General features: G+C 49.3%; 1 long non-coding RNA gene across 2 annotated transcripts; it reads left to right on the forward strand.

Annotated features, from left to right (window-relative positions):
- Nucleotides 1–1249: 1249 nt before the first annotated feature.
- On the forward strand, nucleotides 1250–34265 carry LOC102154124. Of its 2 annotated transcripts, none has more exons than XR_005368747.1 (5): nucleotides 1250–1393; nucleotides 12595–12937; nucleotides 17224–17335; nucleotides 17838–18004; nucleotides 31926–34265. It is a non-coding gene; the product is annotated as an uncharacterized LOC102154124 (long non-coding RNA). The 2 variants fall into 2 exon arrangements; XR_005368748.1 differs by lacking the exon at nucleotides 31926–34265 and adding an exon at nucleotides 21053–21754.
- The last annotated feature ends 37106 nt before the right edge of the window (nucleotides 34266–71371 follow it).

A 71371-nucleotide genomic window follows, 5' to 3' on the forward strand; every position in this document is an offset into this window, starting at 1 on the left:
CAGATTTGCCAGGGAGAGGAAAGACTTTTGAGCATGTGGCAGGAAGGGGGCAACCTCGCTGAGACTCGTTGGCCTGGTTATGGACTGTTGAGTCCTCGGACACCCTGGTTCCTGTCTTCCCATCGCCATCAGATCCCGCTGGGTCCTTCGGGTCACCTCTCTCCTCCCCGCGGGGCAGGGGCCACAGGCCCTGTTCATCATCGATTCTAGGAGGAATGCCTTGGTGTCTGGCGCGGAGCAGGACTACGAGGCGTCTGCGGAGTTGGTAGGTGGGTCTGGCTAGCTGTGGGCCTGTCTCTGGAATTCATTATTTTATTTTATTTTATTTTATTTTATTTTATTTTATTTTATTTTTATTGGAGTTCGATTTGCCAACATATAGCATGCATAACACCCAGTGCTCATCTCATCCAGTGCCCCCTCTCAGCGCCCGTCACCCCGTCACCCCAACCCTCTGCCCACCTCCCTTTCCACCACCCCTTGTTCGTTTCCCAGAGTTAGGAGCCTCTCATGTTCTGTCTCCCTCACTGATATTTCCCACTCATTTTCTACTCCTGGAGTTCCCTTCCGTGGGTTCACCCGGGTGCATCTCCCCGCTGGTCCAGGCGCCCGAGCTCCGGGAGAGGAAGCTGTCGCCTCTCGCTTGGCCACAAGGCAGCGCTATTGGCCTGCAGTCGGGTCCCTCGGATGCCGCCACCTGCTCTGCGACAATGCATTATTCAAAAGGATGATCGCTACCGACGACAGTCAGACTCACGATGTCTAATGTCACACACAAAAATGGCCAATAATGACTGGGGTGGGGTAGACGATCAGCTGCATCCCGGCCCCCTTGTACCTGTGCAGACACCACCTGGCCTGCGCCCTGCACGAGTCACAGGTGCCCACACGGAAGCCCACAGGTGGCTGCCAACCGCCTCCCAGGGATGTGCCTTCCTCGCTCCCCGAGCTCCTCCGGAGGCCACTGGGACAGGATCCTCTAGGGCAGGTGCACCTGTTTGCAGCCTCAGCTTTAGCCTGGCCGCATTGGGCGGCGTAGCTCACGGAGTGGCCCGCGGGATGTGCAGGGCGTTTAGGGGAGTGCTTAGGGGAGGGGAGGGGAGGAGAGGGGAGGGTCGCCTCCCCGCCGGGCCCTCCTGGTTGGAGGGGGCCGGCCTGCCCGCCCCGGGGGCACCCCCCCCCCCCGCCCTGCCCTGCTCCCAGCTCGTGCCTCTAGGCGGCAGCACCGCACCGCAGAAAGCGCAGCCCGCAGCCTGGCGCAGGCCCGGCTCCCAGCCAGGGATGCTCTTAGCTGCAACTTCCACCAGCGACTTCGGGCCAGCGGCTTCCTGTCCTGTGTTCGGCCTCTGTGTTCTCCTCTGTAAAATGGGGCCGTGAGCACCTGCTCTCCCAGGTACGTGAAGGCTCCTCATATACTCTGAGAAGCCCCTTCAAGGGGAGGGAATGCGAGGATTAGGGCAACCCCAGATCTAAGTCTTCACGCCCTGCGTGGGCAAATCTCTGGGCCTCTGTAGAGGGGCTTGGAGCAGAGGATGCTCAGGGTGCTCCCATTCTGCACCTTTTATGCAACACCCCTAACCTGTGTGCTTTTACCTTTGCAGCCTCGATCTGGCGAATGATCAGAAATTATGGAAGCAAACATAGGAGGGGGCAATTAGAATGATCTGAATTCTTCTTCTTCTTCTCTCTCTCTCTCTTTTTTTTTCACGTACTCCAAATGCTTTATTGTTCTGTTGAGATGCTTACAAATACTGAAAGTCACCCAGCCTGGGGCCCAGCAGCCACGACCCAGTGATGGGCAGGGAGGTGGGCTTAGTGTTAAGGCGTGAAGGGCCAAGGCCAGGCAGCTGGTGGCCTGGTCCTCTGCTCTCCATTTCTGTCACCCTTCTGATGCTGAAGGGAGGGCAGCCACACCTCAGGATCCTCTCCCTCTGCTGCCTCCTCTCCTGCTCAGGTTCTCCCTGGAGCGTCTGAGCAGCCCTCCAACCCTCTTAGAAACCCAGCCTGTACAGAACCCGTGTAGCCGCCGTTCCCATCAGCTCCCCTCCTCTTCCAGTCTCTGGATGTAGGAGCTTCGTCCCTTCTGGCTCTAAGCAAGACACGAGTGGAAGGGAGAGGGCTGGGCTGGGGGGCCACAGGCTGTGCATCGGGGCCTGGAGACATAGGTGGAGGGCGAAGAGGGGGTGTCTGGTCCCCCTCTGTTACTGGCGGTGAAGGTTCCATGATAGTTTCTTCTTCTGGTCTTTTTTTTTTATTTTAGATTTTATTTATTCATGAGAGAGAGAGAGAGAGAGAGAGGGAGAAGCAGGCTCCCTGCAAGGAGCCTGGTGTGGGACTCAATCCCAGCTCCCGGGGTCACGACCTGGGCCAAAGGCAGACCCTCCCCCGCTGAGGCACCCAGGTGCCCCATTCTTCAGGTCTATTACAGGCAGCTCAGAGACCAGCCCCCTCATCCCCTCCATCCCACCCCCAGCCTCCTGTAACCCAGGCAATGCAAGCGTTTCTGATTCCGTGTTTGCTCATAGAGCACAACAACACATCGCTTGTGGGTTTGTCTATGTTCCTTCCTCCATTCTTTTTTTTTTTTAAGATTTTATTTATTTATTCATGGGAGACACACACACACACACACACACACACACAGAGGCAGAGACACAAGCAGAGGGAGAAGCAGGCTCCATGCAGGAAGTCCCATGCTGGACTCGATCCCAGGTCTCCAGGATCAAGCCCTGGGCTGAAGGCAGGCGCTAATCCACTGAGCCACCCAGGAATCCCCTCCTTCCTCCATTCTCATGGCTCTCACTAGCATGTGACTCCCACTGTAGTTACTTTACAGCATGGAACTTCCTCTGTGTTGTTAGTGGGGTTTGCATGCCTGTCTGGCCCTCTGTCTGTAAAGCGGGTAATGGGGCTCCAGTAATTTCTGCCCTCGGGGCAGCTAACCCAGTGCCTGGCCCATGGTGATCAGTTGGAGAGAGACCCTCATGTGAATGAACAAATGGAGAAGAGTAGACAGGAGAGAAATGGTATGAATGGACGAGGCATCTCTGATAACGGGGTTTTGGGCTCCAGGGCAGGCGTCGTGGGTGAGGACGGATCTGGAGCGATCATATGATGCTCGGCGCTGCCTCCTCTACAACACAGGTGAAGGTAATCCTTTCTGCTGCCCGAACAATGGACGTCAAGGTCATACATCTGCAATCTCAAACCGGTCTTTTTTTTTTTTTTTTTTGTATTGTGTGTGTTCAAGTATAGACTTCATGTTCTCTTTTATTTTCCTTGAAGGTTAAACTTTGGCTTTTTTTCATCTATAAAGATGTTTTAAAATCCCATCTTGAAGCTTTAAAGATTTTTCTCTCAGCAGCTAGCTATAGATATATAAAATCCACCCACCTTACGAATGAAAATGATTGATACACATCAAAAAAAAGTTATCTGCATTGGATAATAAAACTGAGCTTAAGCCTCTCTTTAAATGCTCACTCCAGGAATTTAACTGAAAAGGCAGGTTCCTTATGGACTCCATGGTGGAGAATTTAGGAGTGGGGAGGGTTCTAGGTGGAAAGGGATACTCGCATTTGTGCAGGAGGTGTCCCAGGCACTTTATATAAGAGACTTCACTTAATCCTCCCACCCGAGGAAGTTAGCACCAGCTCTAGTTTTGCAGGGGAGGGAATTTGAGGCTCTGATATGTTAAGCAGCTTGTCCAAAGCCACACATGCCAGTTGGTGGTACTGGGTTCCACTTAGGTTTCTTAACACGCAGACCATCCCTCCTACCCCCCCCCCCACTCCGCCCCAATATGATCTCACCATCTCGGAACTTCTGGAAAAGAGACACGGCAGGAACATAACTTTCTTTTTTTTTTAATGGTATCTTTTTTTAAATAATAAATTTATTTTTTATGGGTGTGCAATTTACCAACATACAGAATAACACCCAGTGCTCATCCCGTCAAGTGCCCCCCTCAGTGCCCGTCACCCATTCTGTAAAACCGGAGTGCATCTTGTGGCTGCAGACCTCTTCTGATCCCTCCTTGCCCGAGGCGGAGTCCCGGTGTGCCTTTGTCATCCACAGGGGTTAAGAGCCGAGGGCTGGGAAGTCAGGCAGATATGGGTTCAAATCTCTGCTCCTCCACTTTTTAGTTGTACAGCTTTGAACAAGCTGCTTAACTAATTCTTGGTTTTCTCTTCTGTAAAATGGGGATTCGAGTGATGCCTGCCTCAATCCTATGAGGATTGTTTCAAAGATTAAGGGACATAATGAATATAAAGTGTTTAGAAATGTGCCTGGACATACTAGGTACTCAGTAAATGTCAACAGGATGTGTTACTGAAGCCTCAATAGTGCTTTGACTTTCCCCCTTCGCTCGGTGGGCCACTCTCAGCCCCACCTCTAGCCAGAGAGAAAGTCCCCCTCTTCCTCGAGACACTTTATTTAGATCTTTAAAAAAAGATCTTTAAAAATACTTTAATAAGTATTTAAATCTATGGCACCTCCTATAGTAGCACAGTGCACAACTCGTACAACAGTGCCCGACGGCCCTGGATCCCTTTGGAAAAGAAAGAGAAGTATTTTTTGTTTCCTGAGCAGAAACATGCCTTTCGAGGGATGGACCTCCCTTGCTCCCGTGTGCAACCGACCCGTGGATGAAGGCTCAGTCCTTTCCAGTCTATGGGTTCTGGGGGTGCAGGCTGATACTCCAGAGGGGGTGGGGAGAGACAGGAGTGCAATCCCAGAGAAAGAGAATTGAAATTCCTGAGCCAGAGAGAAGAAGAGGTTGTGGGGGTTGCTCAGATAGTGGAACCTGGAGCTGGGAAACAGAGGCAGGGGGGTGGGTGGATTGAGCCTCCGGTTGCATTGTGTTCCGGACGTGGGCCCCTGTCTCCGTGGGAAAGGTCTTCACGGGGTGGCAGGAGGGGCGGATGGCAGCGATGCCCTGCACCTCAGGGCTTGACGAGCAGGGCCGGGAGTAGCCACCGCGGCTGCTGGGAGTCCCCAGGCTCGTCCTGCGTTTCCACTGTGACAGCCTCACATATTCACTAGGGGTTGCTGAGAATGTGGGATTCAGGGGCTCGCACTCTCTCCGCCGCTGCCTGGTTGTAGCATCTTGGGCAAGTCCCTCGGTTTCCTCGTCAGTCACTGGACATGCCACCAGTATCTCCCCCCAAAGTGTTGCGAAGATTGAGCCGGCTAACACACGAAGGGCCTAGAACAGCATCCGGCAGGTAGCAGGTGGTCAATAAAATGCGCATCGTATCATTTTAGAGTTTCAAGAGAGGCGGGAGTCTCCGCTTCATTCCCCTCCCAAATAACTGAAAGTGGGTTTATTGCTGATCTTGGCTGACAAGGCTGGGGTGGATTTAATTTGATTTAGCAATATATAGAAATATGACATTTCTTGTAAAAAAAAAAAAAAAGGAACAATGGCATTTCTTGGACCAGAGACTTAGGGAGGCAATCCACCTGCATTGCAGGTTTTGTTATTGTTGTTGGCGTGTGAGGGGGGGGGGTTCTGCAGGCCCAGAACCCCGGCCTCGGGCCTCACTGGGCCCCCGTTGGGGGTGCCCTATGACTCCGTGTTCCCCGCTACCCTCCTACCCCATCGGTTCCAGGCTGCGGCCCCTCCTGTTTCTGTTTCCCTTCCCTGCGGCCCTGCCATGTGGATCTGTAGCTTGTTTGCACCGTGTACGTTTTATTGCTCATCTTTGTGGGAAAAAGTCAGCGAGAAATCACAGAGGTGGGTAAACAAACAAGTTCCCAGAGTCTGCACAGTGAGATCACGTAGCAATTTTCTTGGTTTGTGCATCTCCATTCCCTTTCGGAGCTGCTCAGTTTTTTACTTCTCTTTCGTACTCCTGAACACAGGGCTCAGCAAACCTCCCTTTCCTGTCGTCAGATCCCTCTTCCCCCGGAGCCCCCCTGGTGCCTGCAGATCCGAGAATGTGGAGCCTGAGACACCGCTTCCACACTCAGGCTTTGGGGGACATATGGTCCCAGGGCAGCAGGAGTGACGGTGCAGGGAACTAAGATGGACACGGGGGACGGGGACAGAAAGGCAAGGGGGTGCATTGCAGAGGCTGCAGCATCTCAAGAGGACACACCTGCTGGCTTGGCCGTGTGGGACATCTTGGGGAGCAATCTCCCATGGGGAAGAAGGGACAGGATGTGTCTGCAGGCTCCTTCTCCTCTCCCATCTCTCATTGGTCAAACTGTGCTCCAGGGGGCGAACTCCCCTGCACCTGCACCTTCTAGATGCGCTACACAGCCCCTGGCTGATGGAGAAGCCGGATCCCATGACTCCCAGCACAGTGCTCCACCCGAGCCGGTGCGGGGTCAGCTCTGGCTAGAGGTCGATTCCTGCTGCTGAGGGTGTGATGGAGCTGGCGTGGGACCCCAGCCCTCGCTGCAGAAAAGCTGGGACAGCTCAGGAGCCACGGGGACAGTGTGTCCGGCGCTCTCCTTTGAGTGAATGGCCAAGTTGTCTTGGGGGGGGTGGTGCAGGCCCGAGGTGCTGATGTGGGTCTGTGTGGTCTGTCCTCTCTCTGTGACTCGGGGACTTCCATGAACCCCATCCTGTGCTGTCACCATCTCAACCTGTGGCTTCCGAACCCACGGCAACAGAGGAAGTGAGCACAGGATGAAGCAAGGAGGCTTTCACTCCACTGGAAGGGGACGCTCCTCACTTCTGCTCATCGTCCATCGTCCAGTGGCCTCAGTCTGACTTCGGGTGGGGTGAGAAGCCTGGAGAAGCACCTGCAGGCGCCTTGTGATCGCCCCCATCTCTGCTACACCACCTGCTCCCCCTCCCCTCTCCTCCTCCTCCTTTAAACCTGCGGTCAGTGTTCACCATTCCTGCGATCCGTGGTCCCCAGCGGCTGCTTCTGGAACCATCTTGGAACCACCCCTGGATCTGGCGTCCTTCCAGCGCCCCCTGGTCAGGGACAGCCGAGCGGGGCCCAGATTCGAGCCCCTGTGTGCTAGATCTTGGACTCCTTCAGTGGGAGGCTTTGGCTGGAGGGTCCCCGTCGGCGTGGACAACATTTCCTGAAGTTGACTTGCTTTCCTTCCCAGTGTCAGAGCTGCGTGGCGGCTTCCATCTGTCGCTGGCTCCCTCCCCCTTACCCTTCCTTAGGTGTTTCCCCCAATAAATCTCATGCACATCTTCTAACATCTGCTCCTCAGGGAGCCTGAATGAACACATACATCATGATGACTCTACAGATAATTTCCAGCCCTGCCTTAAATAGCGCACTGTATTTTTTTCTGTGAGTAAACATCATTTTGTGTGTTTTATCTGTTTACTTTTCTAAGGATCTATTGCTCATGTTTTTCAAGGAACCTAACACCATAAATGCCCGCAATCTATTTTATTCTCCTGAAGACCTCCCTCCAGCGTGCTTTGATCCCTGCTGTCGTCCGGAGCGGGGGTCCTCTGGGCCCGATGCTGCTCTGTCCACATCATCCCTCTGCCTTGTTACATCTCCCACCCTCCTGTTGACCGACTTCCTTTCACACTGAGGCATAACCTCCTCCAGCTTCCCAAGGAAGGCTGCATAGAAGCTAACTTTTGACTCTGCAAATGTCTTTATTTTGCTCCTTGGAAATAGCCTGATGGGATTCTGATTCCAGTTCCTTTATATGTGACCTTTTTTTTTTTAATTTTTTCTTTTTCTTTTTTTCTTTTCCATCTGGAAGTTGGTTGGATCTTATAACAACATGTCTTAGTATGGGTTTTATTTCCTTTACTGTGGCTGGGCATTGATGGCCTTTTTCTATTGGAAGATTTGAAAGTTATGAGACAGTGAATGATGAGAAGCCAGTCTCCTTCCTCACCCTGGCTGCTGGCTGGGCACTTTCTCCTCCGAAGCATTGCTGTTACCACTTACTCGGGCACCTTCTGGAGATGGGCTGTGCTGCAGGGGCAGCTTGTAGGGTGACAGTACATTCCCATGGTTAACACTTCCTCAGTCCACTACCACGCCTTCGGAAACCTCCTTTTAACAGCACCACAGCGTTCTAATATGTGGATACACCGCAAAATGGATGGAATTGGTTCACTCTTGTGGAAGTTTGAGGCCAGGTCTACTTTTTATTTTGTGAGAAGGGAGGTAAGACGTGTGCTGTGAATCTTTGTGTACATCTCAGATTATCTCCTTATGTTCTGTTTTCCAAAGTGTGCTCACAGGCAGGATCTCAGTTCTGGATTACAGGGGACACGGTCTTGCGTGGTTTCATACTCTTCCCTTCCCGTGGATGGTTGCGGAGGGGACCCCGTTTCATCGGTAACGAAGCATGAATGCCAGGGAACATTTGGTTGTCTTTTGCCCACACGCGGAGTACAGAAATTCCCTTCCTGCAAATCACTTTTTGCTAAAGGGAGGCTTTCTCACTCATGCCAGATGACACCATCTCCAGGCCCAGATGTCCACACAAACTCAAAGCTGTGAGCTGTGGAAGTCACGATTTCCCAGCTCCTCTCTGAGCTTCTGAAGCCACAAGAACAACACAAATTACACACCTTCCTCTTCTTCTCCGCAAGTTCTGAATGCATGGAGAGTTCAGATGCTTCCAGCATTCCGCCCTCAACGAGGTCTGATGCACACAGAGGAAGTACCACCTTATGTCGGTTGGACGGTTTTCCTCTTTAACGTATTTTTCTATCTAGAAACACATCCAATCCTTTTCCACCTTTGTAGGGTTTCAGAGCATCTCACGGTTCCTCTGGATGGTGAAATGGCCTCACAGGAGTCAAGGTCACACAGTGATTTCAGGGCAGGTCTGGGTCCTGATCCTTGACTTTCCAAACCAAGCTAGAGCAGATTCCACTATCGACTTAACGGGGGTGTTTTCGGACAACAGAAAGAACCATCAGGAGTCAGAAAGAGATATTGGAGTCAGTGCGGCATGAGTGTGAATCCTAGAGACCTCTTCTCCTCTCTGAATCTCAGGTTCCTCTTCTACAATATGGGAAGAGCGTACTACCTCACAGCGTGGTCGTGAATTAAAACCTGGACACACACACACTGATCACAGGTCTGCTGAACAGCAAGTTTCTCTGTACGTGAAGAGAGCATTTGTGTGGGTGACTTGAAATGAGAGTCTCTAGAGCTGTGGACAGTCATGGTTAGATGGATGTCCACTATGACAGCCTGGACCTAGAAAAGGACAGGGGCTCCTGAGAGGCAGAGTCATGATTAGAACCAAGAGTATCTTCCCGTTGTTCTGTTTACCACTCCACTGAGGTGGTCCAACCCAGGTCCCCCATGACCTTGTCCTAGGGAGTACACAGCCTAGTGAAGAGCACCCAACTTGAGCTTGGGGAGACTGGCACAGGCAGCTTTCAGAGACTCTGGAGAGACAGATCGGGGGCAGCCAGAGTCTGGGAAGGCGGGATGAATCAGGGGTGGGCAGGAGGCTGAGTCAGTGTGGGGGCCAAGTGACAAACTCCAGCAACAGTGCGGGTTTGATTGGGAACATCTCCGATAGGGCTTGGAGGGAGCTCAAATCCTGGAACTCTCCAGCTGGCAGGGAGATTGGCTTTCATTCTGTGTGGTTACCTGTTTTACGGTGTCATAGCTCTTATGATACTACAGATTCTTTGACCACATTAGGCAGGATAGGTTAGGTTAACTGCTCTAACAAGCCAGCCCCTGAATCTTGGTGCTCAATATGCTAGATGTTTATTTCTTATTCATACCAAGTCTGATGCAGACCAGCCAGTGGCCTTCCATAGGGTTACTCAGGGGTCCCAGCCTCCTTCCATATTGTGGCTCTGCCCATCCCAGGGCCCAGGAGGCCTCTGATGGGCCTTCTGCATACAGCTGGCACAGGAGGAGGAGGAGTTTTTGGGGTCATTTTGTGGGCCAGGCCCCCTGGCACATATACCCATGGGCCAGAACTCAGTCCCATGGCCCACAGGACCAAGAAGCCAGGAAATGTAGATCAGCTACATGCCATGGGTGAAGTGAAATGGGTTCTGGGAACACAAAGTAGTCATGTATGTGAATATTTCTGTGCCTGGAAAAGGAGTTCTTTAGGAAGCTGGGACTGTGATGTGTTTGCCACACATTCCTGGGCATGGTCCAGTATCAGGCATAGGGAAGACACTGGCCACACAGAGATAGAAGACATCTAACTCTTTGGTTTTGTCCTGACTTGGGGATCTCTCCTCACTCACTGGACTTGGTGAGTAGACCCAACTTTCTCTGGGTGAGTGTTCAGCCTGGATTTTCATGTTTCTGGCTTCCATCCTGGCTCTGGCCTCTTGGCCCCAAATGTCAGCCTTGGGCCCATCCATCTCCTGAAGGGACAGGAGGACCAGACAACCAAGGAGTGCTTTCCCCTGTCCCTCCCCCCCTCAAATCACTATAGCTTCTCTAGCTGCACTAGCCTTCTAGCTACCAGCAGGCCTTTCCCCAAAATGCCACGTCTGGAAGCTTTTTCAGCAAGAGGACAAGCCTGGCCTGTGTCAGAGTTGTTTATGTGGGATCAGAGACACCCCGGGCTGGGAGCTGACCATCAGTCTGATCCACAAAGCTGACAGGGACCTGAGGGCCCCAAAGCTGCCGCTCAGGCCAGGCAGACAATGTCCAGCACAGTGCTGGGCCCTTGGGCAGCCTCTCTTCATGCTGGACCCTTGTCAGCCTCGGATCCCAATAGAGGGACTCCAAGGATAAGGACAAGAAAACAAACAGTTCCCAGCACATCGCCTGATGTTTTTCAGTGTGGAGAAAGAATGCAGGTTCAAAGGGCTGCCCTAGTTTCCAGCAACAAGGGTTCCCTCGGGGAGGCAGCAGCATATTGTACTGATAGAGCACAGGGGAAGCATCAAAAGGGATGTTTTGGAGACAGAGAGGAGGCAGGCTTTTGATAAAGAATGTTGGCTTCTTCTCTGAAAAAAAAAAAAGAAAAAGAAATTTGGGATAGGAAAAAATCAAGACAGGATAAATAATAGTTGCCATTTTTTTGTCTACTCTATGCACTTTACTTTTTGTGCTGTTAAAGGAATCCTCTGGAGAGCCTGTGGGGTGAGCAGATCACGGATACTTTATGGACGAGGAAACTGAGAGCCACAGTGGTCCAGTAATGCCACCAAGATCACATAGCTCTACGTGGCCAAGCCAGGAGACAAACTCAGGACTTTTCTGATTTCCAAACTGCTTTCTGTGCCCCCCACCCTGCCTGTTTTACATTTCCAGATTCCAGATTTTTCTTCCATGATAACATAGAGTCATTGCCGTCCCTGCTTAGACTTTGTCATTTGGGGTACTTGTGCCCCAAACCACTCTGCGTTGTTTCTCAGTTAGCATCCACGACCATCCTATGAAAAGGGCACTATTATTTTCCAAGTGTTTTGCGGAGGAACAAACCCAGAGATGTTAAGTAATTTGTCCGAGGTCCTGGGAAGAGGGAGGGGCCACACTGGAAGGCCACTGTGCGACCCCAAACCCGGGACTCACTCCTCTCCACCAGGGACTAGCAAACTACAGCCGTGGGCCAGATCAGGCTGGCTGCCTTTCTTTTTTTTTTTTTTTTTAATTTCCCATTTCATTAAAATTTTATTTAAATTCATTTAAATTCAATTAGTTAATTAACATATAATGTATTATGGGTTTTAGTAGAGTTCAGGGGTTCATCAGTCTTATATAACTCCCAGTGCTCATCTCATCAAGTGCCCTCCTTCATGCCCATCCCCCAGTTACCCCATCCCCCCCACCTCCCCTCCAGCCACCCTCTGTGTGTTCCTAGGGTTAAGAGTCTCTTGTGGTTTGTCTCCCTCTCTGATTTCATCTTGTTTTATTTTTTCCTCTCTTCCCCTATGCTCCTCTGCTTTGTTTCTTACATCCCACATTTGAGTGAGATCATATGATAATTGTCTTTCTTTGAGTTATTTTGCTTAACATAATACCCTCTAGTTCCATCCAATGTTGTTGCAAATGGCAAGATTTCATTCTTTTCGATGACCAAGTAATATTTAATTGTATATATAGACCACATCCTTATTCATTCATCTGTCGATGGACATCAGGGCTCTTTCCATAGTTTGGCTCTTGTGGACACTGCTGCTATAAATATTGGGGTGCAAGTGCCCCTTTGGATCACTACGTTTGTATCTTTGGGATAAATACCCAGTAGTGCAATCGCTGGGTCACAGAGTAGCTTTGTTTTCAACTTTCTGAGGAACCTCCACACAGTTTTCCAGAGTGGCTGCACCAGCTTGCATCCCCACCAACAGTGCAAGAGGTTCCCCTTTCTCCACATCCTCGCCAACATCTGTTGTTTCCTGACTTGTTAATTTTGGCTGCCTCCTCTTGTAAGATTTGTAGCCCATTGTTGTTTTGTTTTACATTTTAAAGTACTGTTTTCCTATTTTAAATGGTTAAAAGAAATCAAAAGGAGAATAATATTCTGTGACATGTGAAAATTATATGGATTAAAATTTTTGTGTCTGTCTATAAATGAAGTTCATTTCTATTGTTTCCTTGTCATCTCCAGCTGCTTTTGGGCTCCCAGGGCTAAGTTGAGTCACCGTGATCGAGACTGCTGTGTGGCCCACAAAGCCTACAGTATTCACTATCTGGCCTTTTATAGGAAAAGCTTGCTGTCCTCTGCTCTGTGGTATCCCGTGGACAACCAAAGGGGGACATCACCACTGAACCCAGAGAGCGAGGCATCCAGTCCCCCCACTGCGGAGCTGGGCCAAGCTGGAGGGAACAGTGGCCTTTCCTGCTGACCGTGCATGGCCCACTGGTCCCCCAGAGAAGCTGCAGAGGAAAGCCCAGGCTGGCCAGCTCTGGGGTTGCCTACAGAGTCCAGTGCCCAGTGATGCAGGGAATCAAGTCGCTGGGGGCTCAGGGGCCAGCTCAAGCTAAGGAACCGGCACAGAAGTGATGAGACGGCCTAGGACTTGGGTGGGACCAGAGCTGATGTGTGGGTGAGTTGGCAGGAGTTGAGGGGAGGGAGGTGGGTCGAGGCCTGGCTTGAGAGGCTGGTTTTGGGTGGGTGATGGGGTTGGGGAGTGGGCATCACACTTCAGGATGACAGAGGAGGAAAGGCTGGCAATCAAGGCTTTATGTCCAGGTGAAGAGTGTCTGGAAAGCTTTGGCCCACGCCCGCAGACAGATCCCTGGCCCCCATCAACCTCGGACAGAGCAGGGAGGGCTGTGGACACTGTGGGGCTCAGGGCTTGCGTGCCAGGGCTCCTTTCGCAGGCCATCTTCCCGTGGTTGTCTCCTGCCCTTCTTCCAAGTGCTGGAAGGATGTGCCATTTGTACCCCCCTCACCTTCTAGGAGTGCCCCTGGCCCTCTGGGGAAGGGGAGCTTCTTATTCCTGTAAAAGCTTTAGGTTCTAGGTATAATGAGCAATGAAAATCCACACGAAAAAGTGAAGAGAGGGGCTGGCGTCTGAGGGGGGAGATCAGGCTTTGGAGTGGAGGAGGTATGGGAGCTGTCTGCCCACTCAGAGCTGGGCTCCAGGAGCTTCGAAATCTGGTCCTGTTCCTGGCAGGGTTTGGGGAGAAGGCGGAGCAGAATGATGAGGAGGTTAGAAGAGGGGACCCTGGGTCTTGGGGGGCTGGTGCTGTTTAAGGATTCGTGGTGCCCAGTTGTTCAGGGGTAAACCGCAGACTGGAGGGGGCTCTGTGCTCTCGAGGAGGAAGAGGTCAGCGGCCAGGCAGGGGTGCAGGGAAGGAGCAGCATGGGCTCCTGGGATGCTGTGCACCTTGTGATGTGAGGGAACCCCGCCAGCCCCTGGGGATAGGGGCACAGAGTGGAAATTAGGGTGATTTCAAAGAACAGAATGTGGTATTTCCTAAGCATCGGAATCTTTGGACTGACAGTTGTGTGTCACACGCAGGACACTCAGTGCTTGCTCCTCCTCTCCCACTGTTACTCCTCCTTGCCTCCCTCCTTCTTCTTCCTCCACTCTTCCCTTTCCCCCTCCTCCTCCCATTCTCTCCCCTTCTCTCCTCTTCCCCTTCCTCATCCTCTTCCTCCTCCCACCTCTTCCTCCCTTCTTCCTCTCCCTCTCCTTCCCTTCCCCCTCCTACCCTCCTTTCCTCCCTCTCCACCTCCTCCCCTCCCTCTACCTCCTTCTCTCCCTCCTCTTCTTCCTCCTCTCCCTTCTCCCTCCCCTCTTCCTTCTCTTCTTCCTCCCCTCCCTCTGTTTCTCTCCTCTTCTCTATCCCCTTCCATCCCCTCTCTCCCTCTCACCTCCCCACTAGCCACTAATTCTTCCCCTTCCTCCTCTTCCTCCCTTCTTCCTCTCCCTTCCTTCCCCCTCCTTCCCCTCTTTCTTTCCTCACTCACCACCTCCTCCTCTACCTCCTCCTCTCTCTTCCTCTCCTCCTTACTGTTATCACTAAGATAAGGCTAAGTGCAGACTCTCAGTTTTCCTGATGATGTGACTCCTTCTAAATTGATAGCCATTAAGAATTTCTAGGTGCTCAGTTCTCTCATAGGTCCCAATGGGGGGAGGAGCTCAATAAAGACATGATCTGTGGGTAGACCAGAAACTCAGGACACTGGAACAGTGTGGGGTGATACAGAGAACACAGAATTGTGTGTCATAACTTAAGTGGTGGTGGCCACAGAGGGGGCAGGTCAGTGGGGGCTGGAGTGGAAGCTGCCTGCCAGCAGAACCTCAGCATCAGAGATGGTTGGCGCAAGAAGAAAAGAGCCAGAGATCAGCATGTGTAGCTCCCTCCTCTTACAGATGAGGAAACTGAGACCCAGAGAGGCTCAGAAGGGCCCAGAGCCTGACCTGAGGTACCCAGTAACTTGGTGATGGAAGTTGAACTTGATTATAATTAATGGATATTTCTGTCTCTAAACACCCAGTGGCTACATTTCTAGACTAAGATACCAGTGCAATTAATAATGGTGATCATAGTCAACGTGTCCCGCACACTCCCTGTGTGTCATCCGTCCTGCTGAGCACTGTGTTTGAATCACCTCGTATGACTCGCCAGTCCTTATAGAACCACTCCTGCTTTCCTTAGCAACCGCCTGGCCCTCCGACCCCAGCCAACCTGTTTTGGCTAATCTTTCGATGCTCTAACTTCTGCAGTCTTCACCTGTGTCAGCTAACCCTGCGCATTTCCTTGCACACCCCCTCTTCTTCTCCCTGGTTTACTCTGCCCTTTTCAGCCAAGGCCAGCTGGAGTTCTGATTCTCCCTGGAAGCCTGCCTCCCAGGCCTTGGCACTGGCTCAGAGAGGATGTGTGTGGATGCTCGCATGGGGGTGAGTGAACGGCATGAAGTGCATCTGCGGGAGCCTGTCAGGGATGCTGCGACAACCATCATTCCCTATTCCCCATTTGCTCCCTCCCCGGGTTAACTGAGTAGTAATGGCATAAATGAGTATAAAACAAGGCACACGAGCATCACGAACCATAGGGGAGGCACACACTGGCCGAGAGATGAAGGCAGGGATGGGTTATTCCCACCCATGGCCATCAGGTGTATTTTCTGATGTGATCCCTCTGGATCTGGAAGGTGGAGAGGTTGCAGATGTGTAGAGATGGTGGGAAAAGGAGTCGGTTTGGAGCCCCCAAAGGGATGGGGTGACAGGAGGTGAGGAATGTGCACACTGGGAAATTGTGTAAGGTGGAGAGAGGTTGAGAATAAGAGCAGAGGGTTGAGTGAGGTGTGAGGAGACCACATCTGTGGGGTGGGCTGTCAACGGGGGCCCCTAACTCTTACTGAGCACTTATGACCTGCTGAGCTCTTCTGAGAGCTTTCAATGCAGTGACTCGCATTTTCCACACAACATTATCCCCATGTTACCAATGAGGAAACTGAGTCACAGAGAAGTAAAGTAACAGACTAAGGCCACACAGCCGGGGAGTGGTGGCTCAATAATCAAATCTGTGCTCTGTGCTTTCCCCTGTTCCACTGTGCTGCCTCCCGAGGGCCCTGGAAGGGAACAGAGAGTAGTGGGCAGAGAGAAGAAAGGAGCCTTGTTTTGAGGACCTTTGGCCAATTCTCTGGCGTAACGTGGATCTCCTCAACTACGAAAAACGTGTCGTTGGAACCACGAGTTCTGTTGTGGTTCCCACACGAGTTCCAACCCAACCATGAGTTCCCAACCCAGAGCGGGTGCTCCCAGGTTGTAGTCCTGCAATAAAGGACACGGGGTTCCGGGGCCTAAGAAACGAGTGCCTGAGAGATTCTGCAGGCTCTCAAAGATCTTCCAGAAACGCAGTATCCTATGTAGCAACAGCATCCCTGCACTTTGTCATCCCTAGGCCCCTGTCTGTCACCTTTTGTTTATGATGACTGAGGGCATTTGCATGAAAACAGGGTTTTCTCAGTCTTCTGAGGGCTCTGCTTCCTGCTGCTGGTTCTCACCTGAAGCCATAATTCTCCATTTGTGGCTCAATAACCATCTCCCGGGTGGCTAATTATGGGCCATATGCTCCTGGGGCTGGTGTGCTGGAAAAGCAGACTGGCGTGCTCCGCGTCTGCCTCCTATTCCCATTTCTCTTTTGGACTTGCTAGCTCAAACCTGTCGTCCACAGTGTGTCCCCAGGGCCTCGCGAGACTGTTTTCTCCCTCAGGTAGTGTTCCGTTTTGCAGGTGACCCCAGCTGGGCTTAACTGGGCATTCACTAGACTGCCTGCCAGCATCACAGTGTTGACCAGTTGGCAAAAATCAACAAGAGGGCAGATGATGTCTGCTGTTTAAATCCCCTACAGGTGGGGTGATGAAGTGGAAAGAGTTTTGGCTTGGGATCTGCGGAAGTTGAGATCTGCTCCCGGCTTTGTTGGGAAATTGCTGTTACGACTTTGGAGAAATCTCTTCACCCTTCTGGTTCTTAGTTTTTTGTCCATATATATAGGAGAGATTTTGGTTAGATCAGTGGTTTCTAACCTGATTCCTAGGTGTCTGAAAAGGTAGTGATGGGCGTAGGGGGGCCTTTAAAAACAGCTTTGAATTCCCTCTAACCATTAACTCCTAGAGAGAAGTAATTACTGCCTATTCACTGAATCTCCATTATCTAGGACAGTGTTTGGCACAGAAGGTGCAAACAATGAATGTTTGTTGAAATATGAAGGCCTTTCAGAAAGCCCAACAAAGATCTTTCTTCCGTGCTGATGAGGCTGGGCTGGCTAACAGAAACTTTGGATTCTTTAATGATTAGCATGACATTGAAGATGAACCACTCACGGGTTTTTTTGTTTGTTTGTTTGTTTCTGCATAATCGTGTGACTTAAGCAGGGAAGGAATCTTTGGGAAGCGTGCTGGCTAGATTGAGGACTGAGGAAAAGATTGCAAACCAGGCTCAAAAAAATGATGGACATTTGCAGAAGCTAAGGCACCAAGAACATAGGTGAGTTTCAGTATTCAAGGCGGGAGGTGTGATTGGATGAGCCAAGGTCATGTGACTGTCCAACTACTGGGTGGGGATGGGCACTGCTTAGTTTTCTTAGGCTTCCAGAGGTTTTGTCTCCACCAAGACTGCCATACACATTGGGGATTTCTATGAAACAGGAAGGAAATTTGGATTCCAGGTAGCCAAAAATGACAAAGGACCATTGCACCTGTAACTCTGGCCCTGCTGCACTTAATCTGATCTTTGCTCAGTAGCCAATGGGTGACTTCGATGAAGGGAATGGGAAAATAAACTTATGTTTGCCTTTTGATAAGGAAAAACATCTATGTGCCTGGAGTGTATGTGAAATAAATTATAAAGGGATATCCACTTATGGATGAAGATAGGACCTTTTCCTATTCTACAAAGCTGAGGTTCTCTACCAAGATAAGTGAAGAGTTTCCCCTGTTGAGATGCAGATACAGGTGCTGAGGGAGATTCACCTTTGCTGTATCTCCAGCTGTTCAGTGGGAGCTCCAGTGACCGGTATGCCTCGCCATCTCTCCAAACCTCATAATCCCAACTGGTTTACTTCATTGGGATTTTGTGAGATCAAATGAGATCACGGATTTGAACATCATCTATAACCCTAAATGTACTCATGTTGCCAATAACCATCAACAACAGGTCAGTGATACCGATATCCATCTTGGTATTTTTCTGGACAGTGTGGGTGGGTAGCCATCCATGAGGAAACACTTTTCTTTCTCACTAACTTACATTTTTTGTGTTCCTTTTATTTGTGCAGTTGACAAATGTCACTTGCAGCTGTCCACAATCTTTTGAATAGCCTCACTACCTCTTAATTATTTTTAATGTTAGGACTCTCATCTTCTCAAGGAAGAATCCAGAAATTTTGCATTCCAAGGATTGCTTGAACCAGGATAATGGCAGGGGACCTGGGTCCCTTTAGTCAGGTGAACTTCTTGGAGGCCTGGAATCAGAAACGAGCAATATGAGGTCCTTGTCTGGAAGGTGGGGGTGCTGTTTGGTTCTTTGGGGGCAGCAGTGGTGGAATTTCTGGCATTCAGTCTCAGTCTTGGTAGGTACTGTACAGTGATGTTTGTTAGAAAATCCCCACAGGGGTGTTTGGACTCAGCAGATTCAGAGTCCATTCTTTATTCCTCTCAGAGATATTTTGAGTTATCTAATTGCCTTTCATATGTTCCTTTCATGCTTACACTAGACAGAATGAATTCTGCTGTTTGTAGCTGAGATTCCTTCCTAAGATAGGAAGCCAGTTCCAAAAGTTACACAACCCATGCTGTGTATCGAAGTGGCTTAGTGGGGGTGGCCAGACAGTAGGAGGCAAGGATTTACCCAAGGTCAGCTGGAGACAGGATGGCCTCACTTTCATGTCGGCAAATCCATGTCTGCTGTGCCCTGTTGGTCTAACTTTTATTTGTTCATCCTTGAGACACTACTTCTGCCAATGGAGACTGCAGGGTGAAGAAAAATGGTAGGAGAAGTTCTTTTCCAAAATCAAATGGAGTCACTTCCTTGTCTTAGGCAGTGGTTTGGGCATCTCCTTTGTTGCTTTGACTCCTGCTGATACCCTTGCCCTTTCCTTCTATCCCTTCACTGGTGCTAGTTGTAAGATCAGTAAAGGTTTTACCTTTTCACAAGTGGATGTTATAGTCTTTGAAAATGTAAAGATAAAAACTAATGGAGGAGATACAGGTGACAGAGGCAGAGATAAAGATGGAGAGAGAGAAAGGACAATGAGAGAGAGAGACAGAGGGAAACAGAAACAAAGAGGCAAAAAGTGAGAGAGACTGATGGCAGATATGATCTCTGGTGAGTTAGTTTCTGTGGTAGTAGCTTCTACGATGGCCTCAGTGAGCCTCACGTCTGGTCTTTGCACCCTGTGTAGTCCTTTTCCACACTGAATCAGGGCTGGGCTGTGTGACCAGTAGAGGATGGTGAAGGTCACAGTGGTGATTCCCAAGGCGAGGTCATAGAGTGCATTGCAGCTTCTGCTTTGGCTTCTTGGGCCATTTTCTCTCCAGGAAGCCAGTTGCCATGTTGGAAGGACACTCATGCGGCTCTGTGGAGAGCCCACATGAAGAGAAACCAACTTGGCCATTGCAACTTGTTGGCCATGGGAGTGAACCTCCTGGGAGGTGGGTCTTGTGGTCTTGGTCCATCACTGAGATGACTGGACTGCAGCTGATACCCGGCAGCAATCACCTGAGAGAGCCTGAGCCAGAGATGCCCAACAAGGCTGCTTCAGCTCCTTGATCTGCAGAGCTGGGGGAGATCGTGATTTCTGTCGTTTTGAGCTACTGAATGTCAGATTATTTGTCACACAGCATTAGATACTCAATATAGTTCTCTTGCTGCCCTTCTTTTTTGGTAAAATGCCCTAGTGTCTGAGGTAAGGGCAGACAATGGACATGTTTGGGAACCTCTTCTCTTCTTCTACTGGTGTTATTGTTTGGCTTCATAGACTCGCTTGTTCTTCACTTAGTAGAAATTCCTCTTGGGCTCTGGTAGAAAGCCGAACATTATTTTTAGTTTTCAGTATTATTGCACCTGTAATTCTCCTGGGTCTATTTTTGTAAGTATTTCAATGGGAAGGTGGATGAGGATAAATCAAATACTATTATCTTGCTGTTCTCTTAACCAGGAAATCAAAAATCTATAACTGCTCTAGGTTGTTACTTATGTATTCCATCATTACACAGTTTTGAACACGTAGTTCCAAACCATGTTATCTTGCTTGTTCATTTATTTATTATTTACATGTGCCATTATATTGTTTTATCATATGTTAGAAAGTATCCATAAAATATGAATTTAGGAAATATGAGAGAAAATAAATAGAAATTCGAATACCTTCTTTTTTCTATTCAAATGGTTATTGGGGCACCCAGGTGGCTCAGCCAGGTAAGCATCTGACTCTTGATTTCAGCTTAGGTCATGATCTCAGGATTCTGAGTTAGAGCTCCACATTGGGCTCCACACTCAGCAGGGAGTCTGCTTGAGATCCCTCTCTCCTTCTGCCCCCCCCCACTCATGTGCATGCTCTCTCTCTTTATAAAATAAATCTTTAAAACCAAACAAACAAACCAAATGGTTGTCTTGGCACTGATGGTAAATATGTCCCTTCTCCCACTTTGGAGACCACTGATCTCCCATATGGTTAGCTTTTGATATTCATGTATTATGTGTATGTTATTTAAAGACAGAGGTCCTGCTTTATTATCTTTTCCAAGATTGCAGGGTTGTTACTACATCATGTTTTTTTTTTTTAATATTTTATTTATTTATTTGAGAGAGAGAGAGAGTGAGAGAGAGCAGAAGCAGGGGGAGGGGCAGAGCCCTGATGTAGGGCTCAGTCCTAGGACCCCAGGATCATGACCTGACAAGAAGGCAGATGCTTAACTGGCTGAGTTACCCAGGCACCCCTCCATCATGCTTCTTAAAAGAAAGAATGATGAATGACTATGAATGAGTGAACAAAGGTGGAGTTAATCTTCTCTAAGTTTCAGAGCCCCTCTCTGCTACACTCACTGAGAACTTTCTCTGTGTGAGGCACTCCCTCGGAGGACAGGTCTGGACTTATTTCTAAGACAAATTGTGTTCTGTTTTCCCTATCCATCCCACATCGTGACATATGCAGGTCCCCCAATCACACCCCCACACACAACAGTTTTCTCCTTCTCTTTCAAGCTGTCTTCCAGGCCTGGCTCTCTGGCAAATAGCCATCACCAATGAAGACCTTTCTAGTGAGTACATATGTGGGGGAGGATTTTCCTGGCCCTTAACCAACTTGCCTCACCAGGACTCAGGCTGTCTGGCTTTCTGTCTTCTTACATTTCCTGGAGCTGAGGAGTTGTGGCAGATACAATAATAACCAGCTTGTCAAGCCTCTTTGTTTGGCTGGGCATCTCTCTTGCATAGTCAGTCGACTTAGATCCTCATCCCCATTTAGGCTTCTGAGCGACTGAGTGAGTTAGAGTCAATGTCACCACTTCCCTCCTGCAGCCCATCCTCCATTCCACTGGCTCTTCTGCCTGAGGTTGTGCAAGCAACTGGGAACATGTCAGAAGGCATGAAGGGGCAGCTTCTCTGGGAGAACAGCTAGGTTTCTTCCTCTGTGTGTACACATGCACATGCATGCATTCAGAGAGTTATGGGAGGATATACTTAGTTGGATTTAGAAGATCTTAGTTTGATCTCTGATCCCTGGATTCTTCTTTGTTGGATCTTGGCCAAGACAGCTGAATTGGGACCGTGGTTGGGAGTCCCTGGGATCACACCTGGTGATACACGATCACAACGGAGTATTGCAGCGGATATGGATCTGGCAGCCCGGAAGCTTTGAATGACGGGATAAGCCCCCAAACCTAAGTGGCTGGAAACAACAAAGTTTATTTCTCACCAAAAAAAAAAAAAATAATAATAATAATAAAATTTATTTCTCACTAATGCTGTGTGTCCATCATGGGATATCTGGGGGTCTGCTTCACTTTGGGACTCCGGCTGATATGAGACCATCAACTGCCATGATGGAGAAGAGAGAGATGGCAAATTGCATGTTGCTAACATTTTTTACAGGGGGACTGTCACTTCTGCTCCCGTTTCAGTGGCTAAAGCAAATCATCAGGGATGACTGTTTTCCAGGGAGGCTCAGAAGTACAATATTACCATGTGACCAGAAGGAGACAGAACTATAATATATGTGAACAGTGCTGGTGACAGTCCATATCTTTTTCTTCTTTTGGATAAATTTTTTAGTTTCTGAATTCTGCTTTTCTAAGATGAAAGTCAGATATTTACTGTGGTGGACAGAGTAATGTCCACACAAAATTACTCCGCACAGGAGTAATGTCCTGATGCCCAGAACCTGTGACTGTATTTTACATGACAGAAGAGACTTTGCAGATATGATTAAATTAAGGGTCTTGAGATGGGAAGATGACCTGGGGTTACGCTGGTGGGCCCAATGTAATCACAAGGATCCTTATAAGGAAGGAGAGAGGGTGGAGAAGCAGAGTCGGACATGTGAGGATGGACACAGCGATGGAGCGATTAATGCAAAGAGGCCCACAGGCCAAGGAATGCAGGCAGCTTTTAGCAGCTGGAAGAGCAGTGACTTGGCAGTGGTGGTGGAGTTAAAAAGTGACCAGATCTCTACAGAGAAATGACTTGGCCAGATCTTTGTAAGAAGCTCGAATTGAGGAGCGAGATATATAATTCATTTTGCTCTTATGATTACATTGAATCATTTTCCTTTTTTACCCCATTTGATACATATCTGGATTAATTGCCCAATAACAATATCAACAACCCACTTTGGCATATGTCATGATGTCCAAGAGACGTTCACTAATACCATGACTTCTGATTCAACGCCTGGTGCCATTAGTTCATCAGAACTGGAGCTGCCCCATTGATGAATATTTCAGTGTTTTTGCTGTGTGACACCTAATGACATAATGCAACAGCATTCATCCAATGTTCACAAGTCTTCTTCTTCTTTTTTTTTTTTCCACAAGTCTTCCCGTTGACTGAATGTACCGTGTTTAGGCTGATCTGGGCTGGGCTCAGCTAGAGAGGTTCTGGTTCGGACTTTGGAAGTGACTGAGCCTGATCCCAGCCTCCAGGTTGGGCTCAGATCTGGGTTCTGGGCTGGGCGGGGAGCACAGAAGCATTCCCAATCTTCAAAGTGAGGCCAATCTCACTTTGAGTCTCTGCTCCTGTTGGGAAATTCTAACGTCCTATTGGCTAACATAGGGCACGTGGTTAAGGTGAAGCCAGGGTGTGGCAAAAGGGGGAGATGCAGAGCCTGTTACTGGGGCTGTCAAAAGTTAGACCTCATCGGATCTAACTCTGTCACAACAGAGAAGGAAATGGTGGCTCAGGGAAATTAAGGTTGTTTTCCTGGATCTCGTAGGAAGTGTGTCTTCTGAGTCAAGGCTACTTTTCTCTTCATTGTGCCGTATGACCATCATGACAGAACTGAAGCCTTCTAGCAGGTAACCTGTGCACTAATGCCTCATTTTGCCCTAGACTTGTCTTCCTGTTTCTGGAGGTTTATCTGTTTTCAAACTACAGTGTGTGAACAGCCCAGCTCTCCATTCATCCCTCTGGGGGAACTCTCTCTCTACAATCAATTCCATCCCCCTGTCTGGGATGACATGTCTCTCTTTGGGCCTTTGTCTACTCATCTGTAAAGAGATATAGTTGTCTGTCATATGCCAAGGGGTGGCAGCTCCCTATACACAGAGGAATTGCTTTGCTGGCAGCTCGTAGGCTGCTCCAGCCCCTCTTCTATGGCGTAGTGCCTTCCTGGCCCACGAGCCAGGAGCCGTGTCTCAGGCACATTTAGAGCAGGGGACTATCCACGAGGTGGGAGCCGGTCCTGCTCTGAGGCTGCTCAGACCCGACATGGAGTATTGTGTTATGGAGCAGCCTTATAAGTGGAGGCTGGTCTGGGAGGGGAGAGTCTAGAGGGATCATGGGGACCGAGTGGCTGGGGGTCCTCATGCACATTGGGCCTGGGTGAAAGAAGCCTTGGGGGAGTGGTGACATGATGGGTATTCCTGTTACCAGGTTTAGTTCATTTTAATAAGCAGTTCTTGAGCTCAGCAATGTGCCGGGACCTTGGCACATTGGCACACAGATGAAAGAGTTCTTGCCCTCGGGAAGCTTGGGGTCTAGTAGGAGAACTGAGGGCATTGCAAAAACAGTTGCATTTGTCAAGCGTGGCAAGAATGATGCAAACGAGAACATGGTTGTTGGGGGGTACTCAGCAGCTTTTGGGCTTGTCTGAAAGGGGTAAGCTATTCTCTACCTGTCTCGCTGCAAATAATAAATGGCTGTGTTGCATGGGAGCTCCTATCCCAGCATTTCGTGTTTCCATAGGGGGAAGGGAAATCCTACACCCAAGAGGGAAAGATGAGGGAGAAGCCGTGCTGGCATCTTTCTCCATACCCACAATCCATTCCTTCCTCCCCTGGAAGGAGAAGTGATTCTGATCCAATTAGTGAACTTGGGGGAAGGCACTGAGTGGGGTCCAGAGTCCCTGGTGTTGTAGTGCCTCTCATGAGAACTGGAACCTGTTTGAGACCTTAGGTTTAAGGAAGTGAAGTGACTTGGCCTCCTTTGTCCTTGGCTGTGACAGAGACTGGAGGCCCATCCAGAGATCCTGAGGCTGCCTCTGCACAAAGGGAATGGGTGGTGGCAGGGGACCAGTTAGCAGCTGTGATAATGATGGCGACAGAGGTGGGTGAGGAGCAGGCAAAGCCTGGGAAGAGCTGAATCAAAGGAAGAAAGGAAGGCTCTCTGGGTGATGGACAGGAATTCCAGAACCATCCAATGGCGGATGAGGAGTTGATGGCACATTCAGGTTCCCAGCTCAGGTGAGCCTGTGGGATGATGCTGGCACCTGTTGCCTCAAGAGGGAACCAGGCTCACTCAGTTTTGGATCTGAAGGAGTCCTGACCTTGAACTTGGGTTCTCTTTGAGCAGCCATGCAAATATCTCAGCAGGAGACTCGAGAACAGAATTTACAAAGTGGAGACCTTCAGGCTGAATCCAGCCCCTTGATGATGTGTTGTTTAACCTAATTTTAAAAGCTGTGAATTAGAGGCGCCTGGGTGGTTCAGTCCATTAAGTGTCTGACTCTTGATTTCAGCTCAGGTCATGGTCTCAGAGTTGTGATATCGAGTCCTGTGTTGGTCCCCATACAAGGAGTGGAGTCTGCTTGAGATTCTCTCTCCCCCTTTTGACCCAATTAAAGAAATAAAAATAATAATAAAAGCTCCGAATTAGTTAGAGGGAAAAAAGTATAAGATTATAGTAAAAATCTGGATTTCAATTTTTTTTCTTAAAAAATAAAAAAAATTAGGTGTCTTTGGGTCCACCTTCCTGGTTGGCAATAATGTCTTGATGCCCCTTCTGCTGGGGCAGGAGCCCCACTTTGCCACTGTGTCCACGGATCTTTGTTTCACAGACTCACTCAACTTCCTTCCCAGCTGGGTCCAGTGGGCATTTGAGTTTGTAGCCCTCACTCCCCCTGGAATGTTGGGTTTTCCCTCTTCTGGGTCAGAGATGCTTTTGAGATCTTAAATTAAGTGAACATTTTTTGCAGAGAGATGCACTGTGCACTTCCAAGTTTTGCAAACAATTATGGGTGCTTTCCAGACCCCGACCCCAGGCTAAAAATTCCTACTTTGAGAAAAGTAGGATTCATCAGTTTCTTTGAAACATCTCATGGCACAGGCTGGGGCACTTTACAGTTTACAAAGCACACTCCTTGTCCTTGCAAAATGCACCCTCCTGGTCCAGCTCCTCTGTCCACATGCCTGCTCACCCTGCTTCCCTCTGTAGGTGGCCCGGCAGGTGAATAGGGGCCTGGGGCTCTGAGCGGCCAATACAGAGCCCACAGTTGGGAGTAGGGGGCTGGCCCCCAGCACACCCCACCATTCCCGGCTCGAGTTTTAGTTTCCTTCCCACTGCCTTCCATTTGCGAGTCAGTTATAAATAGCTCAAAGAAGATTTTATTTCCAGCTTCGAAGTGACATGTGCTGTCAGCAACACCGCAAAACACTTCATTGATGTTTTCAAGGGGGTGGGGAAGAGGAAATAAAATTGCTTATTTGCCCAAAGCGATGTGAAGCGAACTGAAATCCATTGACTCTCCGTGGGACTCTCTGCTTTTCCCAAGTGAATGGATTTTCAAATTTGGAACACAGGTGGCCTTCAGGCTGAAACGGCAGCCGTCTGCCTCTCTGATTAATTCAGACAATGCCACAGTCGAGGAGGATTTGGGGGGGGGCTCCCCTCCCCACCCGGACCTGGGAAAGCCACAGGATGGGCAGTGAGGCAATTCCTAACACTTTGGGGGCCTCCGGCGGCCTTGTCTGAGGCAGGCAGGCGATTGCTTTGCTACTTCTCTACAGGTCAGGGCAGAGGCAGGACGGAGAAGGCATTTCTTCTCACTCTGAGCCTACTCCGCAGACAGGAAATCACAGCCATACCTTGGCAGTCAGAAGAGGAGGGCTAGTGTTCCCATCGGGGTGACACTGAGGTGCTTTTCAATGATATTATGGCCAAGAGTAGACGGGGACAACCCGTGGAAGGAGGGCCGGGCACAAGCGTGGCAAGAGGAGGGAAAGTCACCTGCCGTTGCTAGCTGAGCATTCCAAGCGGAGCCTGGGGCCGAGTGCTAGTAAATGAAAAGATACTTCAGGTCCTGGTTCGTGGTCCAAGAAGCTTCCAGACCCTGAGCTACTAGAAAAAGTTGAGTTATCTGGGCCTCTTTGTACTCAGCAGTCTCCAAGCTGCTTCTCCACGGCCCTTTGAAATGAAGATCCTTATGGGCTGTTGGATAGATGAGCAGATCGTGTGAGGGGCTAAGTAATTCGCTGGAGGCCACACAGCAGTTCGAGGCTGAGCCTGGCAGTGCAGCCCAGAGCCCGTCTCCTGAATGCTTGGCCTCATGGCCTCAGTGAACAGAGCAGAATGAAGAGAGCACCAACTGCCAGAGGAAAAGGAAGCCTGGAGAGAGGAGAGAGAGAGAGAGAGAGAGAGAGAGAGAGGCAGGTAGAGGCCGTCTGCTACAGTATCTTGGCCTGAGTAGGCTCAGATCACCTGTCTAAGAAAGATAAATTGTCACGAGGGGAAGGGAGCATGAGGATGCTCGGAGCTCACCTGAGGCTCCTTTCCCTTTGGACCCCAGAGGGTGGAGACATGAGAGCTCATTCGTGTCCCGACCTTTCCACCAGACCCTGACATCCCCTTCCCCGGCAAGCGTGGCCCACTGTCCTGGAGTCTCCGCACCAGATCAACCTCTCTCCCCCTGCTTGGCGAGGTGGACAGGGCAGGAGTAGAGAGACAGAGGCCTCGAATGCAGCACAGAGACCCTGTTTCTAGTCCTCGGCCTGCCTTCACCCCCTCTGTGAGATATCCATAGCGGGAAGCCAGGGTTGGGGAGGGAGGGACAACATTTAAGTCCCCTCCACCCCACGCTGGACGCCGTGCATTCACGTCTGCAGGCTAGGCCCGGTCACCCCTCTCTGGAGTGGCCGTGAGGGAAGTCCATGCTTTGCATTTTGTAGAGGAGGAACCTGAAATGGTGGTTTTCATGTGCGGGTTTTTTGTATCCCCCACCCTGGAACACGAGCTCCGCGCTGCTGGTGACCTTCTCTCTCTCATTCCCGACTGTGTTCCGCTGAGTGCCTGGGACTCACAGGAGCTCAGATCTTTGCACAATGCATGCTGGAAGTGATTGCCTGGCACCATCATTTGAACCTAGGTCTGTATGTGCACACAGGGAAGAGTGAGCCGGGCCTACTCGTCCCTGTGCATTCACGATGGTGAGGGCCGCCTGGGTGCAGGTCTGCGGGGCTGCGGGGAGCTGGTGTACAGCATGCAGGGAACCGGGGCTGGGGCAGAAATCCGTGGCGTGTAGCGTTCAGCTCCACACAGTCTGTATCTCTTACACTCTGACCATGCGCTCAGCCTGGTATTTGGGGTCTGAATTACACCAAAGAAATATGATACAGGTAATTAACTTCAGAAGTTGGAATGAACGAAAGAAGGAAACTTATTCTCTTTTTCGGGTCTCCGTTTCTTCAAGCATAAAATGAGGAGTTTGGATTTTACTAGATGTTGTCTTCTTCCCAGACTGGAAGCTGCACAAGGGTAGGGTCTCCCCAGAGTGGACCCTGAGACAGGTGTTTGGGTGCAGTTAGCTCACCAGGGAGGCGATGCCAGGGAGCACTGCATGAGGGTGGGAAGGGATGCAGGGACAGAGGGAAGCCGCCAAGGTGGTGTGGCTGTCGCTGCTGTGGGAGGCTGGGAGCCTGCCTCCCTGGGGACCTCTGGGACACTGCTTCAGACACACCCCAGCACTGTCCTATGGCAGGTTGAGGGGGTTGGGGTCCCTCATCCACCAACCCCATCTCTGGTTGGTCCATGGTTGTCCTGGACAGAGATTGCCTGGCAAGTCCAGCCTGCCCCATAGCCACGGGCTGTAAGGCATCGTCAGGTTGAGAGACATAGGGAGCCTGATATATGAGGACTGTGGGCAGGAGGCCCTCAGGTGGGTAGGGAACCACCGGCACCTGTCTCTGCAACAGGGACCATCTTTGTCCCTTTGACCCACTTCTGTCTCCCTGTGTAGGAGGCACTGGGTGCATTTGTGTTGAAAGAATAAATAAATGAATGACTTCTCTCTCCAGCTCTGATTTCCCCCAGTTCGATGGTCTCTGAAGCAACAAAGACCGCTGGATACCGGAGTGTAATGAGGTGGTGCCCTGTGCTGGTGGGGACCGGGGTGGTGGTGAGGGGTCTGCTCGGCTGGAGGAGCGAGGAGGCTCCCTGTGGCGGTGGGACCTGAGCCAGGCCGTGGAAGGTACTCGGGGTTTTCAGAGGGGGTGAGGAGAAGGCATGAGAGTCAGAGAGGCAGCCTAGGCACGCGCAGAGAGGCAGGCAAGAGCGTGGCATCCAGGGAAGCCCTTTGAAGGCCACTCTGATCCTGTGTCGGGACCTGCGCCCCTTGGCTCGCTGATGGTGGCCTGGGGTCGGTACCACCAGCTGGCACTGCCCTGGGAGGCCTCTGTTTCTCTCCTGTTAGCCCTGGCCTCGGGCTCCTCTCTCCTTCCCATCTCCCCTCGCCCTCCGACCCAGGGGAGCTGTGATGTGGCCTTCAGATGGGGCCTCCAGTGTGGCTCTGCTCTTCCTGGTGGAGAGACGTTAGGTAGGTGACTTCATGCTGAACCTCACCTGCAACTGAAGGCGGCAATAGTGCTCACCTGGCGGTGGTGCTGTGAGGTTTAAAGGAGTGAGCCCAGGGATCCCTGGGTGGCTCAGCGGTTTAGCGCCTGCCTTCGGCCCAGGGCGTGATCCTGGAGTCCCGGGATTGAGTCCCACGTCGGACTCCCTGCGTGGAGCCTGCTTCTCCCTCTGCCTCTCTGTCTCTGTCTCATGAATAAATAAAATCTTTAAAAAAAAAAAAAGCAGTGAGCCCCGGTAGGCCTGGCCCCCCACGGACCGGGCAGGTCAGACACCCGTTTCTCCCTCACCTGTGGCAGAGAGCGCCAAGACAGGGTATGTGGGGCTTAAGCGCCCTGTGTGCTCCCCGTGATGGATACTTATGAAGCTTCTCCTGACCTCTGAGACTGGCTTTGCTTCCCAACCGTCACATCTTCATCTCCTCCTCCTTCCCCTATCAGCCTCTCACCACCTGGGCCACCCCACACTCCCCTCCGCTCAGCCTCCGGCATCCTGGACCTGGGCCCATTTCTGGCAATGTGACAGGTGCCGGGGAGGGGAGAGCAAGGCCCCTGATGATCGGGGCGGGGGGCGGGTGTGGGCCATGTCCGGGCTAGTGGAGGGAGCGTGGATGGGGTGGCATGGGGTGGGGGATGTTCTGTTCGTCTTCTGCTGTGTGACCCAAGCAAGTGAACTTACCTCTCTGAGCCTCCAGTTTGTTTCGAATCTGAAGGGGGTGGGTTGATGGCAGCTGTAGCCTGGGAGAGCTGAGTGGACACGACCATGCAGGTGCCAAGCCCAGTTTCGGCTACAGCCTTGTCATTTGCCTCCTTCCCATGAGGAAGAAGCGGGGAGACGGTGAGCCTTGGGGGCTGTGATCGCAGGAGTAAAGGAGATGAATGGCGTCCCAGAAAGGCTCGGTTCTGGGGCTGCTGCTCCTCCCCGCGATCTTGGGGGAGATGGTCCCCTGCTCCCAACGCGGCTCTGGAGGCGAGACATGGGCGTAATCACCTCTTGCTCGTGACTTTCTCACAGGGCTGTCATGGAGACCAAGGCGCCCAATGAATGAGAAAGGGCTTTGTGGGAGGCCGTGCGGGACGTGGGCATGCAAGGTTACTACTGCTACTGTCGGGGCGATTGAGGGCCGCTATATTTGGGCCTAGCAACCTTTCTTTTCCATAATATTGCCCCAGTTTCCCTTCGGACACACCAAGGCCACCTTGGTCTCAGCTCATGGGATGTGGGGAGGCTACACCACCCTCCTGGTGGCAGGAAGAGCCCAGCTCCGGCCAGCTGTCACATCCTGTTTCTGTGGATTTAGCAATTCGCTTAGGGGTGGGTGCGGATCCCAAGCCAGGCTGACGAAGTGCGGTCCCTACGGTGGAAGGGTCGGGAGGAGGGGTTTGCTGCTGTGATTATAAGCTGCGAGGCTCTTCTAGGGAGGTGGGGTAAGGTGATGGTTCACTGTGTGGACTCTGGAAGCAAACTTGGGCTCTTATTCCAATTTTGCCATTTTTGGAGCTTGCATGACTTTGAGTCAATTACTTAACTTCTCAGTGCTTCAGCTTTGACATCTATGGAAAGGGATTAAAATACCATCCACTTTGTGGTGTCATGGAGGGGTTTAAGTGACTATGTGTTTAGAAATTTTCGAGAATACTGTCAGGACCGATACCTTACCGAGTATCAGCTGTTAGGTTAGACTGGCACTGCCAGCATCACATGTACGGAGGTTCTGTCTGGCATTGAAGCCAGCACAGACGTGGGAAGACAATCCTGATAGTATCACCTGAGCACCTGGATCCATCTGTTCCTGAAACCAACAAAGCTCTAGAACTTCTTATTTAAGTAGATTGAAGTTGAGTATCTGTTACATGCAACTAAGGGTCTTTACTGCTGTAATTATTATTTCCACATGAAAGTATTGGTGGTTATGTGTCCCCTGCCTAACTCACTGGCCTCCTTTTCCTTGCTCCCACTTGTCCTCTACTTCCAGCATTTCCAAACTTGCGGAACCCTAAGCCCATCCCGTTCCTCCTCCTCTGTGACTTTGCACATGCAGTTCTCACCCCGGGGATGCCCTTCCTCACTGGGTTGCCCCTTCCTCTGGTGCACTTGCTCTGAGGCTGGATTAGGGTCCCTTCCTGTATTTTGCACACCAGGCACTCTTGCCAGGAATGCTTCCCCCTTCAGCCCAAGACTGTGATTACCTTGAGGGCAGGGACCGTTTAGGTGGGAATAAAACACCTCTGAATTCCCAGGCGCTGGCATGGAGGGTGCTACCTAGAGGTTGCTCAACTCCCATTCATGGAAGGACCCACAAACACCATATGAGCGGGGAACACAGGCTGAAAGACAGATGTGAAGTGCCAACATTTCGATATGCTAAGAACCCCTAATGTGATTTGTTAAGAAAATTAAGCGTTTCGAAAGGTGCCAAGGGAGGCAGCCCATTGGGAACCCGTTCTGTGGCTGAGGTTCCTGTTGGATACCTGCTGATGGCCACTTTGGCCGTGTCACTGGCAGTGAAGCTGACTTCCTCCTGACAGGTGCTTGATTTAATAAAAACCCCTGAACTCATATCAGCCTTGACATGCCCAGGGAAAAAGATGGCAAATTAGAGAGATGGAAACTCCACTCTGGTGCAAGCCAAGATTTAAAAGGCCCTGGTAACCCTTATTTATGGAGTTTAGGTTTTCCTTTAGCCCTTGGGTGAGAATGGGGCGGGGGGGTTTGCAGGGGCCCTAAGTACTAATGAATTTTGTGCTGTGTTCTGCCTCCTGGCACGAAGTGCTTAATAAATGTTCCCATCTTTCTGCAGGGAAATCTCTCTCTGCGCTAATTGCTGTCAGCATCCATCAGGATCGCCGAGAGAGCAACATCCCAGCCAGAGGGGCCTTGGGCTGGAGCTCCATCACCAGGAGACGGCCTCCCTGGGAAGGCCCGGGGACCGGACGCCGCTGCATCTGCTGGGCGTCTCCACCGGGAGGTGCCAAGGAGGCGCACACAGCCCCAGCCTGGGGGGCCAGCAGGCCCACCGACCCTACCTGGGAGCCCCTGGCTCTGGGGGAGCCCTGAGCAACCACGTGGGGGGCCCGGGGCGGCTGGGCTACGGGGCACCGGCTTCCATCAGCCTCTTAGACCAGTCCCCGTTTATCTCCTTTAGATCTCAGGCCAGCCCCGAGAGGTTCTGTCAAAGGGGTTCTGCTGGATTCAAATAGAAAGGTTTGCAACACGGACCCCTAGTCCAACCCTCACCTTTCACAGGTGAACAGACACAGCCCTGAGGCGGGGTGGGGGTGTGTGAGGAGGGAGGCACCCCAGCCAGGGTCACACCTGGGATGTGAGGACCCCGGGTCTCCCGAGAGTGTTTCTGTTCTGTTTGTGTTTTGGATTTCTCACACCCCAGGCCCGGGTCATATTCCTAAACTTGTGCAAGCGCCCACTCCCTGGGTGTCAGTCTCAGAGACGGCGCAGGAGGGAGGCTGGGGGAGGGAACCAGCCTCCCCAGGGGCAGGGCAGCACGCGCTTGCAGGGCGACGTCCTTGGGAACGTGACGTGTATAGTTATTTAGTGAGTATTTACCAATCGCACATCAGGTGCTGAGGGTACAGGACAGGACGAAACGAGGCGCAGGTCCTGCTCCGCGAGGGCTCGTGTCCAGGTGGGGAGGGTGAGGAAGCAGAGACGTGAACCTAGAAAGGATACGGTTATGGCTTAGTCTCGGGCAGCCAGAGGCAGACTACTGTGGCGGGGTGCGATGGAGGCCAGGGCGGGGGTGTCTGAGCCGGGCCCCGGGAGGGGAAGTCGGGTGGTTCAAGGCCTGGGACAGAGGCCTCGGCAGCCCCTGGGGGAGCGTGCGGAGTCCACTGGTCTCTGCCTTCTATGATCGGATTGTGGGATCCGAACGGCATCCTTTCTGCACCTGCTTCTGCCTTTCGTTTCCCCCTGTTTCCGTGGGGGGCGCTCCCCGCTTGGGTCAGAGGGTGCACTTCCACTGGGGTCGCGGTCACGGGACTTTACTCCTGTATTCGGGTGACGGGTTTTCTAGTTTCTTCCACCCCTTCCTCGTCTGCGCTGGCTTCCATGCTGTCTTCTGCTCTCCTTGGCGGGGTCCCTTCCCGTGTCCCTTCACTTGCTCGCCTCCCATCTCCTCTGCTGTCTATTCCCTTTGGGGGGAAGCCCCCCCTTCACCCTTGGCAGCTGCCTTGTCAGTCACCATCGGCCTCCAGGCGGGCCCGGGGTGTCTCCCCTGCATGTCCCTTTCTTTCTTAGGGACCAGCAGCCACACGGCTGGTTACTTGGGCTCCTTGAAGCTACTCTGGCTTCACTCCCACAACACTCTCCCGCTCTTCCCCCTCCGTCCCAGACTGTTCCCACTCCCTGTCCTCTGCTGGGTCCCCTCCCCTGCCCTGGGTCTAACTGTCCGACCACCCCAGGGCTCCATGCTGGGTCCTCTTTCTTCCATACCTACGCACTCTCCTTACGTGACCTCATCACTTCCATGGCTTTAAATACCGTCCTCATGATAATGACTTCCAAATTTGTATCTCCAGCACTAACATCCTGACGCTGCACACTCATACATCCCGCTACTTGACATCTCCACTTAGATGACTAATGGGCACCTCAGCTCAATACGGCAGAAAGTCTCACTTTTCCACCTTAGCCCCAGAGCTGCTCCCCTCTCACTTCCCGTCATTTTGGTGAATGTCACCACCTTCTCCTGGTTGCTTGAGCCCAGGGCCCGGGAATCACGTTCGGTTCATCTGAGCACCCAGCCCACACGTGAGGCAGGCGGGCGCCCTCCTCAAGAGAGATCCTGAGCCTGCCTGCTTCCCTCCATCTCCCTGCTGCCACAAGGCCCCCAACCTCAATCCCAGCCCTGACCCCACCAGCTCCCTTCGCTCCACTGGTCTCCATCCTGCTTCTATCACTTTGTAGGATCTGATCTCTTCTTTACATGGCACCTGCGCCCTCTTTAGAAAAATGGAACTCAGATCTCATCACTCACCAACTGAAGGACCTTTAAAATCCCCAATTGCACCAGCATTTAAATGATTTGCTACACTTACCAAGTCTCCAGCTGAGCTGCCCCCCCCCACCTCTGCCTCTGACTTCATCCCGCGTGGCACTTGCCTTCTCTCACATATTGCTCACTATGGCCTTCGGCTTCCCTCCCTCCCTCCCTCCCTCCCTCCCTCCCTCCCTCCCTCCCTCCCTCCCTCCCTCCCTTCCTCCCTCCGTATCCTCCTCCCCTAAACACGAAATCCATTTCCACCTGACAGCCTGTGTTCCTTTTCTATTGCCGTGTAACAAATCGCCACAAACTCGTCAGCATGCACAGTGGCTCCGTCGTGTTGGCTCCCTGTCTGTGCTCCTTCCCAATCTGTTACGGGGACTCGCCACCTTGAGGGTGTAGGGTGGGGAAGGGACGGTCTGGCAAAGGGTCCCGGGAGGGAGCAAAATAAAGCCATCCAGAAGCTTTTGCCCTGCCCTAGCCTCTTCAGCAGAAACAGCACCCCGCGACTCATCGGGGGCTGGAAGTCATAAGGCTGCAGACGACAAAGGGAAGCACACGTGTTACGTGAGGATAGTAGCAGTGATCTGAGAGCCCCACGGTGAGGGGTCACTCTCAGCCTGTAATTGTTGCCAGGCAGTGTCAGCTCCGGGGCGGGGAGTCACTTTGGGACAGGAGGAGAGCGGTCACATCTGTGGGGATGCTTGCACATGGGTTGTTCTGGAAACGGTGACAGGACCAGTTGTGCCACAGGTGCAGCTCCGGGCCAGTTGCTGGTGGGGCAATGGCGTGGGGAAGGGGTGCTGGGGAGACCAGCCTGCCTGGCGCCTTCTGGGGTCTGGCAGGGTGATGGGTGCGCCACCCAACTCTCAGCTCTCTGACGTGACCAGCTCCTGCTGGCCATCCTCTGGAGGACACTCCTTCTCCCATCTCCTTGGATGAGCCCCGCAGGTTCTCCCAGCTCCTTCTGATTTCTCTTCTTTCCAAGTCTGGGAGAAGTGCCTCTCTCTGCTCCCATTTCCAGAACTTCCTTCTCTCTTACCACGGCATAATTTGCTGCTTATGCTTTCTGAACTCTTGGAGGCCAGGGACCATGTCCTTCTTTTCCATCGCTATTGCACCAACACCAAGCACATTTCTTGGCAATTAGCAAGTGCTCACTTTGTGCTAATGTAATGAGTCCGTAATGCAGCTCTCATGGTGAGCCTGACATGCAGTCTGTGAAATAAGCCTTGTAAACTTCACATTTCTAATGAGGAAACAACACGAGAGCAGTAACATAACTTGCCCAAGGACACGATGCTAATGAATCATAGAGCTTGGTTTGAATCATCATCATTATTATTGTATCGATAGTTTCGATTTACTGAGCACCTACTATGTACCTGGCATGGTACTTGGTTCTTCATATGCATCATCTCTTACCCATCTTCTCATTAATCCTGGAAGTTATATATTATTCTCATGGTATGAATGGAAAAATTGAAGATCAGGGAGGTTTATTACTTTCCCAAGATTATTATAGTATAGTGATGACAGGGCTTGGGATCCAGGTGTGCCTCATACCAACACCCATGCTCCTTTTGCTGGACATGCCTGCTCCCAATCTAATAATGGGAGGCAAGGTGGATACAAAAAGGGAACAGCAAATGTGGGTGATGAGTTCACACTATGATGGCTGAGTGTCCTCAAAGTTAGTGTGTGACACAAAGAGACTGAATATCAAATAATCTTTGCTGATAATGACTTGACTGTCAAGCTTAATCAATCGGAGAAGATCATTAAAAGAAAAGATTCATTCCCCAAGGGGGTTGGGTGGAAGCCACAAGGAAAATGGAGATTCTTTCCTTCCAGAGAAGCAAAACTGGTCAGTGTATAGGGCCAAGAGACATAAAGCTTTTGGAAGTGAGGGTGAAAGCCATTTTGCTGTTGTTCCCCGTACATTTTCTCTGTTGGATTTTGGGCTGCTGAGGGCAAGGTCTTCATTGTTACATCCCCAGCATCGGGCACATGAATGGCCCATAGTAGACACTGAATATGTAAGGTCTAGCAACACAAATGCACAATTGTCCACAATCCTGATCACTTATGAGGTGTCTTTTGGTCTGTCACCAAAATATTTTATTGGGTTTTACCAAGTGGAGGCGAACTTGTGTTTTTGAACTCTGGCAAGCCATTCTATGTGTGTTGTTGTTTTTCATGCTCTATGTTGTCAAGTGGTTTAAAAAAGAGAGCTTGGCTGAGACATAATTGACATCAGTAAATAGCACATATTAATATTTAAATTAATTTAAAAAGTCTGTAAGTTTTGACATATGTATACCCTGTGAAAGTATCATCGCAATCCAGATAGTGAACATATGAATCACCCCAAAAGTTTCCTCATGACCCTTTGTCGTTTTTCTCTCTTGCTACTTCCCTCCATCTTTCCCCTGTCGACCACTGATTTGCTTTGTTATGATATGTTAGTTTGCATTTTCTCAGTTTTTATATAAACAGATCATACCGTGTGTAGTCTCTCTTACCCCTCTTCCTTCGCACAGCATACTGGCTTCGAGATTCATCCATGTCATTGAGCTTATCAGTAGTTCATTCTTGTTTGTTGCTGGGTCATATTTAATTGTGTACCACGATTCATTTATCCACTCAACTGTTGATGAACATTTGGGTAGTGCTGGTTTTCAGCTATCCAGGGAAACATCCATACACCAGTGTTGGTGTGAATATACGCTGTTGACTCTCTTGGGTAAATACCTAGGAGCGGAATAGCTGGGTTATGTGGCAGGTATATGTTCAGCTTTTTAAAAAACTGCCCACTGTTCTCCGAAGTGCTTGTGCCATTTTACAGTCCTGTTAACAGTGTGTAAAAGTTCCAGTTCCCCTACGTCTTCACCAACCCTTGGTATGGTCAATTTTTACAATTGTCTCAATTTGAGGAGAAGTGTTGGGTATCTCACTGTGGTGTTATTTTGCATTTCCCTACTGACTAGTGATGTTGGCCATCTTGTGACTGTGAGGGTAGCTAGTATGAGAATGAAGATGGCATGCTGGAAATATGGGGAGATCTTGGTCCTTGACTAATCATTAACTAGTTCTGGAAAACCTATGTTGAGGCTTCGGTTACCTGGATGGATGCTCTTCCTCTTTGTGCTGTTCTGAGTCTGTCCCTTGCATCAGGAAGCACTGCCACGACTCGTTAGGCTCCTCCAGCCTCACTCCCCACGAGCTGGGAGGCGTGGACCCAGCAGTACAGGCCCTCAGTCTGCCTGGTGAAATGGTTATCGTGACGAGGGCCGCTTCTTAACTTCTGCCAGCCCTCTACAGCCCTCTCCCATATATATATTCTGCTGTTATATATCTTCACTATACCACATTTTGGCATTCTCTTTGTTTTATGGATGGAGAAGCGGATATCTCATTCAAATTGAAGTGTAACAGCTTTGAGATAACAGCTTCAGGTCTGACTCTAGCCAGGATGTGTTGTGGGAGCCGCCATCAAAGCTCTGGTAGTGAAATTTCAGGCATGAGCCCTTGGGGGAGATGGAATTGGAGGGAAATTAGGATTATTTGTGGGTCCTTGAGAAAAATGATGGAGGACATTGTGTACTGTGCTATGACGGTGGACCCAGGGCCGTGAATCATGGGGTTTTTCCCCCATTCTTTACAGGCTCAGTGGAGAATAATTTTTTTGTAATTTTTAAAAATAGAATGTGTGTAATTTCACTGAAAACCTGGGAATCTGGAGCAGAAAAGAGGTTGCCTCTGATGTGGGGAGAGGCGGTCCATTCTGATCATCCCTCCTTTGTGAGGATATTTCTAGTACCCACAGAGGGGTTTGAGGGTAAGGGGCTCCCTTTGGGGCATGTTCCCCAGTTGCAGATCTTGAGATAAGAACTCATGTGCAGGTGAAGCCAGTGAGGGAGTCAGGAGACAAGTGACTCCCTGGAAAGGGAAGGAGCCAAGTGAAGGCATGATTTCAGCAAAGTCCTGAGGTGGGTACCATAGCCTGACCCCTCAGGGCAGCTCTGGAGCCTGAGGGTGGCCTACCCTGAGCACCTGTCCTTGCTGAGGGCCACCTGTGGGCAGGTATGCACTTAGGCACTTCCCAGTGTCCTTGAGCTCTGGGCGACGTTCTCCAGCACACTGAGCAGAATCTTTAGTAAAAGTCTTGGATTTTGATTTTTTGAAATCAAAAAGCACAAGAGGCCACGGAAGGGGTAGGATGCATTGGAAGGAGATCTGGGCGGAAGCCCTGCTGCACGTGGGTCAGGAAACTGAGGAGGGACGTGCTCTGCTCCCTTTGGCGGGTGTGAGGTGGACAATGAATGCACAGAGAGCCACACCTGGAAGGTAAAGGTCTGTGTCTGAGCCTTGGCTCTCTGACACAGGAACAGACCTTGGGCAAAGTAAGGGATCTGAGCCTCAGTCCCTTCTCTGTAAAATGGGGACAAACATTCACCTCCTGGGCTGCTGTGAGTGATAAGTCAGATGAAGAGCCACACAAGCCATTGTTTGAATGTCAGGCATCAGTGTCTTCCAAGCAAGGGACAGCCTGTGATGCTGGTGACCATTTCTGGGGCAGCATGTGGGTGAAGGGACATGTCCTGATTTGGGACAGACCCAGAGAAACACAGGTTAGGCGAGAAAGGGAATACAGAGCCGCTCCTGTGTGCCTTGCCAAGAGATTCGCATGCGTTACGTTGTTGGATGTTCTCGAAAGTTATTATTGCTTCTATCTTACGGGCGTGGAAACCGGCTTGGATAGAATGTGTGGGATGTTTCTTCTGCTCTTTCTAAATCCTCAGCCGAGTCCCCAGAGCCGACCTGCAGGGAGTTTCCGTGGGCCCCTTGCCTTTGGCTTCAGGTGGAGCTGGTCACCTGGCGACAGCAGTGATAGAAAGGTGGGATGAGAGCCAGGCTCGCCCCTCAGGCCACCCTCGCAGACGGGGCCACACTCCTGGGCCCTTCTAGCTCTGGGGTGGTCGCTGTCCCTTCCTGCGTTTACACGCCTGTCTTTTTGTTTCCTTGATTTCTGCCCTTCTCTTCTAAATGGCGCCCTGTGAAACCCTCCTCATGTCACCAGTTTGCCTGCCACCTGTTCCCCCCGGACACAGAAGCCACGTCACGGGCCAGGGGCACGTGGCCAGAAGAGCTGGGTCTGGGCGTGGAGCTCAAGGCCCCCTTCAGTCTGTCTTTTCCTGTGACATCGGGGGACTCGGGTCTGGGCTGAGCCCAGACAGCTGTCAGCAGGCTGATGAGCCGGAGAAGACCGCGATCCCAGGAGTCCGGTTCTTGTCGCCATGTGACGTGTCCTTAGGTCCAATCAGAGTAGGGGAAAAATCACCACTCAGGGCAGAAGAGAGAAGGCCTGGATGGGACGCAGTGAGCATGACAGATGGCTTGCTCGTGTCTCATCTGTAAAGCACACTCCTTCCCAAGAAGGCTGCTGAGTTCTGAGACGGGGATTCCCTGCGGTCCACCCAGGACCGGCCAGCTGTGGCCATCAGCAGCTGTAAGAGCCAGCTGACCTTTGCAGCAACACCGCCGCCCCTGCCTCCTTACCCGGGTGAGCATCCTGCCCCTGAGGCATGCAAGACGCAGAGCCTGGGCTGTCCTGGCTGGAGGAGCTCAGCCCTAGCAGGGAGGTCCAGGGAAGGATCCAGAGAGGCCCCACTATCCTCCAGAGCACTCTCGGGGCTCTGGGAGGCCTCTGCAGGTCCAGACTCCCAGGAGCAGGGCCGATCACATCAGGAAAGCCGCAGGAGGAAGACTTGGTGCTGTAGCACTCTCTCATTCCTGGAGATCCAGCAGATGCCTTTGTTCTTCAGGGAGCGAATGTTCCTTCCACACAGAGAAGGAAAAGAGATTTTAAGAGTTAAGGGAGAGCGACCATGGCCCAGTGATACTGGGTGCAAATGTACCTCTTTTTTTCAGGACAGATTTCCTCCCCCTCCTTGAAGGGAGCTAGCTTTGATATATAAAACATGAAGTGAGTTTATGTGTATGCATGGGCGAGATTTGCAGAGGGACAGGGGAAGGAGAAGAGATGTGGGGATGGAGGAGGGGGGAAGAAGCGGACAGATAGAGTGGCAGCAGATGGCCCCATCCCGGGTGGCACAAAGGCGCTTGTTTAGGGAGCCGAGGGTCAGCGAGGGGAGGCCCGGGGACGGGGCAGGGGTCCCAGGCAGGGAAGCCCAACCCAGGGCGAATTCACTGCTGTGACTCTCAGTTCCCTTTGAAAGGAGGGGCTGAGAAGACCCCAGAATAGTGATAAGAACAACCTCACAAGGAAACCAAAGTCAATTTGCATATTTCATTGCTTGAATGGTTTGGTAAACATCCCATAGAAAATTTATTTTGTAAAGGCATGCCTTGTTCTTTTTTTTTTTAAGATCTTATTTATTTATTTGAGATCGAGAGAGCATGAGCATGATTGGGGAGGGGGGAGGGCAAACGGAGAGGGAGAAGCAGGATCCTCACTGAGCAGGGACCTGGATCCCAGGATCATGACCTGAGCAGAAGGGATCCCAGGACTCCAAGATCATGAGCAGAAGGCAGACACTCAACCGACTGAGCTCCCTGAACTGCTCGCCTTGTTCTTCTGCGCATAAAGAGCCTAGGACTGGCACATGGCAAGTTAGAGGCAGGTGTCACCTGTCACCTTGTCAGTTCCTGGGTGAGAAGCCATCCTGGGCTGGAGAGCTGGCCTGATGCTCGGCACTGGCACTCGCAGCCTGCAAGAACTTGGGCTAGCTGCTTAGCTTCAATCCATCTGCCTTGTGCCAAACACCGGGCGTCGTCAGAAAAGAGACACATCAGGGCGCTGCTCTCAGGAGCAAGATCGCTCTGCAGAGTGTGAGCTGGGGTAGGTCCACGGCTAGGGGTTGGGGGTCTAAAGCATTTTCTTCCCGAGAGCCTCTTGGGTCCTTAGGCCGATACTCCTGGGTCCTTGGAAGAGAATGGAAGCTTTTGTTAAGGTAAAAGAGTCCTTGAGTACCCTTCCCTGAATATGGTTCCTATTTGCTTTTTTTCCATCCGTGTCATTAGAAGTGTCACTAAAGTGGTTTATCCAAGTTTGTTGCGTTCACTCTAAACACAGAAACACGCAGCAGGCAACTTTCAGATACAGCTTCTAACGTTTTCACTTAAAGGACACAAAGCCAACTCCAGATGTGCTCCTGCAAACCCCAGGCCATATCAGCCCTTGAAGACTTTGGAGGAAGAGTACAGGCCATGGCCAGGAGGGGCCAGGGGAGGGCCTGGGGGAGGGAGACTTGGGTGAGATGGGCGTTCGGGGTGGGGGGGTCTGCTCTCTCCGTGGCAATTCTCAGAGGTGTAAACACTCGCTTTTGTCCAGAAGGGAGGGTTTGGGGGAGGATGGGCTGTGCTGGAGAGGGCAGGGAGGCTGGGGCGGGAGGACCCCGTGTCTTCAGCCTGACACTGTGCCTGGCCCCGGGTATCCCGAAAGCCCTAGTCACCCCTGTGCATCCCGGACACAGGAGCCGAGGAACTCCCTTTCCGTGTACCTGTGTACCTCCTCTGGGCTGAGTCCATGTCGGGTGCAACTGGAACTGTTCTAATCATTTAGAACCGGCGGCAGAGACCAGGGAGCGTGGGAGATGCTCTGTGGTGGGGGCGCAGAGAGGGACCCGACGGTGCATCAGGAGCGCTCACAGGTGAGCAGGTGCCTGCCGTGGGGTGGAAATAGCACACGAGTCTGGGAACGTGGGCTTCATGGCCAATCTTCCTGAGTTCCAGGGGGGCTCCCTGAGAAAGCCAATGTGGTAGCTGAGCCTCAGTTTCCCCCATGCGTACAGCAGAGGAAAGACTGCCGCACCAATGGGGCCGGGGGTCCTGTGAAAGGAACCGCGTGAGAGTGTTCTGGGCGCTCCCAGGTGCCAAGCACAGCGCAGGCACTAACCCAGCAGGCTCGCAGGCTGCTCCTTGTCTTACCTGTCCTCTCTCACCTTCTCTCCCACAGCGGTAGTGGTGATTCCATGTTACACGTGGGGTTTTACTCACCCCGCAAGGCTATCACATGCAGTGTCTTGTTTTCTTCCAACATGTTTTCCTTTGAGTTCAGGTGGCCGCCGTGCCGAGGGGGCGACACGGGACTGTCCTGGTCACCTGCCCTGGTCCGGGCTTGGTGCCCACTTGAGCTCGTTCAATCCTTGTGAGGCCGGGATGGCCATTTCCATTTCTAGAGGGGAAACCGGCTTTCTGTGAGAGTGGCTGCCTTGGGCCATGCAGCTGGAAGATGGAGGAGGCTGGATTCAAATCCAGAGCTGGAAGGTAGCAAAGTACCTCCCTTACAGCTGGGACCTCAGGGTTTCCCTCTAGGGCAGCCCCTGGCTCCTGGGAGGACAGTGCCGCAGGAGTGCGACCACCTTCCTCTGCCTCTCTCTCCAGCCCCACTGGGGCCCCTAACCCCTGCCTCTGGTGTGGGCTTTGCATGCACCTTCCTCCTCGTCCTCCTCCTTCCCCTCGTCCTCCTCCATCCATCCTCCTCCTTGCCTCCACCTGTGCCTCTCGTCTCTCGTGTTCTGTCCCCGAGGCAGTGGGGACAGCCCGGGCTCTGGCTAATTCAGGCTCCCTTTTCTGGGTTTAGACACTGGCAAGTCTACCTCCTCTTCCTCCCACCTCTCAGGAAGGCTGCTCGAGGGCAGTTGACAGCTCAGAAGAGGAGACAAGTCAGGCAGCAGCCAACTCTCTCCCACCCCCCCCCCCGCCCCGTAGCTTCCCCAGAGGCCCCACTATGGCAGCGCTGTCTCTACCTACAAGAACACCGAATCCTCTCCAACGGTTGATTTTTGTTTTGTTTCTTAAAAGAAGGGTTTACACAAGCCCCACAGTCCTCTTCTTAAATGGAATGAAAATATAAATGGATAAACTTCCCTTGGGGGATTTGTTGGGGGAGTCCCTTTTGCACCGCTCATATCAGGACTGTTGTTCTAGATTGGGAAGCAGCCCCCGCCATGTATATATACACACAGATATTGTAATATTTTATATATACCACATCACCTACTACACAGTGGGCACCGTGGAAGATATTTGGGGACACGAAGGTATGAATAAGATTCAATTCCTGTCTTTAAGTGACTCACAGCTCCTGGGGTGGTGGGATGAGAGACAAGAAGGTAAATGGGAGGTGGTAGTGAGGAGAGCCCCGAGGGTCGGTCCAGGGCATGTGCAACATGGAGGGCAGGGGAGGGTGTCCCCCTGCCCTGGAAGGGAGCCTGGGGGAGTGGAGTCTAGCTGCAAGGGCATGAGGAGTAGGGGGCAGGCAGGTGCAGGGGTTGGGGGAGGAGGAGTGAGGGGTTTGTAGAAGAGGTAGCCTGGCCAAAGCTCAGAGACGAGAAATGCATCGCTTGAGGGAGACCTGAAAACACTTGGTGCGTCCTCAAGATTATCACTTTTTCTAAATAGGGCTAACGCTGACTCCGGGAACTTTGTGGTTAAGTGTGTATGTGAGGGAATGGGACACTGTCTACCAGCAATTTTGTTTCGTGACATTTCACAATTTACAAATGCTTTTACTGCTAATGCCTCACTGGAGTCTCCCCACAGTCCTGCGAGGTGTGTGTGTGTGTGTGTGTGATCTTGTTATAGTTCTAGCTCTACACTTGGAAAAACCAAGACTTAGAAGAGGGCTGTGTCCCTTCAGAGCGTAAAAGTGGGTTGCCTCACGCCTTATATTGGTTTTTAGTTGCTGCACAACAAATTAGCACGTGTTTAGCAGGTATAAACAACACGTGTTTGCTATCTCACAGTTTCCGTGGCCCACGAAGGCTGGGGCACAGCCTAGCTGGGTTCTCTGCTTCAGGATCTCTCCAGGCTGCAATCCACAGGTTGGCTGGGCTGCATTCTCATCTGAAGGTCTGCCCGGAGAATGGTCTACTTCCGAGCTCTCTGAGGTGTTAGCAGATTTCATTTCCTTGAGCCAGCAGGAGCCACAGGAGCTTGCTTCTTTAAAGTCAACAAGGAGAACAACACCCTGAGGGAATCTGCTGGCAAGACAGCGTGTTAGATAATGTAACACAGACACAGTGCCATCCCATCCCCTTTGCCATGTTTTATTGGTTGGAAGAGATCCTGCCCATATTCAAGGGGGAGGATTTTATGCCAAGGCACGATCACTGGAAGGTGGGGAATCGTGTGACCTCTTTAAAATCTGTCTGCTACAGTCTTCTAACCCTGGCCCACCATACTCCCTCCCCTGGTTCTCTGTGGCAAGTCCTACCCACCCTCTGAACTGCAGCTCAGATGTGCCCCGCTTCCCTCAGGAAGACTCATCGAAAGCTTCTTACTCCTTCCACATGCTGCTGCCTTCCTTCCCCCGCCTGAATCACAGCTGGGTCACTGTGAGGTCTTGAACCCTCACTGCTGATTTGCAGGTCTCTCTCCCTCTAGGTGGGAACCGGGCCCCCTCACGTTTGCATTCCCAGCGCCCGATGCATCGTGGGTGCTCAGCGAGTATTTGTAAGTAATCAAATTGATGGGTTAAGTGATTTGCTTTGAGTCTCAAGTCTATTTAGGAACTGGAGCCCAGTTCCTGGCCTCATTCCACCACGCTGTAACCTCTCCACTTTCTCAAAAACCCAAATCGAAACTTGTTAGCACTGTGCATACTCCTGTTAGAACTCATTAGATTTAAAAGGCCAGCTCCCCCCTAAGACCCAATGGCAAAGGATGATAACACACAACGTTTTAATCAGGTTTTTAAAAAATTTTTTTTCAATACTAGAATGAATGCCTTCATTATCCAATTGGGTTTGGTCCCCTTGTATACACCATAAGTAACAGAGGTTTAGAAATATGAGACAATTTGCTTAAACCCTACAGACAAAACAGTTGCAACACTGTGACCCAATCGAGGGCTGCTGATTCCTTTCATCCAGCAAATGTTTACTGCGTACCAAGTCCATGTCAGACATCACTGGGATGCAGTCGTCCACAGGGTCACCATCATACCCACGGACAGTTCACGCTGCCGTGATGAAAGCAGACACCCGAGGTTGTAGACATAAAACAAACCGACAAAGGCATAAGTAATGTTATGAACAATAAGTTTTTGAGAATTAAGAGGATAAATACATCACTGAGAGGGGAGGGGGCTCCTCGAAGTGTGCACATAACGCTTGGTCGACTTCTGAGCAATCCATGGTGAATTTGAGACAAGTGGCAGGAAGCGCATCTAACGCACCCTCTCTTCTCTCTCTCTTCTCTCTTTCACTCCTGGTTCCAGAGCATCTTCTTCTCTCAAGGGCTGCTGCCTCTGCTTGTTCTCTGGCATCTGCAGCTCACAACCTCAATCTTCTGTATTTCCCACATTTCTTTCTCATCTTCAGCCTGTCCCTCGTGCTCTGTTCTCAGGGACTCCCACTGACCATCCAGGCCAGGCCTTGACCCCCATCACTCTCCAGGTCCCCTCAGGATCAGGCCAGCAGTGACCTCAGTGTGCCGGATTGCTGGACACTCACGAGGCCTCAACTCCCATGCCTGCTCATCAGGCGGTGGGGTCCCCCTTGGCCCTGCTTCCTTGCACAACACTCCTGGTTATTGGCCCACGTTTCCAGCTGCTGGTCACTGCCTCTTTTGTTGTGGTTCTTCTGCTGCTCTTAGGAGCCCTTCAGGATTTTGTCTTCTGTCATCTCTTTAACTGAGAGAGAGGGAAGGGCTGCAAATGCAAAGGCCCTGTGGCACCAAGGATCTTGTTGTGTTTGATGAATTAGAAGAGGCCTGTGTGGCAAGCACTTAGCAGATCAGCAGGCCTCTCCCAGATAATGCTGGACATGTGGGCATAACCCAGGCCATGAAAGGCCTTGCCATTGATAAGGATGGCATTTATTTGGTATAATTGGAAGTCTTTAGAGAGCAAGAAATGGGAATGACTGGATTCTCTGTATATTTAAAAGATCACCCTGGTTTTTCTGAGGAAACAAGACAGGAGAAGAGTAAGAGTGGAGGCAGAGAAACAAGATGGTATGTTTTAAAGATAGAAATGACAGTATTTGTTGGTGAATTAAATATGGGGACAGTCATTAGAGATCCCATTCCTTTTTTTTTTTTTTTTTAAAGAAGGCTCCATGTCTAGCATGGAGCCCAATGCAGGGCTTGAACTCACAACCCTGAGATCAAGACCTGAGCTGAGATCAAGAATTGGACACTTAACTGAGTCACCCATGTGCCCCAGTAGAGAGCCTCTTATGATCCCTCCTGACATGGACGGTCCCTCTGTTGTTCTGTTAATTGTACAAAACATTTTCCTTCTCTTTGTTAAACACAAGCCCAAGGCCGAGACCTGACAGATTTGTCTGGTGAGGAGACAACAACCTATGTTAGATGGAGCCATATGTTACCTACATAGATGGTGAGAGGAGGAGAACCCGAAGGTTCCCGCTCCCCAGGTCCTTGTACCCCATACCCCAAAAGGAGGATGTCAGGGCCACAGGGGCAAGAGGACAATGCCACACAAGTTGTGGGATATCTCTGCTGAAGGTAGCTGTGTGGTTTTATAATCTCTTATGCCCTCGGAGGTGGGGGTGGTGTAGAAAGCCTCATACCTCATCAGAACCCCAGAGGTCATGAGAAATGATCTCTGAACAGACCTCTTGGGGAGATGGGAAGGGGGCAGAGATGCATTTGTAGTAGCTCCTTATAAGCCACTTGACCTCTCACGTGCTGGAAGGATCACAGTGTTCTATCAAGACTCGGATTGGCGATGGTTTGAGGCTGTGTCTGCCCAGTTTATGTGGATATGTGTTAGCTCACCGGGACATCAGGTGATATTCCTTAGTATCACTTGTTACAATTGGGATTCATATGATTGCAAACACACATGCCACTAACTGTGAACACTGACGACGTTCTAAGTACTTTACACATATTAACTCACATGCTTGATCTTCATAACAGTCCTGTGAGATAGGCACTATTTTTGTCTTGATTTTGTAGGTGAGGACCCCAAGCCACGCAGAGGATAACTAATTAACCCAAGCTAGTGAGGGATGGAGCTGGATTTGAACCCATGAGAGCAGGCATTATGTCCATTTTGTCCACTGGGATTCCCCGGGAGCTCATGTGTATGGTGCATGAGAGTAGCTCAATAAATATCCAGGAACTTATTGAAGACCGAAGGCAAAACCAGAAAAGATCTAGGGCAGATGGCTGTAGGGCGTGAAGGAGCTGGAGGGGCCAAGGGTAACTCCTCACTTTCTCACGTGGTGATTAGGATGTTTGTGGTGCCACCAGTCGAGATAAGGTAGTAGGAGGAGGAGCAAATCTGAGGGACGGGTAAGGAGCTCACTCTTAGACATTTTGATTTAGAGATGTCTGCAGACCACCTGTGTGGAGACTCTCAGCAAACTATTGAGTAAATAAAGAAAAATGAGATACATCTTCCTCCTTTAGGATGCTCAGAGAAGTCTCAGAGACATAATGACAATTCAGCGGTGCAGTGGCGCTGGGAAGAGAAGAGGAGGAAGGGTGAGGACGCACAGAACGGGCCTCACACGGCCTGTAATCCTTTATCATCCTTCTCCGAGGCTCCTACAGTGTCGAGGAGGAAGTGGAGCCATTGATCAGACCCGGGGGAGCTATTCTGGTCTCGACACTTAAGCTGTGGGGTGTCGGGAATTGCATCTATTCTGGATAATAGTTCTTCCCTGATTGTTCTCCCAATTAGGTGATGTCTCAGCTCCTTGTCATACCGGATTTCCTTCGTTTTTGAATAGACTCTCCCTATAATAACCTGCTTCCCTTAATCACCTTAAAAGGCGGTTCATCCCCCTCCTGGCTGATGTCAATGTGATCGTGGCAGTCGGTGCACGAGGAGGGTGGATGTGAGGGAGTGCCCGAGAGGTCGACTGAGACAGGGATTGAAACGGCCAGTGAAGGATGTCGGGGTGGGCGACAGTTGTCACCAGAGATCAGACCTCCATGGAGGTCTGGAGGATAAACAATTCTGAAAGGAGGGCGAGGACTGCATACATGTTTACTCCTGGCATCCTTTCTGTGTTTTCCTCTCTCCTTAGTCAAAGGAGGTGGGGTTTTAAGACAGGAGAGTTTGAAACAGGGAGAGGACTTGGAATGGTTTAAAAAGGGCCACCTGGTGGACATGGACCATTCCTGTGGGGATCAGGCTTGAGAAGCCCCATTTCTGCCTCCGTATGGGCCCCTTGCCTCTGGGAAGGTCGCAGATTGTCCCCCCTTACTGCAGTGCTGATGGGTATTTATCTTTATGCATCACTTCAGCAACCCTGGGGACCTCATCTAATAAATGGGATTACCTTCCACTCAACAAACAGGGTTCCCATTTCCATCACACAGCAACCCTGTGACGTGAACTACTATTCATCCGATTTTATCCATTAAGAGGATGCTCAGAGTGATGAGACGTCTGAGGTCGTACAGCTAGTAGTGGGCAAAATCAGAACCGGTTTCCAGATTTCTTGATTCCTGAACCGAAGCCCGTTTCTACCGTGCCCTGGTGCTTTGGAGCCTGTTCGCCCTCCATCCCCTCTGCCTCCTCATTTCTCTTTCCTGTTCCCCAGGGGCTCGCTTACCTGAGTAGGTAAGTTAAGCGTCTGATAGTCGATGTGCTGCTTAAAAAACACCAGAACCCTTCCCTGTGCCCACACGCAAATCTGCCCGAGATGAAGAGGAAGCTGGCATGTGGGCAGGTCTCATTAACACCGCATGACAAATGCACGCCCTTACCATGCCCTGAGAGCCAGGTGGAAAGGTGAAAAGAAAGAATGCTCGCAGGGAAGTCAGCAGACCTGGATCCAGGCTTGTTTCTTCCTCGTTCTAACTGTATTTGTAAGCCAGGGAATCTCCCTGGGGCTCAGTGTCCTTGTCTGTCAATTAGGAAAGCCGCCCTGCCCGTTGTACAGGCGTGTGAAAGAGCTGGGTAATGTGTCAGGCTCCATACAACTCTAAAGCAGTGCTGTAATTATCCTGGAGGCCCTGGGACCTGAAGCCTGATGTATAATTGCTTCTCTCCACGTGGGAAATAGGATGAGACACTTGCTCACTTCTTTTCCCCACAAGGGAATAGCAGTTATCTAGGGGGCATTTGGTTTGGTTTTTAATCATGCACAGGTGTTGTAAGACTCTGGCAGAAGAAGGCCTCTTTGTGTGCCCCTTCACAATCTCTGCGTGTAGAGACGGAGATAAGATTATTTACGCCCCCTTCCATTATTCACAGCCTCTTGGAATGTAGCATTAAATAATTCAGAGACCATACAGGCTTGAGGATTGATGGTGAAGCTGGTAGTTCTTACAAACACAGCATGCAGCAGCTGCGAAAAAGTCCAGATTCGGGCTCAAATGCACGTGGGAACAAGGCTGGATACCCATCACTCATCAGGACCTTGGAGAAAGGCCTTCCTTCTGGTGGAAAGGTTGGCTCCCGAGATCGTGGGGGTGGGGAGCCTTGTCTCTGGGTAGGAGAAGGTCCACCCCCTGGCCACCTCCACATCTAAAGCTCCTCAAAGGCCATTCCACCTGGCATAGGTCCAGACCCACAAGAGGTGTTTGATGACTTTAAAAAAAAGGGGATGCTCTTCATTTCTTAGCTTTTTGTCTCCTATACTACAACACATATGGAACAGAGCTCTTGGGAGTTGGAAGACCTCTGTTCTAATTTGTCCACTTACTCATCTCACTGGCCACGGGGAAGTGTCCAGGGAGGAGGGGAAAGAAACTGCAAACGTAATCCAGAGAAGAAGCAGAGAGCTGGTGGGATGCAGCGAGGGGAGATTTTCGGGGAGGAAGGGGCAGTGTGGCATTTGAAGAGGAAGAGTCCCGGGAAGTGGCCACTCGGTGTGACAGCAAGAGGGTTGTCCACACTCATCTCTGGTCTCATAAATTCAGGCTGCTTTCAGGCAGCACACCAGTGCGGGCACATTTGAGCCCGCCCTGAAAACTTAGCAGTCTGGCCTCTGGCTCCCTGCATTTGGCCCATTCCTGGGTCCCTGAGTCCCTGGCCCGTCCTCTGGCTCTGGTGTCTTCTCCTGGCCCTCCCTCCAGCGCGGCAAGCTGTCCAGACTCTCCTCTGGCTTACGGAGTGCTGTCCTCCTTCCTGCTTGACTCCGATTGTGCTCTTGATTTCAGAGCTGCCTCTAACTGGATAAGAGGCCTTGCTTCTCTGCCAGCCTCTCAGCCTTATGGAAATTTCCACGGCCGGAAGGCTCCTTGCTTTAGGGTTCCTATGGCCTTCCCTGGCCACCCCCAGAAGGGAAATTTAGGTGACTCCTTAGTTCAAATGCCATATTTTAAATAATTAGGAAGATACTAGTCTTTTTAAGTTACAAATGCAAGAATCCTGGTGATAGAACAGGGTCCCAGGTAAACCACAGGAGTTCAGCCTGGACTCTTCTCCCTGGGGGGTGGGGGCCACAGCTCTGCCGGATGGGTGCATTGAGGAGGGGTCAAGGTAGGCTGTGGCCTCCTGGAGCCAAAGGAATTTGAGCATGGTGGCCAGGGTGAAGGATGGAGACAGAAAGGAAAAGCCTGAGGTACAAGCCCAAAGGAATTGGGCTGTGAGGCGAGCAGCAGGTTCTGTTGTTTAGCAAAAATAGGACTGAGCTGCAGGAGAGGAATTAAGAAGTGGGTGAGGCTGGGTGGGCAGAGAGAGGGGCCTCATGGAGAGTGCCTACCTCCTGTCTGGGCTGTGAGAACAAACCCAAGGAGGTAGAACTGGTTTGGACAGGTGGGACCTGGGGGCATGGGCTGAGGGATCAGTTCTCCACCAGGAAGGGAAGCCACCTCTGAGATGCAGAAGGAGCATTGCAGATGGGTGCGGAGCGCCCTGGGGGCCCCAGGAAGAGGACCGAGGGGCCTGCCTTTGAGGAGGTGGACGGGCATGCCTGCAGATGCTGGCACAAATCTTGGAGGCCGGTAGGATTTCTGGGAAACCCCCAGCTGTGTGGGGTCACTAAGAAGCTGGGGAGTCAGGCTTCCCCATGAGCTGGTGGGGAAGCTGAAGTCGCTCCCCGGATTCATAGCTCCATAGAGCTCCTCCGACAGTTCAGACCTTGACCCATGTCATCTCTCTAACTCCCAGAATGCTGTGCTCTGGAGAATATATTGTTCTTCCCCATTTGGCAGATGAGGAAACAGAGGCTCAGAGAGGTTCATGAACATCACGAAGGCCACACAGCTGAAAGGGACTGAGAAGCGACTTCTGGTCTTTCTGTGCCGCCCTCAGTAAGGGAAGTGGGCATGACTTTTTCATCAGCCCATCATCACCATGATTTATCATAAACTCCGTTGAAGAAGGTGAACAATAATAATCACGACTGTGGGAAGAGCGTTAATCACTCTCCCGGGGATGCTTTCCACTGCTTGTAATTGACCTGTTTCATCAGATTCTGGTCTTTACAACATTTATCACCATGGGGCAATCAGAGCAAATACTTCCAACTACCCTGTTGGAAGATGAAAATAAAGTTGACCAGAGAGGCTGAAAGCTACATAGGAAGTTAGTTCCCTGGTTGTGGCTGGAGCCAGATTCCTTCTGTATTTTCATTGGGCTTCTTTCCGCCTCATTCTGCTACCTGCACATTATTGGGTTTACTATCCTTGCAAGGGACTGATGAGGAGGGAATGGGTGACCCAGGGGCTGCGTGTGTCCCAATACCTCTCCACGCTCAGGCCTTGTCATGTGGTGCCAGTGCCGCTATCTGTACTCACCGACACGGGATGGGATTGCACACCTACTATGTGCCAGATTCGGGACAGACACAATCTCATTTAATTCACAAAAATATAAATTCTGACAAACCTGGGAGGCAGGTCCTGCCAAAATACCCATTTTACAGATGAGGAAAACTGTACCTGGTAAATGGTGGCAGCTGGCCTTGTCTGAATCTAAAGCCTTCCCTCTTTCTGTGGCCTGTTGAGCCTGAGCACGCTGATTCCAAAATGCTCTCAGGCAGTGACTGTGGAAGATCTGCTTTTAACAACCTGGAGAAGAATTAGAAATATCACCCTCCTGGTTCTAAGAATTATTCCTCCTCTGACCGAATGCTTCTCAAATTGATTGCAGAGGTTTATTTCATTGCTTTTCTTTCCTGCCAGATTGTAGATTCTGTGAGGTGGGGACTAGCTTCATTTTGCTGCCCATGAATCCTATGTGTCTGGTACATTATAGGTGCTCAATAAATATATGTTGAATGGATAAATCCCATTTTATAGCTGCAGGACCTCTATTCCCAAGATGTTAATAAAATGTGAAATTGGGATTCAAATTCCCTCTCCGCTTCAGAGTGGGCCCACTTCACACTCTAATAAGAGATTTAGGGGTGGGGTGTTGTTGGGGTTTGTAAATGGGGAGGAGGAGGCAAAAGTGGGGATCAGTAATTAAACCAGAATGTGCTCTGGAGACCCTCGTGTGAGCAAGTGTCGGAGGGTAGCTCTCAGGAGTTGAGGAGGGGAATTTCCACCAGTGCTGGCGTGCTGGTTGATAAACAGTCCCCAGGCCAGCGTGTGGGGAGTGGGAGAAAGCACTGGTTGGAAATGCTGCAGGGACCAGTGTGACCCAGTGACTATTCCCCTTAAGTGCTTGCTCTCCACGGAGACCTAAGGCTGTGGGGCTTGTGTTCTCTGTGCCTTTTGGGATGATGCATTGACTCTGAGCCTGTGTCCTTAGCTCCAGCCTCAACTGCTCCCGGTTTCCGACCAGCCCCGCCCTTTCCAGGAGGGCGCAGCAAATACATTTACTGAGACAGTGCCATTGGGACACTGCCTCATGACTTTGGACTTCAGGTTCCTCTTTGGTCTCCTGGGGATTCAACCCCTGTTTTATCAAGACCCTGCTTACGTGCGTTGCTCGGCACTGGCTCCTCTGGGTGGGACGGGCACGGTGAAGAGTGTGTGGCCCTTGGAGTCGGACTTCTGGGGTGGGAATCCTGGTTCTGCTCTGTGACCTGGGGCAGGCTACAAATGGCCTGCAGCCTTGGACTCCTGGTCTGCAAAATGGGGTAGGAGAGATATTTCCTGCAAATCCCTAGGATGAATTTATGATTGCAAAATACTCAAGTGCCTGGCACATGCAAGTGTTCAGTGCCAGTACTTGCTTCATGGGCGTTAGGCTATTTTAGGGACCAAATGAGAGAGTGAGACAAAAGCACTTGGCACAAAATCACAGGGGCTGCACTCCACCCTGTGCACCCCAGGACCCCATCCTCGATTACACAGGGTCTCCTGAAGGGACCAGGATTTTCACACCTGAGACCAGGTATTACTTGTGTTCTCTGCTCATAATGACAATCCACTACCTTGTCCATGTGGCAAGCTCCTACTCGTCCTTCAACTTGCATTAGTGTCACCTCCTTGCAGCCTTCCTTGACTTTCCCAAGTACTGCTGCTTGTTCCAACTTCTGCATTCACAGCACTTGGGGTAGGGATCCAGACCTACCTGGATTGTATTGTTCTGTGCAGATCTGATCTGGTTCAGTGTCGGCTTCTCCGCCAATGGGCTCTGAGCTCTTTGAGGCCTCGCTAATCAATCCTACTCACCTCTGGACCCAGCACAGGGGCTGGCACGTGGACAGTCAGAAGTTCACATTGCCTTGAATTGAAGGTCTGGTGATTCACAGGAGATAAGATGTCATTTGTGAAATTTGAAAAGGTTATCTCCTTTTTTGCGGGCCTCAACACAGAAATATACCAGTGCTATGAATAGAGATTTCAATTACTTTCTTTGGTTTTTTTTTTTTTTTTAAACCCTTTTAATAATGGAAGAAAACCCACCAATGAGTTGTGTGGATGTCTGTAATTTTTTTTTTTCCTTCAAGAATTTGTTTTCTGCCTCATTAATAGAAACTCTCCCACACATTGCAAGAACCTTTCCTCCCCTTTGCTGGGAAGGACGGTTAAGAAATGGCTTGTGTTTTATTTTTTTCATGGGCTTGGGATAGATAATTGCTTAAAGCTGAATTTTGGACTGCTGATAATCCAATTAGGGTCTTGGGCATAATTGTTTCTGTGTAACCTGATGCCTTTTATCCTCCATGCTTCTAACTTCCGAGGCCGGTTCTCTTGGCAACAGCACATCTTCCTGTGTGAGACAGTGGCACAGCCACTGGGAGGTGGGCTCTGTTCAGCAGGTAAGACGGAGGGAACACCTGAGAAATTAGACAGGGGATTGTGGGCATTATTGGAATAACGATGGAGACTTTCTCGAAGACACAGATACATCAATGTCTGAAATAGAATGAAACCTCCCTGAACCCTTGACGTGAATTCCTTGCCTCTTTCCCCTCACTGCCCACTTCATGGGCAGAAGACCAGGAAGTGAGTCATCTCTTTTGTGCCTTGTGCTTTGGCCGAATGACCCTGCCAGGGTGGAGGGTGGGGGATCTGAGGTTTGCTGCTGGCTGTGGTGAATTTATATGTCTCCTTTCCCAGGCCCCTCCAGACAACCAAAGGCGAAGCAGCCGGTTGCTATGCAAGAACCCAAACTAGGTAACAGGACACTTGGGATTCTGGTCCTGGTGGCGACAGGCTGCTCCATTAACCTCACAGATCCTCAGTGTCCTCATCAGGGATGGGAGGGAGATGGGTGAGAATCAGAGGTCATGAACCATCAGCCCAAGGCCAAATCCAGGCCTCAGCAAGGTCTGTTTGGCCTCCGTAGTATCCAGAATGATTTGAGTCAATTGCTAACATTTAAAACTCAGAATAGTTATTACTCAGAATAGTTAAAACTCAGAAATAAAATTTCTGCCTTCTGTTGATATTGGGAGAAATCTGGAAGTCCTAGGCCCACATTTCTGTACAAAGTTGGACCTCAACAATTCTTTCCATGAGGCTCCTTCCTTCACCACAGTCCCCACCACTCCCTGTTGTCTGACACTAGGTTTATTTTGCTCACTGATGGAATCTGCCCTGTCCCCACAGGCCTTTGAGTTTACAATCCCTGGACTTGGGGATCTTGAATTTCCTGTCCAACTCCATCAGTATCTGGTGAAGACACATAGGGACAATTCTATTTCGTCCTTATTTGAATAAAAGTTCCCAATTTATGGATGTAGAAATTGAGAGTCAGTAGGGTCAGTGACTCTGTCTATGGTCATGAGGGCTGTTCATGGTGAAGCAGGGAATAGGGTCATTGGCTTCCTGACTCCAGGCAAGGGACTGTCCCTAAAAGGTATGTTTTCCACTTCCTGCACCCTGAGCTGTATCCTGTGGTCCTGTGTATGCCTATGCCAATGCCGTTAGGTGATCTGCATGCTCAGAACTATAATCAAATGACCTTTAGAAACCATCTGGAAGGAGCCCGAGTTATCACTTAGCAGAGCAGTCTGGAGAAGAAAATGCTGAATCAGACTGATTCTGAACCTGAGAAAAACCCCAACCACATTGGATATTTAGAAAAAATACGAATTCCTTACGTCGTGAGCACTTGACAGTTTCTGTCGTGCATTCACTACTGATTGTAAAAGTATAAAGAAGCACCAAAAGAAAAGAGCTTCTGGGTGGCTCAGTGGCTAAGCATCCGCCTTTGGCTCAGGTCGTGATCCCAGGGTCCTGGGATGGGCTTGTAGTCCTTCCCAACCCTGAGATTTGATGATTTCACAGATGAATGAAGGGAAAATGACAGCATTAAGAAAAAAATAAAAACACAAGCCTAGAGTCCATTTTATTCCATTGCTTAAACACATTCAGATAATTAAAATACTTAGCTTGAGTATGAAGAAAATAGTTTCTCCCCCTTACACTGGATTTTCATTTCTCTCTCTGTGACCTCTGAAAGTTCACCTGTGCAGGACAGGCACTGGGGACTGAGCGGAAATCTTCCTCCTCTTCCAAGGCCCCAGTTTTGCTTCAGAAAATAGTCCTGACAAACCATTATTGATGAAGATAAGCCCAGGGTTACGGGAACAAAAGCTCAGCTCCTTGTATTAGCACCCAGCCGGCAGGAGACAAAAGGGCAGTGAGTATAAAGGGGAATTTGAACACATCCTCTGATTTTAAAATTAGTCACGAGATCGGTTCTTTTTTCCTTTTTTTTTTTTTTTCCTAGGGAGATGATTACAGGGGCAGCAACAAAGGTCCTCAGTGACTCCTTTCTCTTCCTTTTCTTTGTTTGGTGGTGACAAAGCTAGGCGAGATGATCCCAGTTTTGGTGGTAACGTCCTAGGCACTGTAAACAGGGGCTGATTGAGTGTTCTCCTTGTCGCTCTCTCAAACCCCATCAAGGGGTTGACCTTGGCCAGTCAGGAGCACCGAGCTTTGTTGCAGCTGGCTTGATCTGGGGGCTCATTGGCCTGGATGTCCACAATGCACATGAGCATGGACTTCTCTTTGCTCTTCTCAGCCCACTGGGTCCTCAGGGGAGTTTAATGGAAGGGTGGTGGAGCTTGTCCCTCTGGGCAGTGCTGTTGAGAGAGGCCAGTGTCTCTTCTGCTGGAATCTGGATGATGTGCAGGTCTTTGTTTTGTTTGGTTTTGAGTGGAATAGATAGACGGTGACTGGCAGCACTGTCTCTTCGGTCTTCTGAGTCTTTGCTTTGGCTTTGGTTTTGGGAGGGGCAAGGGCTTCCTTCCTTGCCTTTTCAGCACCATCTTGGTGAAAATGTCTTTTTCTTTTTAAAAATAACCTTTTCCCCAAATAAAATAAATAAATAAAATACTATTTGTGGTAGAAATTTTAGAAAATACCAAAAGTTATTTAAAAAATTTTAAGTATATCATCAGATATGAACACTGTTTTATATATATTATGTGATGTGTATTTCACTTTTTTCCCCTCTGAATATATACATTCATACTGAATATAGACTTGTATCCAGAGTTTTTATTTAACTTTATGTGTGAGCATTTCTCCCACGTCATTGTATATTCTTAAAATGACTTTGATGGTTGCGTTCTCCATGCATGGATCTGCTGCTGTGAACTCAGTCTTTTGTTCCCCATTAGCTTGTTTGCAGCCTTCTACCATCATAGATGCACTACTCTGACTCTCCTTGTACGTTCATCTTGGCTTGTATCTCTTAATGTTTCAGCTGGCACGCATTTCTCAAGACTTAAAGTATGGGACTGAGTGTGCCATTTGCTCAAACCAAAGTCCTGACCACCTCCTCGACTCTATTCTCTCCCTGATGCTCTGCCCTTGGGAGACATCCCAACCTGTTCACTGAAGGCTTCATGATGTGTTCCCTTCCAAAGCATCCAGATGCTTCCCCACAGCGGCCCCACATCCGGTTTACAACTCTGCCAAATTTGAACTGGTGTAATGTTTCCCTGCCCTGTGCTCTTTCACACCTCCCCACCTTAGCTTCGTGCTTCCAGAATTCTTGGTATTTAGATATCACCTTCAAGATTTTTCCATTTCCATACGACCTGTACCAGTATTTAATCTTTATTTTTAAGATTGTTACCTAAAAACTGGATTTTAAATTAGCTACAATAGATGTGAAAACATCGGTTTGAGGTACTGAACACATGTGCATGTGTATGTGTGTGTATAATTTTTTTTCTAATTCGCCTAAAAATAAATTCATAACTACTGAAATAAATGATAAAGATTCTTCCAACATTACCTAAAATTATCTTCAATAGTAATACATACTCCCTATTTTGGGAAACACTACATTAGCTCCATCATCCTGGTGCATTAGTCCCTCTTTTTTTTTATTTTAAGATTTTATTTATTTGACAGAGAGCACAAGCAGTGGGAGCAGCAGAGGGAGAGGAGAAGCAGGCTCTTTGCTGAGCAGGGAGCCCAGTGTGGGGCTGGATCCCAGGAACCTGGGATCATGACCTTGAGCCAAAGCAGACACTTAACCAACTGAGCCACCCAGGTGCCCCTCATTTTCTTTTCTTTTTTAAAGATTTATTTATTCATTTGAGAGAGAAGAGCAAGAGTGAGCATGAGCAGGGGGAGGGACAGAGGGAGAGAGAGGATCCCAAGCAGACTCTCCACTGAGCATGGAGCCAGACACTGGGCTTGATCTCATGATGCTGAGATCAGGACTTGAGCTGAAATCAAGAGTCAGATACTTAATTGACTGAGCCACCCAGGTGCCCCTATTCCCTCTTTTCTGATAGACTAACTCCTATTCACCTCTTGAGTCGTAGGGAGACTTAATTATGTGAAACAGCAAAAATAATACCTCGTGAAGTTAAAAAAAAAGAATTAAAACACACAGGCATGAATGAATGTAAGTTGAGAAAGGAGCGAAGGGAGAAAACGATTTTCCGAGAACTTAGACTCTGAAATGCTAATGTGCCAAGTCAGTGTGCTGGAATTTCTAGGAATGGCCTTAAAAGAATAGAAATAAGGCTTATAACTTCCAAATCAGTAAGTGGAAATATGTGGAATGCGAACAAAGAGCAGTTCAAAAAATGTAAGTTCATATAAGAAAGGAGGGCAAAAGCTACATTTAAAAGAGAGTGAATAGCACAGATACAACAGAGATAAACCTGAGCATATCAGCAAATGTAACTCGAAAAGTTGTTTCTGATAAAAGACAATGATTATTATTCTGGTTTGTTTGTTTGTTTATTTATTCATGAGAGACACACAGAGAGAGAGAGGGAGAGGTAGGCTCCTGTGGGGAGCCTGATGCAGGACTCGATCTCAGGACCTCAGGATCACCACCTGAGCCAAAGGTAGACACTCAACCACTGAGCGACCCAGGGGCCCCTCATTCTGGTTTTATTTTATTTTTAAATTTTTAAAAAATTTTATTTATTTTTATTTTTTTCATTCTGGTTTTAAAGATCTATATGGTAGATCTATATGGTACCTATATTCTATCTATATGGTATTCATAAGGTCCTCAAATACAAAGACATGGAAAGAATGGGGGAAAAAAGTTAAAAATTACATTCTTGGCAAATATTGAATAAACAACAAAAACTGGTGCATCTGTCGTAATGTTAGGTCGGAAATTAATATAAGGCATTGTGTGTTATGCTTTATAACTTCCACATTGTTTGTGAGTATTCTTTGATATATGAAAAGCAGCTAAATCCAAATGTCTAAAAATAGAGTAAGTGGTCACGTTGTAGTGATCTGGAATATACATCTGTGAGATAAATGGATGAAAAAAAAAAGCCTGGTATACAATTCCAGCCACAACACCATTCATGTCTTCAGAATGTCCCATGTCTGAAGCAGCCTAGTCATAAGAAAAGAGGATGTACTTGAGGATGCTGTGATGAATGATCTTTTGAGGATGGAGGCACTGATGTAGGGGATATGTAAGAAGAATCTGTATAATATTATTTCACTAACTATGAGAGATGATTAAATGGATGTTTGGTTTATATATGATTTGAAATATGTATGCATAATTGAATACATAAATCTTACAGAATGGGTAGACGTTTGCCTCTGCATATATCACCAGAAGTTTACCTGTCCATGTTGGCTTCACCATTTTTTGGATCTTGTCATTGGGAAATAAGGTATAGCTGATCTGATCATCTTACATTTGGCCACATGTAGCATCTTGTCTTAAGTCACAAGATTGCTAAGAGAGAGAACCTGGTGCTAAAGACTGGGTGCTTGGCACCCACCACTCCACCTTCTAGTACATATCGGGAGTTAAGAGGGCAGAAACAAGCAACCATGCATCTCAGTGATGCCAACCCTGTAGGCAAATGTGGCTGTGGGTTTGGGTTCAGAGCTATAGCCTTCCTGAGAACTCTGATTCCAGCCAGCCATGTGGCCTGAGGCCTCAGGTGAGAGGACCTGGGTTTTAGCTCTGGCTCTGCTCACCACTCATGGGCTGTGTTACTTTCCCCATCCTTTAATTTCTTGGGCCTCGGGATCCCTGGGTGGCGCAGCGGTTTGGCGCCTGCCTTTGGCCCAGGGCGCGATCCTGGAGACCGGAATCGAATCCCACGTCAGGCTCCCGGTGCATGGAGCCTGCTTCTCCCTCTGCCTGTGTCTCTGCCTCTCTCTCTCTCTCTGTTACTATCATAAATAAATAAAAATAAAAATAAAAAAAATTTCTTGGGCCTTCATTTCCTTACATGCAAAACAAAGGGCTATTTTAACCACCTGAGCCTGTTACCTCTATAAAACGGCAATACTATACCTTGGGTTTTCCCCAGTGGTATCCTGGTAAATGTTTAAAACTGGCTAGGAGCAAACAGGCAAGTTAAAAAAGAAAGAAACAAAAAACAAACCAAGGGGGTGCCTGGGTGGCTCAGTTGGTTAAGTGTCTGACTCTTGGTTTTGGCTCAGGTCATGATCTCAGGGTCCTGGGATTAAGCCCCATGTCAGGCTCCATGCTCAGCACAGTTTGCTTCAGATTCTTTCTCTGCCTCTCTACTATCTTTTAAATAAATAAATAAAATCTTAAAAAAAAAAAAAACCAACCAAACCAAAAAGCTAGTTCATAGAGTCTTTATCATTTGTCAATTTCTGTGGTGTAAATATATACACCATGGCCAACCTCAGACTACCATAAAGAAGTCACTGACTACAGGGTTGGCATTTGATGCGCTCAGCCAAGTGTCACGAGCTGCTCAGAGCCAGCTGCGACACACCCCAACACCCTCTTCATGCAGCTGTCAGGCACTAACATGGCTACCAGCAGCTCTCATCTCAAAAAGTTATTATAAGAAAGAGAGCAAAGTTTGAACCTCCAAGTCAGACAAAACAGTTTGAATTTCTTCTGTGCCTCTCGCTAATTAAATCCTGGTTAAGTCATTTTGCTCTCTAAGCTCTAGCTGTTGTACCAGGAGAATGGAAATTAGTGCTTACAACACAAAGTTCATCTGTTCACTTACTAATTCATTCATTCAAGAAATGTTAATTAATCAAGATGATGATTACGTTAAGAGTTTAGCTAAATGCCAGGTGCCTTAACTTCTGTCCACCAAGAGATTTTTCCCTGTATTTGGTCCTTGGCTGTTTTCCCCTCTTATGCTGCAACCTTCCTTTGTGCTATCATCTACTCCACTACAGACACCCTGATCACAGTCTCTCATGGACCGTTCTCCTCTGAGCTCCAGGAGCTTGTATCCATCACCCGCTGCCCACCTCCTCTGAGATATGCCAAAGGCTTTCCAACTCAGCGTGCCCCTTAATGAACTCCTTAGCTTTTTCCATCCAATGCATCTGCTCCTCCGGGGATCCTTATTCCTTCCCTCAGAGGTAGGGCCACCAGCTTTCCAGGAGCTAAAAACTCTTCCCCCAAGCCTTCCATGGGTAAGTGCTCCTCCAATACTTTCCTCAGGTGGGCATAATAGACAAGGTCCAACTACAATTTCAAGTTTATCTCATATGCTTCTTGTCACAATCAATATTTGTTGAATTAAATGAGTAAACTAATGGTGAGAATTTCATGCACCATAATGGGATTTGAGGGAAGCTATTTCGGGGCGTGGAGAGAGTTATTGATCTCTCTGAAATCACATAACTCAGACAACTATACATTTTATCATTCCCAAGCTGAGAGCTGGGGCTTAATAGACGATGAGATTGGCTCAAAATTGATTGATTGACAGATTGATTGATTCTTTCACCACATACACATTTTGAATACCTGTTAAGGTGCCAGACACTTTTTCCTGGGTTCTGGGGATACTAAGATGAACAAAATATAAGTCCAAGGATCTCATTATATACTTGGGGGAATACTTGAAAAATGTACAATTAAATGTATGCTTTGATGAAGGGCTGTACAGAATGCTTTCTGTGCAAAGAAGACAGTGTGACATACTCCTCCTCTGAGAATCAGGGAAAGCTTCACAGAGGAGATATTTGTTTTGGGTCTTTTATAGGGAGGAAGAGTTTGGCAGTGGAGAAAGGAGTGGGGTGGGGGAAGAAAACTAGATCCTAGGCAGGAATATCATGTGTAGAATTGGGTGGTGGGCAATGCTTTGGCTTTGGGCACTGGTGAGAATTTCTCTGAAGCTGACACCTATGACATATATAAAGGACCGTGTGTCTGGAATGAGGCCAGGGTGGTCCATGGGTATCAAGGGCTGTGTATGTCCGGTCTGGGTGCTGTCAGTGACAGCATGCATCAGAATCACCTGGACATCGTCTCCTGGGGTGGATCCTGGGCCCCACCCAGACTCGAAGAATCACAACCACTGAGGTGGCACCGGGTGTCCCTGTGTAGAAACTCTCCAGAGGTGGTTCAAATGCAGAGGCAGACCTTGAAATTCAGTCAGCAAGGTCAGCAACCCATCCATGGTGGCACACAAGGTGGCAGAAGCAGATCTCCCCAGATCCCCTGGGTGAGTGTTAGGAGCATTGCAACCTAGCACTATTGGTCCTGCTCCCTACTGGACTTCACAAACTGACACAAGCGCTGATTTTCTTGGAAAGGCAGTGACTTCCCTTGTCTGCCTTGAGGTAAGGGCTGCAGCTGAGCCCAGAACTGGCATCCTACCCAGCCTGACCAGTTCCTTAGATAATGACAAATCCCTTTCATTTGCTCCCCATTATTTTATAGTAAATGAGAAAGTAATAAGGTGAGCTGGACTAATTAAATCGGCCATTTCTGTCCCATCGATCTAGGGCTGGAATGGAAAGAGGCTTCTCATTGAGAATAAACGGAATGCATTTCTGTCACAATGTAGGGGCTGAAGGGTGGGGCAGCACCACAAGATCTGGGATGGGAGCTGTGCTGGGGAGGGGCCCTATGCCTGCCGATGGAGGGGATACCCCACCTCTCCCAGGGGACGCCTCTTGGGAGGCTGCTGATGGAGCTGGAGATAAAAACCCATTGTTTCCTTCTCTGCGACAGGAGGCAGCCTATGAGAAGAAAGGCTGTGTGATGAAAATGCCAGTTTTTGTTCTGTGGAGTCAGCGGTGGGGCATGAACAGTGGGTGTCAAAGGTGGTGAAAATAAATACATGAATAAATAAATAAAAACTTAAAACGAGACCTGCAGAAGTCCAGCTGGTGTGGTTTTATGAACTGACCAACTGTCAGCACTGAGTTTAGAAGTTATCTTTTCCATCCTTTTCTGTGGAAGGTCACTTTTATGGGGCAGGTAGATGAGCCCAGTTCCTCCCCAGTTGTGATCTTCAGTTTCACTCCCCTGGCTTCCTGTCCTGAACTACTTGCACTAAAGAGGACACAACAGTACTCCTGTGGTTTTTCAAAAACATGCAAAATGCATGTGACATGATTCTAATCATAAAGAAATCATAATCTAAGGATTATGGAAATCTAAGGATTAAGGAAATCTAAGGATTATGGAATCTAAGGATTAAGGAAAGCTAAGGATTATGGAATCTAAGGATTAAGGAAATCTAATCATAAGGATTCTAGTCACAAGATGCCTTATAGGCACCAGAGTGATCCCACTTTGCCTTTATCCATGTGACACCCCTGCCTCTCCTCCAGAATTTCTCAAAGTGCCATCTGGCCACCATTTGCCTTGGAAAAATGTGGGGATTTTGCTGGAAGCACAGAAGCCAGACCCCAGCACATTCCTGCTGAATTGCTCTCTGGGGGCTGGAGCTCAGAATCAAGATTTTAGCAAATATGATGGGCCATTCTTAGGACCAGTGGGGTTTTAGAACCACTGACTGCCCTGTCCTCTCTGTGTGGAAACACCTATTCATCTCTCTCTTCACAGCTCTAGTGTGCTGAAATACGAACAGGGCTCCTGTTCTTTTAGGGGTAGATACAGCCAAAAGCATTTTTACTTGATTCAAGATTGTTGTAAACTTCTGCAGGAAGAAGACAATGAATTGCAATGTCCATCTCAAAAGCCACAAAAATCTCAGCCACTAACAGACTTTATAGTGGCTGGACGATAACCATCTAGAGAGGAAGAAAAAGGAATTTATTTTAAACTGGGCAAGCTTGAGTTCGGTTGTGCTCGAAATGAATAACAGTAAGTGGAATTTATGAATGATCATTACCCCTTACCTAAGCCATATTTTATGACTTTTCAAAGTAAGCTAAAACATTTTATGAGCATTTGTAAAATGGTTTCCTTGCCTTATGAGTTTCCCATCTCCAGGGTAGAAACCAGAAATCTCAAATTCATAGCCTCCCTTGCAGCTAGGACGCGGACCATCTGTACTGTCAACAAGTTGTGCTGATCACTAGCACCCACGCAAATATGATGTGAAAGTGTGCAATAGGATGAATTTGACTTCTGCAGTGATTCATTTTGCTGCAGAAGGTGACAGAAGCACCCAGGTTTGAGAGGATCTTAGGAATGGGTCAAGCTCCCTCGCACAGAGTTTCCTTGCTTTGGAAGCCATCAGTTCCCAGTGGTGCATAAACTATGGTACATGGATCTAGGACTGATGTCCTTACCAGGGCAGTTAAGGATGTTGCTCCCGGAAGCTGAAGCTCATGTCTGAGTCACCACCTGTTCCTGCAAGTCTCTGAGCTACCCACCTCTTTACTCTTTCTAACATCACCATTATTACAATGACCCAAATCAAGAAACTCACACTGATACAGTTCTATCACCCCAATCTACAGACCTTAATCCATTTTTACCAGCTCAACTACTAATATTTCTTCATGCAAAAGATAAAAACATTATTTTCTGGATCCAAAACATTGGTCCAGGATCCAATATAGGAATACACATTTTATTTCATTGTCTTATATCCTTAATCTCTTTTAATCTGGAACAGTTCCTCAGTATTTCTTTTTATATAATGACCTTGACGTTTGCTAAGAGAACAGACAGGCATTTTATTTTGTAGAGTGTCTCAGTTTGGGTTTATGCAATACTTCCTTATAATTAGGATCATGTCACATGCATTTTTTGCATGTTTTTTAAATCATGCATTTTGCATGTTTTTGAAAAACCATGGAAGTGCTGTTGTGTCCTCCGCAATGCATCATATCAGGAGCATGTGATCTTGATTTGTCCTTTACTCATGATATTTCTTTGGTAGCTTGGCTAAGGTGCTGACTTCCAGGTTTCTCTACTGTAAAGTTACTATTTTCCCCTTTGTAATTGTAATGCACCCAGAATCCTTAAAATAATTTCTTTCCTGTTTTATCAGTGAGAACCAGCTTCTGTGTCTTGCAACTAAGAAACCTGGCAGTGATATCTCTATCACTGCTCTTCATATTCACTCACACATTGAGTCCTCCAAAACACTCTGGAGATTTATGCCGGAAGTGTCATGATTGTGTCTAGGTTTTAGGCAACATCTCTTTGGCTGCATTGGAGGAAGGGTGGGAAGAGGCAAGAATCAGATTGGGAACCCATTGGGTGGATTCTGCTATAGCTCAGGTATGAGATAGAGAAGGGTGATGGAAGGAAGGGATAGCTTAGGAAATAATGAAAATGCCATAACTCATCAATGACTCACTCTGTGCCAGGCTCTTGTATACACTGTTTCTGTTCTTCATAACAGCCCTGAATACTGTGTTTAACACTGACTCTCCTCCCAAGGAAACGGAGGCTGCTGAATTTGTCTATAAACACAGCGCTAGTGAGGGCAGAGCCAGTGTCCTAAAGCAGGGCATCTGGCACCAAAATGCATGCACATTCCCATGAGCTTCACACTTGACCTGGATCCTGATCTGATGGCCTCACCTGTGCCTCTGAAAACCCCGATATGGCAGTGACAAAATAGCTGCAGCTCTTACAGGGATGCAGGTCCTGAGCCAGCTCACAAGGGGCAAGAAGCACATTACAACTTAAATGTGTGCTGCTGGGGGAGAGGAGTACACACAAGGAACAGGTCTTTGTGTCACCTACACAGGACGGTACCTGAGGGAGGGTCTCTGTTTCTCATCTGCCCTGGTGGAGGGCAGGTTTTACAAATGGCGGCCAATCTGCAGTTGAGTGATCTCTGCAAATCCAGATATATCCTGGGAACTGAATGGAAGCCGGGGTTCTTGCAGCCTTAAGAGTAATGCAGCTTTAAACAAAAGAAAGAAAAGAGAGAAATTAGTTAGAGCTTCCATATTTTATTATCCATGCTGGGGGCAGGGGAGGGGAGGTGATGTGAGAGACATGCTCACCCTCCTCTATCCCATCTCGCCTGGGATTATGTGCCTTCTGGGCTGTTGGTGGAACTCTGAATCAAGCTAGACACCTAGGGTGCAGGATTTAAAGGGCTCTCTGGGTTGGAGGCCTCTCAGATCTCATTTTCTCCAGGCCCTCCTGGGCTATCATGGTAATCTGTGTCATGGGGTTAGGAATGGATGTTCCGTAAGGTTCCTGCTAGTTGAAATTCTGTAATTTTACAATTCCACTCTAAGTCTTTCCCGTCATTTCCCACTGTGTTGCTTCTTTTTCCAATGCTAATTAATATTTCAGGAAACCTTGGTGTTTGAAGCTTAACCTTGTGATTTTGACTATTTGGCAGTGTCTCTAAAGATCCATGTTGTATGTTAATTTGAAACTTTGTTGGAGCAAAGTTTGAATTTCAAGGGCTCCAAGACTGGCTTGCCAGAGTGAGCACTTAGCTGGTGCCCAAGCCACAGGTGGCCCCATCCCTGCTCTCCTCAGCTGGGTGGCATTTCCTCCTTATCATGTAATAATTAGGAATAGCTGCTGCCGGCTCTCAAGTGTGTATCCTGGGCCAGACACAGTGTTATGCACTTCCACGTGCATTATTATCTCATTTATTCCTCACAAAAACTTTGCGAGATGGTGTCACATTTTGCAGAGAAAGGGAAGTTCAGCGAGGGTCAGGGTATGGTTCCCCTGGAGTCATGGCAGGAAATGGCAGAGCTAGGATTCAAATCCTGGTCTGTTTCCCTCCAAAACTTGTGTTTCTCACTGCTGGAGAGATCTTAATGTTGTTTCTTTCCAGGCTCAGGAAGGTTCCTGGGTAAGGCAACTGCCATAAGGATGTCACAGAATTCTTTTTTTCAACAAATATTGATTGAGCTCCTACTGTGTGCTCGTACTGTTCCATGAATGGTGTTTTTGGAGCAGTGAACAAAGAGGGACACAGAATTCTGTCCTCAAAGAGCTTTTCACGGGTGTAGACAGGCAATAAACTACACAACAACAGATATTCTGTGTTGGAGGATGACAAGTGCTAGGGAGAAAAAACAGCGAGGATAAGAAGTGTAGTGCAGGGCAGGGTGGGGCTGGTTGGGGAAAGTGGCTCAGTTTAATTAAGTAAGGGGTGGAGAGAAGAGATCCCTCATGGAGAAGGCAACATGCGTGCAAAGCCTCGGGGGTGAGCGAGTGTGCCACTCACTGGGTAGACTGTGCCAGAAAGGTGGATGGCAATGCATCGGCCTGAGATGTGATGGTGCCTGGACCTGAGGATTGGTGGGGGCGATGAAGTGGTCAGACTGTGTGTGTATTTTGAAGGCAGGTCAACAGAATCCACTGGCCAATGGATGCTGGGTACAATGATGTTCATTTCAGTGGATGGAATTTATTTAAATAGCTTTTTAAACGTCCTTCATGCTATCTTACAAGGGTCCCTAAAGGTCTAACAGGGGTTTGGGTCCTTAGATGTTTTGATTCTACTGCATTTAGAAGAGGAAACAACTTGCCACCACAAATGTGGAGATTAGCCAAGATCTTGGCTTGTTGCCCTCACAAATGTGTAAAGTGTATATGACTGTTACCTGGTCTTAGACTTGGATCATGGACAATGACCAAGGAGATGCTGCTGGAGTTTAAGACATGGAAGCAGTAGCTCATCTCGGAGAAGGTGAAAAGCCAGAAACTGCCCTGGGCAGAAGCTTGAGGCGGTGACAGTGGCCTTCTGTGCTGGGAAAACCAGGAATCTGTTGTTCCAAGATGAAGGTGCCTGCGGAGTGGGCGTGGGGGGTGGGGGTGGGGGCGGGGCATCTTGGCAGCACAGGCCTGCAGATGTCTGCAAGTTTCAAAGCAGCAGATTTAAGAAGTCGTGTGCCTCAGAGCAATGAGGGCAGTCCTGGGGAGCCCCGACTTTCTGTTCTGCTTGCGGAGCTGGCTGGAAGGAAGGTGCCCTGGAGGGGCGCTGTGCTAATCAGTTTGCTCAGGGCAGCCAGCACACAGAGTCCATGTGCACAGAAGTGTGGGCTCTCCTCAGATGTCTGCTATGGCCTTCCAAGCCTGGTGGGCACTTCAGTTCACTTCCGGTCATAGCAGAGAGGGCTCTAGACTGAGAAGTGGAATCCTTGATTCTAAAGCCTTGCTCTGTCACCTTCCAGCCGTGTGACTATGATCAAATCCTACAATCCCTTTAAACGTCTGCTTTTTTCATTGGCCCAGAATAGTGGAGTTACATAGTAGAATATATCACTGGTTGCCAACATTTGATGCCCTTTCCTGCAAGGGGTTTATACTTGAGAACATGTGATTTGCTTTGACCAGTGAAACGTATACAAAAGGCCACTAGACGCTTCTAGGTAAAAGCTTTAGAGAGTCAGCACATGGCTGGCCATGTTTTCCTTCCCTTTTCTCTGTGGCTGTGGATGTGTGGATCTAGAGGGAGGCTCCCTCAGGCTGGATTCCAGGGGAGCCACCATGTGCAGAAGCCCCAGTCCACCTGCGGTGCACAGGTTAGAATAAGGGAGGAATAAACTTGTTTTTCTTTGAGCCTTCAAAAATTTCTGGGTTGCTCATTCCTATGGCATAACCTACTGATGGACAGAAATGGAAATGACAATCTCTCTTCATGGACAGAGCACAGGATTGTCCTGATGACTGAATGCAACTCTTCCCTCTCTCTGGAACTTTCTATTTCCTTTTCCACTCCAGGCCAACTTGTATTTACTCTCTCGGGGTCAGCTGAAACATGACTTCCTTGGAGAGGTCTCCTTCCCTGTCCCCCTCAATGAGTTACCCCCTTCGGCTGTTAGAGCTTCTGTGCAGTAGAAGCTTCCTCTCTTGTGGCCTTCATCTCACATATAACCCCTTCTCAAACAGCCTGTGACACCACTGTCTTCAAATCCTATGAGGGCAAGCACTTCCCGCTTTGTTATTGCTGTGCCACCACCTCGCACAGCGCCAGGCACAGAGTAAGCGCTCAGAGAAAAATGCATGTGACCAACAGCATGCCCAGCACAGCAATGGTGGGCTCCTTTTTCTCTTTTCACCACCCAAGATTCCTTTATAATATTTCTCTTCTTCCCTCAGGGGCTCCATATTTGGAAATATTCCTGTCTACCAAACAAACCGCATTTATACAAAGCAATTCATTTGACTATTTCTTATTACTCAAAGACATGTGTAGCTGCTGATAAGAGCTACTGATCAGCAGGAGATAATCACCATGGCCACATCAATGGATATAATTCCAGCCCCAGGCAGAGCCAACAGATGTTTGTGTTTGTGCAGCTTTACAGAATCCTTAACAGTTGCTTCAACCAAAAGGACACATAATGTTTATTTAACAAGAGATCCTGAGGGAGGCACTTCTGGGGTTGGTCAGGCATGTCATCAAGGACTTGGCTCCAATCTCTTGCCTCTGCCATCCTCAGCTTTCCTTTCAAGCTTGTTGCCTCTTTATTTTCCCAAGGTGTCTGCAGCTGTTCCAGAGATCATGAGGGCACTTGGGTGGGGTGAAGCGGCCAAGCCAGCAAACTCTCCCTTCCTGTTGTCTTAATTCCTCCTCATGTTTCCTTTGTCAGAACTGGGCTCCGTGGTCTCTCCTAGCCAGAAGGGATTCTGGAAAGTGAGTATCTAGCAAAGGATCTGGGAGTCATCTGGCCCTGGCATGTGACCATCCTGGGGGTCCGTTAGCAAGAGGGAAAGTAGGGAAGTGGCTTCTGGGTAGCAATAAAGGGTCTGCTGTGTCTGCTGTAGGTCATGGGAGCTCATGGTTACATTACTTCTGTGTCATGCATTTAGTCAAGCCCCCTCCTTTAATAGATGAAGAGAATGAATAGCCACCATGTGAAGTGTCCAAGGTCCGTCTTGCCTTTAAGGGCAGATAGAAGTTAGAAGATAAATCTTCAAGATCTCTTCACTCTTTTCGAGAAATCATCTAAAACATCCCATAAACCAGGCAAGTTGTACAACAGAAGCAGAGAGGCGAACCCTGAGTGTCTATAGGCAGGTGACCCAGATTCCACCCCAGTTCCACCTCAGCTAGCCTGCCTTTGGGCAAGTCATGTAATCAGTTGGAGGCATAGTTTTGTTTCAGCCATATTTATTCAATTTGATTTTCCAGCTGAGGGAAATTGAGACCCAGAAAAGTGAAGGGACTCAGTCAAGGTCACACAGCTTGTGAGTGGCAGGTCAAGAACTGCAGAAAAGTAAACCTCCCGACTTCCTGTTTGGTGCTCTGTCCTGACAGACGTGTTTGAGTTTCAAGAATACCTGAGTGAAGGTTAGGGCCGTGCCCCCTCTTTGTTGTTCAGGACATGACAATTTACTGTCTTGGGAGGAGGAAAGGGTGACCAGCTATTCAGACACGGACTTACAAATTTAGCTCTCAGGTTGTGTTAATAAAGTGGCTCTTGGTAAGCAAATAAATCTGGATATCAGGGTATTGCAAAAATCACCTGTGTCAATCTGTGAGGCAGTGAATTACTCTCTGCTGTGATAACAAAAGATGGTGAGAACAGGACCATGTTGATTTTTAATAAGAATGAAGAATGCCACCAGCCCTGGCAGTGATTCTCTCCACTGTACAAAAATCCAAATCTCATGGAGAGATGAAAAAAAAAATACAGATTTCAGGGTCTTATCCCTTGGAAAGCCAAGACAGATCCTACAAATGTGTATCTTCATGAAGTTTTCTCAGGAGATTCTGGTAATCATCCTAGTATTTCAGTCACTGAGTAGACAGGATAGGATTTCTTGAAGCAGCCCTTGGACATCTTTAAATTGTGGTTTATTTGCTTTGCTTTCAGACAAAATGTGTGTTAGCACCAGATGGATGGATGTCACTCAGTGCTGACCAGATGGTACAAACGGCTGAACTTCTCAGAAGCACTATTAACTGTAGGAGTGGTTTGCTTTTGCCTTAAGATATATAATTTGAAAAATATATATTGGTCATTATTAAGGAAACTAAAGGTAAACATTGACTATTGTTAGTATTACAGTCCATTAGAAGGTGCCATCAAAACGACATCTTAAAAAAATACAGACTGAACCCATGAGATGTTATCAATCATCACTTTAGATCAGTAGTTCTTGACAGAGGTGGGAGGTACATTTGACAATGCCCTGGGGCACTTCAGGTTGTCATACTTGGCAAGGGTGGGGGGGTTCTGGCATCTTGTGGGTAGAGATCAGGATGCTGCTATACATCCTGCAATGCGCATAACAGGCCCCCCCGCCCCCCGCCCCGGGGATGATCTGGCTTCCAGTGTTGATAGTGCTGGATTGAGAAATCCTGCTTTAGAGGCTCTAACTCAGGCTTGAA

Source organism: Canis lupus, chromosome 13 (assembly GCF_011100685.1).
Source record: "Canis lupus familiaris isolate Mischka breed German Shepherd chromosome 13, alternate assembly UU_Cfam_GSD_1.0, whole genome shotgun sequence".
Taxonomy (NCBI): Eukaryota; Metazoa; Chordata; class Mammalia; order Carnivora; family Canidae; genus Canis; species Canis lupus.